At 41.1% G+C, this 72,089-nt stretch overlaps 1 protein-coding gene across 1 annotated transcript; it reads left to right on the top strand.

The window, feature by feature from the left end:
- The first annotated feature begins 42,421 nt into the window (after positions 1-42,421).
- Positions 42,422-68,821, top strand: LOC137288056 (vitelline envelope sperm lysin receptor-like). Its single transcript, XM_067820433.1, has 10 exons — positions 42,422-42,544; positions 45,832-45,865; positions 48,062-48,104; positions 49,862-50,043; positions 55,438-55,595; positions 60,363-60,514; positions 62,603-62,681; positions 64,575-64,728; positions 66,937-66,994; positions 67,310-68,821. Exons 1-10 carry the CDS (start codon positions 42,537-42,539, stop codon positions 67,438-67,440), a joined length of 999 nt encoding a protein of 332 aa, XP_067676534.1. The 5' UTR covers positions 42,422-42,536; the 3' UTR covers positions 67,441-68,821.
- Positions 68,822-72,089: the final 3,268 nt, after the last annotated feature.

Raw genomic sequence — 72,089 nt, 5'->3', positions numbered from 1 at the left:
TTGGCGCGAAACAATAATCGCTCTGGATTAGTGCCCGCACGACACACTCACTCATACATAAGTGGAACAGATAAAAGCAAATGGTATAACAACACATCACTCTAATATGAAAATGTGCAGAAGGCATATGGAGATATGCAGTGTTGCGTATAACAGATACTGTTGGGCAAAGCAAGTGTGCATCCTAATGTTTGATGTATTCATTGTTGCAATACAGTTGCGATATTGCATGGGTCACACGAATAAATATGTTACAACAGCCTGCTGGTATCAGTTTTGAAAATATGAACACGTGCACAAGTCATATGCAGATAAAATGCAGTAATATATATTAAACTCATAGCCAGCCCTGCGATTAAAAAGATAATAAGTTATTTAATCGCAGTAAATCAATGGTGTCGCCATGTGTTCAAGAAAAGTTTTTTCACAAATTTTGTTTAGTAGTGGAAGAATAATGGAACAAGAAATGTTTGCATGATGGCGATGTATTTCTTATATGAATCATAACATTATATTGTAATTCTTTTCAGTGTGCATTGGTCTGTGATGCTTTGTTTACATTTTTAGCGTATACTTTCTAACGCCTGACACGTTTTGAAACATAGATTTTATCATGAAGCTCATGACATGCAATGTGTTTGTTTCCATAAAATAAATGTCACTGCAACTTACATCTGTAGGGCCTGAGGAATGCACAACTGATTTGTCATATACCCAGGCATCACAGGTGTACTGGGTGTCGTTACCATCAGCACGAGGACTGCTGTTGTGGACGTCATACAGAGTACATTTGGAGTAGGTGTCCGCGAATTTGGGGATGAACTTCTCAATGAGCTGCCTGTGATGGTCATCCTGAACTGCATAGGTGTCATTCTCAAGAAATGGAATTTTGCATCTGCAAAATGAAGTGAAACATTAACCATTAGTCTTTGTGTCTTTGTTAAAAGCATTCTCTTGTCACAAACTGACATCCCCCCATACGTGCATTTCATGAGGCTCGTTTCATTTATTCTCTTTCATGCAATAGCTTTAATATTGCTAAAAGCAGCAAAAAATCCGATCCACTCACTCCTCAAAAATACAACCCCACGAAATCGAAAGTAAAACGTTGAGTTCACTTTAACTGTAGAAATTTTCAAATTGCCTCGTCTTTTGTCTGTTATACTTAACAAAGCCCGGGACTTGCTGAGATCTGGATTCATCGGGACTGTAGTCCTTAACAGGACGATATCACCTTGCAGTTTTCATCGTGATCACTTTTAAAACAACAACAACAAGAAGAACAACAACGATATGCTCATAAAAAGATGAAAAATATTCATTACGACCAGAAGATCAGTAAGACGCACAAACCTCTCAACTAACACATGAGGTAAAACTCTTACATAGGAGAAACCTGTATCCATGGAAAGGGATCTGGCGTTGTCCGCTTTCATTTCACCAGAATGATGGTAGAGTTCGAGTCTCGAGACACTTGATGAATGGCATAGGAACCTCTAATGTATGAATGGAGTGTTTGATTTAGAGCCTGAGAAGCGGTCTTCCGGATGTGATCCATGTACGAACTACAACACGTCCGTGTGGATATGTCCATCTCATTTCTGACAGATACCATGTGTATATTACAAATATTCACTTGTTCCATTAATTCTAGTAGGATAACCACCCACTAGCATCTCAGAAGACCATGCGAATAGAATGCCATCCGTTCCGAAATATACCGTTGTCACATTCCATAGGTAGATGCCAAAGGGATCAGTCGTTCAGGAATATCTGAGTTGCCAAATCATTCTAAGACTAAATTAGACCTCTCTTTTAATTTCGCCAGTGTCTGATGGACAGTCTACCCTAACTATGAAATCTGTATTTAATTGTTCTTATTTAGATATTTCTGGTTTGGGAATACTCGTTTCAAGATAATTTTACTTATATAGCGGCGCACTCTAAAGATGACAGTAGAAATAAGAGGTATATTTTGAAATTAAAGTTAATTAACACCAATGCATGACGGTGGCTAGAACTGAAACAGATACGAAATGCTATTGGGTGTGGCTTACGTGACCGGTGTGACAACTTGCCAAAGTTTTGCATCTTTTTGGTAAAATCCAAAAGCCAAGAGCATGTTTCTCTTTCATGCATCTTGCGGCTGTAACTCACCTGTAATTGGTTATCTCCAAAAGAAAGACAGGAGACATTGCTTGATAACCCCCAACTATGGCAGTTAAGCACACCAGGAAGTATATCCGCTTTTGGTAAGGACCAAATTCTCCGATTTCCTCCAGGAGTTCGTCAAATGTCATAATTTCTGAATTAGGCGGTTGGTGAACACCTATTCCCAAGCGATGAGGTATGCAGCAGAATTTTCAGTCTGAAGCTGTTAGTTTATTCCCTGAACGCAGCGCTAGTCGACCATTAACTGATTCATGTTTTTTTCACATCGAGCTGTGTCATAACTCATAACGTTTGAAGTGATTAATCCGATATTTATGAACTACTCATGGTTGTCGAACAGCTGGTGCATTTAAAGTATTATCATTATATGAAGGATAGCTGCATAAAATAAAAAAATAAAATAACAATTGGTTCAAAATATATATTGACACGGTAGTCAACACTGACAGGTCTGTCTCTTTGCAGCATTGCTCCTGTTACCATGCCACTAGTCCAAGAATGAATAATTAAATTTTTATTGTGTTCATTAAAATTCTGGCAATCTGATTGGTTAACTGGGAACATTTCTTTTGATTTCATTTCCAAATGAATCTAAGAAATAAGCCAAACCCACCGAACTGGACTACTTTCGGCCTGAGGAATGTCGGGGAATACCTTTACACAACATTGAAGTGATACATTGTGTTTAACATAAACAAACAACTCAAAATGTTTCGTGAACGTTAATAACGTTGTAACGCCTCGACAATACCATGCGCACGTTGGAACATCAGTTCATGGCATCGCAATCCCAGTCACATGACAACCTCTTTCCACTTGCGTAAATACTGCTGCCACTAACAATCTCAGTTCCACTAACTTCATGTCATCGGGGTTTATTTCCAATTCTCACTTTTCAAACTGTGTCTTTCAGTTCGCTGGTAATAATTCAAATGTTTGAACTTGAAACTTTGCCGTTATCGGAACGTGTCACGTTGTTTTGTTCCGCTCTGATTCGCTACCCGATGTTAGCTTGGTTGGTTGACAGCTGTTTGAGGGTGCTGTATGCTGATTGGCTGATGGTTTGGTAGGGATGTCATTTTATGTAAATGAGTCACCTGAGTTATGTCACGTCATTACCGAATTCATACACCGAAAATGTTAATCGGTGGTAACAAAGACATCTGTTTCGATGAATTTGATTATGTTGAAATAAAGTATTGTTGGAAGCCTATAGTATTTGTTCTTGAATTTAATTATAAGGATTGACTGTGTATTGCTTTCTTTGCATTGAGGTATGAAACTAAAAACCAGTCAATCCTCAAATGAAACACAGTCAATCCTCAAAAGAAAGGGGGCGTAAGTAGGGGACTCATTATAAATTGTCCACTCGCCCAACGTAATGTTGATGTTTAACTGTTTGAGACATGGGTAAAGGATCGCACACGTCAGACAACCTGTGTGAATCAAACGATTCGAATCTTGCATATTGCTGTTGTTTCACGTAGGTATTGTGTTAGTAACGTCGCCCCGATGTAATATTCACTCGGACTACATTTGAACGTTTTGCCAAAATTTATTTATTGAAAAGAAAGTCAAATGTCTAGCCATAGTTAGATTTTGCAGACGACACACACAAAAACAGATTTAGAGTTATGTCCCTTCCATTCGCAAAGCATCGGCAATTTCCGTGCGTCATGCCTCATTTAATGTTATTCGACAGCAGGGTGTGTTGCAATGCACTTCGCTTGTACACGGGGTACACTGAAAATAATAGACGAGCGCTCAGCCAATCAGTCAGCGACATTTATGTGTGAGGTGCAACAATAGGCGGGAGGATGCTGGGTGTGAAAATGCGACGCAGATCTATATCTCCCATTTCAAATTAAGATGTTAAAATTACTTGACCACTGATTTATAACAACGTGAGGAAGAAGAAATGTCCTTGTACCCGTGGTAATAGTATTTTAGGCTGACATAATGAGTCAGTGAGTGACCTTATCTTTACGCCGCACTCAGCAATATTACATCTGTACATAATCGGGTGTGGACAACCCAGTGATCAACAAAAGTCAGACTTAGATAACATAATTTCACATTCATATTTCCACAGCTATATTTTTAACTTTCTTCTTTCAAGAGAAAATGCAATGCTAGTTGTATTACAATTATTCCAATATTTCTATTGTTTACAATGTTTAAATTCATCATTATTGTGCGCGTCAGTATTGCAATTTTCACGTATTTCTGTTGCCTACATTATCAAAACATTTGAATAATTATTTTTCATGTCAACATTGCAACATGTTGTTCCAATTATTTCAGCATTGTGCTCAGTTAAGCAAGCCGAGCCTGTAATTGCTGAAGTATTTAAACGAGACTAAAAGCACGTGCGTCATTGTCCGTATTCGGTATCTAACGTAAACCCCATTGAGGTTACAGCCACGAATCTCAGTTACTAATCTAGACCACGAATAATTAAATATCTATTTACAATTCATTTAACAAATCGAAATCTTTTACAAATGCAGTAATTAAATGATAACTGATATTAGTAAAAAGATCCTTCATACAACGTGATTTAAATAGGTATCACTTGTGATGGAATATTCAACACAGTCATGCTTGACTGTGATTCTTTCATCACAAGGGATACAAAAACGCGGATCTTCACCTTTAAGCGAATATTCATGTGTATCTTGTGTGACCAATGCGACATTGTCGCATGGTGTATAATTGGTACTACGACGGTCCACATCTTGTTGTGTAGAATAGCTTAATGATGATCCGTTATGAAATCGATCTGTACATGTTTGAAATGCAGTTTTTGCAAGAAAAACCCAAAATAGCTAAGGGAACATGTTCGCTCTGCCGGATTGTTAAAAAAGAGTGAGTGAGTGAGTTAAAGTTTAACAGCACATAGGCAATATTTCAGCTATATCGTGACGAAGACAGTTTATATCAGAAAATGAAAACATTTTGAAGAATGAAACTTGTCACGATGGACAGTGAAAATACTACGTTTTCACAGACATGAGTAGCATGGAGAAGTTAAACATTCAAGTAATTAAAGCAGACAGTACAACATAAAACATGGGCTCGCCAACAACTGAAGGTAGATCACCATAAGAGGGACCATGCATGAGGACTTACAGTACCTTTGCTACCAGCTTGAACACTCCAGCCGTTGGCGAGTGTATGAAATGCACAATTATCATTAAAACTAGCGTGGAACGTTAAAATTAATATCACTATCTGGACAAAACAATATAAAAACAGGCAATAGATCACCAACAACCGAAGGTAGATCACCATACTACGGACCATGGAGACTTACAGTACCTTGGTTACCTGCATGGACCCTAGTTGGATTCACATCATCCCTTCAGCCGCTGGAGAGTGTATGAAATGCTAGCCACATTTAAAATAACATGAATACTACGATTAAAAACTCGATAGATTTAAATTTACACTGAATGTTTTGGTACTTACGTACTCTCTGAGGAGGACAATAATTTTACAATGCCTCATCCCCCATTGAGGTTACAGCCACTAATCTCAGTTACTAATCTAGACCACGAATAATTAAATATCTATTTACAATTCATTTAACAAATCGAAATCTTTTACAAATGCAGTAATTAAATGATAACTGATATTAGTAAAAAGATCCTTCATACAACGTGATTTAAATAGGTATCACTTGTGATGGAATATTCAACACAGTCATGCTTGACTGTGATTCTTTCATCACAAGGGATACAAAAACGCGGATCTTCACCTTTAAGCGAATATTCATGTGTATCTTGTGTGACCAATGCGACATTGTCGCATGGCTGACAACTCAAGTAGGTGTACCCAATACTGGGTTTTATAGCATGTAATGTATTAATATCTCATTGAGTGTCCCACTTCTTTTTGCATCAGATCACGGATGTAAGTTCTAATGCTGGCATTGTAATCAGACTATGGTATAGGAAGTGGTGTCACAGACTTGTTGAGTGCTGCGTCGGCGGCAAGATCGGGCATTGTATTCCCAGAAATGTCAACGTGGCTGGGTAAGCAACAGAGGACGATGTCGTATTGGCCAGTTATACAATTATACAATTCAATGATTCCAATCAAAAGTGGATGTTTGCAAGATAGATTTTTATAGCCTGAAGGCAAGAAAGAGAATCTGAATATATTTTATATTGTTTATGTTTAGGGTGTCTTTGAATATATTTTAGGGCTGTTAATATGGCGTTCGCTTCCGCTGTGAAAATAGAGCAGTTATCAGGCAGTCGAGAATCTGCGTATCCATCCATCTGTAAATAAGGATTTATTTAGTACGTATTGACTAAATTCTTGTTAATTTTGTAGGTCATAAGTTTCTGATTTTTTTAAAAATGTGGTCAGTGTTAGGTATACTTGGGTCCTAACCAACTGCCAAAGAGGAAAAGAAAGAAGATGAGAAGGAGCTGTATTATCCAGGTCAATGCCGGCAGCAACAATAGTTAAAAAGGATGACTTGATATGACCTGTCCGTTATATAGGTCAAAACTGTGCGACACATTTCAATTAGTGTGCACTTAGGGCTCTACAGCGAATTAGTTTTTTTCATGGTATAAGCTTCTGTAAGTTGCCAAAGTCTAGGGATAAATGTCTAAATTAGAAAAACCTAAAAATATATACTTGTGACATCATTGTTTTGTTTGGTTAGAACAGGATCCACCAAAGTCAAATAATTCTTGAATCACAGTAATGCGTTATATTTGTACTTGTGCGTACAAAGCACACATCGCATGAAAACTTTGTTTGACATGCACACTCTCGCTTATATGCGTGCATGAACATGCGATGGAAGCTGTCTAAACCGGCACTCATCGGGATTGAAGAAATAATACAGTTTAGACAACGTGCCGGATTATAGAGCTGGTGATAAATGTACAAGCCATAGATGGGACTAAGATTTTATACCGGTGTTGTTGGCACCCGTGGCGAGCCACCTCCTCGTGGTGGGTGCTGGGTAACGCCAAGAGCTCGCCAACACCCCCGTAGAGGACCCGGGGACGCATTTGGTCCACCAACCTGTTGGCCGTGGGTTGCGGCCCTGTGTCGGTGGAGGAGGGGATCCTGGTGGTTGAGGGCAATAGGAACCTGCAACCGTGTTCCTGTTGCTCAACACACCACTTCACCTGACTTCACCTAGACGGGAGGTAGAATTGGCACGATTCTATCAATCAGCTGGTCACGTCATGCCCTGTGCATGGACAATGTTTATTTGGAATCATCACAGCATGGAAATGTTGATTACAGATTGTGACAACTTTATTAAATTGAACTTATATTTTGCCTAGAGTCTTGTGCCAGAAGCCGGTGGCTCATGGGCCAATCTGGTGATATAGACCTCTGAGTTCTAACTTTCTTAGGAAGATTGTCATGGGCCGGACCAGCCTGATATTTCTTCTTTTTGATTTCTTAGCTATTTATGTCTGTATTTCTGGAGTATAGCATCTCTGTAGCTCCGATCTTGCAGTTTGGTTTTCACTGCAGGATCGTCCTCGTTGACACTCGATGGCGGGTGGAGATAAGGGTTGCTGAACATCCTTATAGTACCATGGCTAAACACATTCCCCCTGGTTCTAAAACGAATAAACGGAGACATCTTTCAACATCTTCTGATGATGAAGTCTCTTCAGCAGTAGTGGATTCATGGCCAAGATTCTTGGTCATTGAAACAGCAGATGGATGTCCATTGAAATTAAATCCCTTTGCTATATCTATGGGTATCAAAGGTATATGCGGAGAGGTAGCCAAAGTTACACGCCTTCGTTCTGGCTCACTTCTTGTTGAATGTGCCCGGAGGCAGCAATCTGTAAACTTGCTAGGATTACAAAATTTCGTTGATACACGGGTTGTTGTCTTTGTGCACAGGACATTGAACTCTTGCAGAGGTATTGTTCGTGACCGATCTCGTTGTCTGACGTACATGACAGGAGAAGAAATTGTTGATGCATTAAAACACCAAGGAGTAACTGCTGTTAAACGGTTTACTAGGAAACAGGATGCAGATATCATTAAAACTAATACTTACATGTTTACGTTTGGACTCTCTTCTCTACATCCCAGATCCGCTGCGATGTTTTAAGTGCCAAGCATTTGGACACGGTGCACTCGTAAAACAGTATGCTCCCGTTGCAGCGGGTCTCATGACAACACTGACTGCACAAGAGACATCATATGTTCTAATTGTAACGGTGGGTACATGGCATCGTCAAAATCATGTCCTAATTTTGAACTCGACTCAAGGATTCTTAAAGTCAAAATCACTAACAACCTCTCCTACCAAGACGCCAAAAAGTTGATACCCGCAGCGTCTCAAATTACTCCACTCCGAACATATTCAGCCACTGTTTCTTCCCTCGTTCATCCTCCTGTAACCACAGTTTCAACTTCATGCCAGACACACATATCTTGGGTAAACAACAAACAAATTACAGTCAATGAATTCACTCAGTCCTCTCAAAATGAGCAAAGGTCGTCGACATCTGCCTCACAGACTGAACAAGAACCGGAGACACAATCTAATCCAGGAAAGGTTAGTCAGCTGCGAAGGGCAAAGGCTCTTCAGCATTTAGAGGTACCATCAACGACACCAACATCTGTGACGGTTCATAATCCGTTTGGACCTCTTGATATGGAGGTCACTCCTTCACAGCCAGAACGAGGGAGTAGACGTTCCTCGCGTTCAAGATCCCCGGTTCAACCGCCATGAACAGCACTATTAATTTAATTCAATGGAATTGTAGAGGCCTTCGGAATAATTTTAATGATCTACAATTATTAGCTCAAGATTTTAATCCATCGGTTTTTAGTTTACAAGAGACACACTTGAAAAGTACTGATAACTTTGAATTGCGCCGGTACAATTAATTCCATTCCTTCTCACCTCCAGGTGATAGAGCCACCGGTGGCGCTTCTATTATCGTGAGGCAGGATGTTATCCACAGCCCGGTTCCTCTCAAAAGCAATCTGCAGGCTATTGCTGTCCGTCTCACTTTACAGGTCACCTTTACGCTTTGCTCTTTGTATATTTCTCCTTCTATAGCTCTTCGACAGTCCGATCTTCAGGATCTCTTTGACCAACTTCCTCGACCATGTATAATCATGGGTGATCTTAATGGACATAGTCCTTTGTGGGGAAGTACCGACACCAACACTGAAGGAAAACTCCTAGAGGATTTCATTTCAAACAATAACTTATGCATCTTTAATGATGGATATGTCACATATTTACATCCTGGTTCGGGACCTTATTCTGCACTCGATCTGTCCCTCGCAGACCCAACTGTTTATAACGAATTTGAATAGTCAGTTGACGATGACCTGTGTGGAAGCGACCATTTTCCAACAATACTTTCCGCTGTAAATCAGAGTGATGACTCACCTGCCACAAGGTGGAATTTTAATAAGGCTAACTGGCCATTATTTCAGACAATGTGTGCTGACAATTTCACAACGTTTTTGTTAATGTTCCAGATCCGATTCAGTTGTTCTCTGACAAACTGAAAAGTATTGCCGATGAAACTATTCTTAAGGCCTCTGCTAAACCACATGTACGTAGACCATGGTTTACTGACAGTTGCAAACAAGCTAGGAAGTGTACAAAGAAGGCAGAAAAATATTTTCGCCACCACCCTACAGTTCATAATTTAAATACTTTTAAAATAAACAATGCCAAGGCTCGACGTACTTTTAAACAAAGTAAACGCCAGTCTTGGAAGACCTTTGTATTAAATATTAATTCACGTACACCAATGACAAAGGTGTGGAACATGGTACAGAGAATCAAGGGTAAAGGTAGAAATTCTAGTTTTCATCATCTAAAAGATGGACCCGAGGTTTTAACTGATAAAAATTGACATTACAAACAAGCTGGGTGTAACTTTAGCTAGGCATTCTTCTTCCTCAAACTATAATACAAAGTTTCAGAAATATAAAGATCAACAAGAAAAACGTAATATTAACTTTCATTCTGATAATGGTGAAGATTATAATGAACTCTTTTCACTACATGAGCTGAATACTGCCCTAGCGCAAGCTCACGATACGGCAACAGGTGCTGATATAATGTCCACTATCAGCTCCTGAAACATTTACCCAATACATGTCTTGAAACTCTTCTGAACATTTGTGATCATATTTGGACAACAGGCCAATTTCCTCCGTCGTGGCGTCAAGCCATTGTTGTACCAATACCTAAGCCTGGTCGGGATCATACAGATCCATCAAACTACAGACCTATTTCACTAACTAGCTGCATTTGCAAGACCATGGAACGCATGGTCAATAATAGATAGAATCCAATAATCTCATTACTAACATCCAATGTGGTTTTCGCAAAAATAGAAGCACTATTGACCATTTGGTTCGACTAGAATCATTTGTTAAAAATTGTCCATAGCTAGCATGCTGTATCAATCTTTTTCGACCTTGAAAAAGCTTATGATACAACGTGGAAATATGGTATCTTAAGAATTTACATGATTTTGGTTTGAGAGGCCGTTTGCCTCATTTTATATCACAATTTTTAGCAGGCAGACAATTTCAAGTTCGTGTCGGATCATCCCTGTCTGACCATTATAATCAGAATCAGGGGGTTATACAAGGCAGTATTTTGTCTGTTACTTTGTTTAGCATAAAAATCAATAGTCTCTCGAAAGTATTACATGATTCCATAGATGGGTCATTCTTCGTGGATGATTTTAATGTTTCGTGTCGTGGTAAAAATATGCATACCATTGAGAGACAATTACAGATGTGTTTAAATAAAATTCATAAATGGTCACTTGAGAATGGATTTAAGTTTTCACAGATAAAAACCAAATGTATACATTTCTGTAGGAAATATAAGCCTCATAAAGATCCTGAACTGTTTTTAGATGGCTCTCCAATTACCGTTGTAAAGGAAGCCAAGTTTCTGGGACTGATTTTCGACAAACATTTGACCTTTTTACCACACATTAAGTATTTGATGCCTGAAAGCATTAGATCTAAAAGTGGTGTCCAATTTGAAGTGGGGAGGGGATCAAACTACCCTCCTTCATTTGTACAGATAACTACAAATCCGTTCAAAGCTTGATTATGGTTCCATCGTGTATGGTTGAGCCTGTCGAACCAACTTGAAACTGCTTGATTCTATCAATCACCAAGGTTTAAGACTTTGTCTTGGATCTTTCCGCACTTCTCCTATTGACAGCATTTATGTTGAAGCTGATGAGCCTTATTTAACCTAAAAACGTATGAAATTATCTTTGCAGTACATTACTAAACTATATTCGAATCAGACGAACCCTGCATATAACTGTGTATTCCATCCCCACAGTGAGGATCTGTACAACAAAAAATCTTTTCTTGTTCCACCTCTAGGGAAAACATTAAACCTTTCCTTTCTGCTGCTGGCATTGACCTAGAAAATATTTCTCCTTCTCGTCTGCTGTCTTCTCCTCCTTGGCAATTGGTTAGGCCACAAGTCGACCTAACCTTGACTATATTTAAGAAATCAGAAACGAATGAATTACAATATAAACAAGAATATAATCAATTAAAAAGTAAATATAATACATATAAATCCATATTTACAGATGGGTCCAAGGATGGTGGGGCAGTGGCTTGTGCAACTGTCGTTGGATCCAAAACAGTATCTTCTCGACTGCCAGATCATACCTAAATGTTTTCGCTGTACTGACAGCCTTAAAATATATCAATAAAAATTCCAAATATAAGCAGTATATAATCTTTTCAGACTCTCTTTCGTGTCTTTCTACCAAACATTCACTTTTAGTAGAGATTATTGAATTGTACAACGATCTTGCTACTGGCCAATACGACGTCGTCTTTTGTTGGTTACCCAGCCACGTTGGCATTTCTGGGAACACACTTGCCGATCTTGCTGCCAAAGCAGCACTCACCAAATCTATGACACCACTTCTTATTCCATACTCTGATTATAAAGATGTTATCCGATCTTACATCCGGGATCTTATGCAGAAGAATTGGGACACCCAAGTAGGTATCAATAAATTACATGAAATTAGACCCCACATTGGTTACACCTACTTGAGTTGTCAGTCTAGATTTGAAGAGGTCATCATAAGGTGATTTCGTATTGGCCACACTAGATATACTCATGAATATCTATTGAAAGATGAGGATCCTCCGCTCTGTATCCCTTGTGATGAAAGAATCACAGTCAAGCATGTCTTGCTTGACTGTGTTGAATATTCCATCACAAGGGATAAGTATTTTAAAACACGAACCATGAAGGATCTTTTTAGTACTGTTAATTATCATTTAATAATCGCATATTTAAAAGAATTAGATTTGTTATCCGATTTGTGAATAGATAAATAGTTTATAAGTTGTCATTTGGATTAGTAACTGGGATTGTTAGTGGCTGTACCTTCAAAGGGTGTTAAGTAGAGTAAAATTATTGTCCTCCTGAGAAGGTACGTAAGTCCCAAGGCATTCAAAGGTAATTTAAATTGTAGTATCCCTGTCATTTTAATTTTAGCTAAAATTCACTCCATCGCCTGCAGCTGAAGGGATGATATAAATCCAGCTAGCGTCCATGCAGGTTGCAAAAGTCCCTAGTATGGTGACCTACCTTCAGTTGTTGGCGACCTATAGCCTGTTTTTATTCTCTGTATCGTCATCTCTAGTTTAAATGTTTTACATTTCATGACTAGTTTTAACATCAATATATCTGTGATAATCTAGTTAGTTTTACTGTCCTTTGTCGACGGATATTTTAGATTGATTACCTTGTTTTCATCGCTGTATGGCTGTAATTTTGTCGATGCGATGTAAAAATTTAACTCACTCACTCACTCACTATACCGGTGTTGACAACTTGCCAGATTGGAAAGATGCCGGTTTGGGCAGCTTCCAATGTATATGAAGCAACAAAACACTATCGCGTGGCTGTGCCAACGTACTCAGTGAAGCGTCCTAAAATATGTTCACTGACTTCAAGACGCATTGTGTCTGTTTGAATGTAATTGAATCAATCCAGTGATCAACAGCATGATCATCGATCTACGATTTAGACACATTACCCGTCTGTAGATAAAAATCTTTCTGTCTAATTTCATTTACCCGGTACCACGCTTCTGTGGCTGGACTCTACTCCTTCACACCATTACGTCAGTCACAAAACTATCTCAGCGATCACACCTAAACCTGTAATGCCTGTGTCGTTGTTTAAAATTCGGAGATTTTGCGCTTTCGGGCATAATTTCGTATTTCCCTGTAATTCTGCAGGATGCTCTATCGTCTGCGCCTTTGCCTTCTAGTCGAGGAATACGTTTTCCTTCGTCTAGTTTGTGTGATATTGATCATATTTCATCCCGCTATTGGCATAAGAAGACTTGCGCAAGAAATGAAAGTAACGTTAATAAGGTTTCAGTAAAATGTTTATCATATTCTAAGATATGTTATCTATGGACGATAACCTATAGATTGCGACATATATAATGTTGTCACACCAGTCACGCATTTCGGGCTTGACATAATGAATTAATTTTTTGTGTTCGTAAAATGTTATTACACACACTCATCATAACAGCCATGAAATGCCTTACAAGAGTTTCCATAAATCAGCGGGATCAAAGATGACATGCAAGTCAAGCCCCCGAGGACCATGGAGGTACAGAGCAGTGTCTTCCTGCCAACCGTATTCATTAGAATATGGCACAATATATATCCAATAAGTTCCATCAGTCTGGATATGAAGAAGTTGAGATAGATATCACATTCAAGCTTAGACCGTAAAAATAAAACTTTTACATTTACACATATATATTTAGAAGAGTTAAGTACCCAAAAAGGATAAGAAACTACGTCATAAGTACTCAATTCTTTTAACTAGTGGGAGTGTACAAAATACTAGATACTCCTAAAAATACAATTACTCATACATAAACAGCTATGGGGGTAAATATCCAACTGCTTGAAAATTATCTGTAGCTCTGATATTGTGATATTCTCAGTTGGTGCACCGTACAGTATGCCATGTTATGTAAGTGTTTGTTGTATGTGAATAAGGGGTTGGAGAATGAAAATTATCTGTAGCTCTGAAATATACACGAGTGCAATTACCCCTTTGCAAATCTTTTCAGGGAGATCAATCAGCAAATGCACATTAAAAGGGTTCTGACAGTCCAGTGTAAGTTACAGAATTGTTAAAGATTTTCTTAAAACTACCGTATTTAACACATATGTGTTTCAATAAATGATCTCTCTGTCTCACTTGAACTGTGTTGAATTCTCCATCACAAGGGATAAATATTTCAGTATCGTAACTATCAAGGATCTTTTTAACACCCTTAGTTCTCATTTAATCATTGTTTTTTAAAGGAATTTGATTTCATAGTTGAATTTTGAGAATGTGTTTCTTTAGATGGATCTGCTTTAATGATTGGTAGTTTAGATTAGTAACTAGAATTGTTACTGTCTGTACCCTCAAAGAGGGTTGAAGCATTGTAAAATTATTGTCCTCCTGAGAGGGTACGTAAGTCCCAAAACATTTGATGTAAATTTAAGTCTACCAGGTTTTTAATCGTAGTATTCATGTTATTTTAATTGTGGCTAGCATTTCATACACTCTCCAACGACTGAAGGGATGATGTAAATCTAACTAGGGTCCATGCAGGTAGCAAAGGTACTGTAAGACCCCATGGTCCCTAGTATGGTGATCTACCTTCGGTTGTTGGAGATCTATAGCCTTTTATATTGTTTTGTCCAGATAGTGATATTAATGTTAACTTTCCATGCTAGTTTTAATGATAATTGTGATATTCTAGTTCTTTTACTGTCCATCCTTGACAGGTTTTATAATGTACATATGGCCTTTTTCATTGTTGAATGTTCTCGGCACGATATGGCTGCAATATTGCCGATGTGACGTTAAATATTAACTAACTCACTCACTTACTCAAATTTCCAAAACGGGATCAGGCTATCAAAGATGATCTAGAAACAGTCACTTGCCACGGTGTAATAAGAGATTTCTGGGGCGTGCGCAAAAGATACAAATAGAGAATTGTTCAACTAAATTGTATTTATAATTCTTCAGTGTACCATTGTTTAGTTGCCATAATATCAATGTGGAAAAATGAACAGCGAAACATAACATCTTTCATAAAGTTGAACACAGCAAACTCTGCTCAGGGCAATGGCAACGTTGACAAGTGTGTTCATTACAACGGCCCCAATTAACACTCTCTTTGGTCCGAAGCTAAAAACAACAAACATGTGCATACTACAATCAATAAAATAAAGTAACATACAAATCAAACTTTCACCTAATCAATACTCACCCATCGATTGTATACGGTTCATATAGGTAGTAAAGGGACTGTACCTATGTAAAATATGGATATTAGGTCTTCTAAGGGTCCACAAATAAGGGCCCCGAACAGAGCGCCTGCAAAGTCTATCAAGTTGCATTGGGAACGTAGAATCTCATTGTCGTAGACCATGTTGAACTGTGGACGAAATATGGAAAAAAAAATGTTACTGTTGCAGGACAGGTCTGTGTGAGGAACTAAATACCGATAATTAATTGATACACGCATTCCGCCATTTTCCTGTAGAAATGATTTGATGTAGATTGAACTTACGATAGAGAATTGACATTAGTGCAATGATTGCCATCAATTCCTGGTCTGCCCTGTCGTGATATTCCGACAATATTAGTTTGTTTAACCACATTGCTCTTTTCAAGGATTAGACACTAGTTTCAAATTCGTGTTTTTATACTGTCGTGCGTTGAGCGATTTCATAGTCCCACAATGTATTTGTTGTTATAACGTGCGTTACGACATGGCTGAAAAACTGCCAAGCTTTCCACTCTCACTCCCTAACGACACACTACACATGACCTTCTAGTCTTGTCGAACAGTGTAGCTAGATTAAAAAGTAAAGTGAATAGCAACACGCTTTATAAGAATGTGCAGAATACAACAGATGCGGTATGCTCGTCTAAAACTTGTTTCCCTGTTTTGCAATTGTTCAGCAAAAGTTGCAAACACGGACTAGTTATATGATAGTGATGTTTTGTTTTAACATGTGTGATAATGCATGCGTCATGTCAGCAAGTATGTTACATAGTGACTGTTTCCAGTGCATGAATGTCGGTAACATTTCGTCGAAATTAAATTGGAATTAAAGTGGTGCATGGTATGAATTCATGATCACATGGGTCGACATTTGCTGAATGTCACAGCAACTTACATCTGTAGGGCCTGAGCATTCCACAATTGACTCAGGCATCACAGGTGTATTGGGCGTCGTTACCAACACCACGAGAACTGCTGTTGTGGACATCATACAGAGTACATTTGGAGTAGGAGTCCCCGAATTTGGGGATAAACTTCTCAATGAGCTGCTTGTGGTGGTCATCCTGAACTGCATAGGTGTCATTCTTAAGAAATAGAATTTTGCATCTGCAATTTGAAGTAAAACATTGACCAGAAGTATGTGGGACATGGGGTGTGTCTAAGTAAAGCCTGCTGCACTTAAACACCATATATAAATACTCAAATGTATCACTCATCCATAATTCTACGAATACGGGAGAAAATAGCATACCTTCAATATGTTAGCTTCCTCAAATTACAGATAAGGTAGTTTCGCCATCTGATATTTTTGTTTGAAGCAGACGCAAAATGTTCGTCTTTTTATTGTGTTGGCTCTTATTTGATAGTTACCGCAAAAAATATGTGAGTAGAAGACGAAAAACTGATTCAACCGACGTTTGTGGAACACGGTCTCGGTAAATGATTATTGTCGCAAGTAAACATTTGTCCAAATGAACGTTTATCATTTTAACATGAAAAAGTACCTTATATCCCTAACGACGTTGTCTTTTGAAGGAAGAGCTTAGGACGCAAGTTGTATAAAATATTATTTTATGTGTAATGGTGAGTAAAATGAAATATATGCAATTGTGTTTTGACAACTTGAAAACTTTCTTTTGGTGAAATCTAACTGTGAAGGGAATACTTACTTTTGTTCGACTGTAACCCACCTATAATTAGTTATCTCCAAAAGACAGACAGGTGACAGCGTCTGCGAGGCCGACACGATGGCAATTAGGCACATCGTGAAGTATATCCGCTTTTGGTAGGCCGGAAGTTCACATTTGGAGTCAGAAAGTACATCTGTGCAGAATATTATAACTGCAGATCCGTCTGTAAGATTTTTTTCAAGACGTGTCTATCAGGATGTATTTTCACAGCTGAAATATCTCGGGACAATTCAGTTTGTATTAACAATATCTCTCTATTTATAAATTAAGAAACATGTTTCAGCCCTTATTTTGTGTTACTATTTGTGGTGAAACATGACTCAATTCCTTTCGCAGTGTTTGAGAAAATGTTATTGACAGGTGAAGGATATATTGATTGAGGCATTGAACTGTTTCTCTTAGCTGTGTTACGTATTCCGTACCAGACAGGTATACTTTTCTAGCTGCACAATCTCGTTTTGAGATTTCCACGATTCACCGGTTTCCGTTTGTCAGAGCTAGCATCATCTCTCAACATTAACAAGGTGGGTATATTTTTATTCTTGGGCATATGTCCAACAATTTGTCTAGACTTTAGGCCGAATATGGCCCAGACATGATTATTTATAATTATATGATATGACAATTTTATAATTCATTTCTAGAATTGAATTAATTGTGATGGAGTAATTCGAATGTTGAAAGATGTTAATGTTGATTCTGAAATGTATTCATGAGGATTCTTGTCTATTTGAGAGGATTCTCTCAAAGGGAGCCAAAATATCTCCTGCACTTCAGACCCAACTCTATTAAATGTTTTTGAACATTCTGACCTGAAAACAAATTCTTGAAAATTATAATAGGCGATAGAAACAACCAGAACTTTCATTCCGAGAGTGTGAGTGAGAGGTGAATCCAACCCTAAAAATATTAGCATCTGAACTGCCATGGAAGTGTCATCACATTTCTTTTACAATACTCGTTACGGGCCAGCTGCAAGCCATTAACTGTGTGCATGCTGTCTGTTTTATAATCTGACAACGAGAACGATGCGGGTACATGTCACTTTTCAGTTACAGTCGGTGTGCTTTCAGAGCTGAAGGCCTACAGGTCATTCTGCATGTCATAGCATTTGCTGGCACGTCCCTCTCTACTCGATTTCGATGCTCTTTTGTTCTTACAAAACGTTTTGCTTTTCCTTTTCTGGCCTTAAGAAGTACCTTTAAAACATGCTAATGTGGATTTGCGAAAAATCGTCCTTGAGCCGCCATCCCTCAGACTTACATGCTTCTTACAATTCTGCAGATGTTGATTACATATTTTGTGACATGCAGTTGTGCAACTTTTACGAGTAAGAAATGCTTTTTTGTCCGTTTTTGACGTTCACATACCTATGTTTCTTGCTAATGTAACTGCATTTGCAATTTTCTGAAGCAGACGAATGTTTACAGCTGCTGTATATTTTTTAGGAGATGAATATTTAGGAGTATGGTGTGATATTTGTGTTTCATATTTTACAATATTGTGAAATCGGGTCTGGACTCAACATTTACAGGCCCCTTGAAATCCGGGTTGGAACTGGTCTTCAGTATCATATGCTTGTCGGTAAAGGCAAATAATGGGTCAGGTTCGTTTAAAGGGGTTGACATGTGTCATCATACCCGTATCGCGCCGTTCAATGCTCATGATTTTGATCACTGGATTGTCTGCTGCAGACTCGACTATTTACCTTCGCCATATAGCTGGATTATTCAAATACTGGTAAACAACGATCAAAATAGATCAAGTGATGTACCCACTAGTGATGTGTATTGGCAAATGGAATGAATTTATTTCGATACAGGCATCACAACAATAAACAGACAGGGAAACATTTACAGTGGTGTCACCAAAGCGAAAATGCCGTCACTGGCACTTTGAGTAAAGATGTCTTGATCGTGTAACCTGCTGACTCCTGAAACTATCACAATACATTGTAATGCAAACAATGTAGCATGCCATCATCGGAGTGTTAGAGTCAGGGGTTAGGGTCAAGGATTAGGGTCAGGGTCAGGGTCAGGGTCAGGGTTAGGGTTAGGGTTTGTCCAAGGCCATTTTGTATTTATACCATCCTTGTTTTCATTTGAGTTTCCACATACAGCGGTCTCCATGCCGTCATGTCCTTATTCATGTGGCATTTAATAATGTATCAACGTTGTGTGCAACTCCCGGTCTATCAACTGTTGAGTGGGCAAGTATGCTTCGACCCATGTAGAGCAAGTAGATGTTATCATGTCTAAAGTGATATTTGGGCAAGCCTGTCTGATAACTGTTGGAAGCAGTGTATTGTCAACGACCCTTGTGTTTGCTTCAACCATCTGTCATTATAGAAGCTGTGGTATAGGTACGGTCAATTGAGTTTTCTCACTTTCAAGTTCCATGATAAGGTTATTCTGTGAAATGTGTTGTGGTGCGAATTTATTGCCCCTCTCCACAGGTATGTTGTTTGCTAGTTTTGTAGTTTCCACAGAACCTGTTATGTGAGGCTAACAACAACAACAACAACAACAACAACAACAAAAAACAACGTCATAAAACCACACGTTTACCCTGTTCTCCTTGAAATGACAAATACCTTGGACCTTAAGCATTAAATGTATGCTTCACGCACACTCATGCACAACTACAGTACAAAATGTCATAGCCAGAAAATATATTGACCGGCAAAAGAAACGCAAGTTTCGAAAACATGGAATCTCATAAAAGTAAGCGTTCATGTTTATGGCTTCTATTTAAAACAAATGAAAGCCAACGAAGTCGCGTTTCTGTTAGTGTTCAGTATTATCCCCAGCAACCGAATATATAGAAGAAAAGAACCTGAACGAAATGGACTGCATCATCAGTAAACAAGAGGTTCACGCCGCCTTCGGCATTATTCCAGCAACAGGTCTGAAGTTAATCGAGTCTGAGCCAGGCAATCCAGTGATCAACAGCATGAGCATCGATCTCAGTAAACTGGAACTGATACCACAAGGAGTGCAGTCTTCTTAACCATTACAACGGCATCATTTGTCCTTTAAATTTGTTTCATGGGCTTTCTAGCCGTTGGTGGGTGAATAATGTGAACTATACAGCTATATGTGCATTGCACTGGACGTTTTTATCCATCTGATTTAGAGGCAATGTCCATGGAGCACCATCAAAGTGCAATGATGGTATAAGTTGGAACTGCGTTAGACGTTTTTGTCGTGGAGCCATCAAAGGGAGATAACTCTATCCACCAGTATGTGTTGCTGTTTCATATAAGACATGTATGTGACATATCTAACTGCAGAAACGGAGATCTCTTTGGGGAAAGTAGTAATATTATTTGTCATAACTACATTGTAACTGAAAATTGATAGGTCGTACCTCTCGTTCAGAAGAGAAAATATTAAACTCACCCTAAATATTCTTAAGATAGCCATATACTTTGCCGCATATACTATTGTAAACTAGCACGCACAAAACCACACATCGCGTACGCACATGCGCATATTCACAGGACATATATGAACCAACCAAAGCGAGGGTCTAGCCACCTATATAATGAAGCGTCGTAAAATATGTAATTCCGTTTGCAGACTTCGCCAGTAAAGTAACTACAGGAGCCTTCGGGAATTCTGCACTTGCTTGTATCGTTTCGGTCACCATTCTTACATTCTAGTCTTCACGCCCATCACTGTTACAAAACATGTCGAGCCACTCTGTGCCCCGAACCTATACCATGAGTGAAAAGAGCATTCTGGTTAAAGGAGTAGTTTCGTTTAACGGCATCAACATGAGTGACTCAGTGAGTATGGTTTACGCCGCTTTTAGCAATGTTCCAGGGGCTTCACATATTTATCCATGTCGCGAATCGAACCCGGATCTTTGGACTGACGACCCAACGCATTAACCACTAGACTACCCTTAAGCCCTTGACCAAAGGCCCGGGTTCGATTCCTCACATGGGCACAATGTGTGAAGCCCATTTCTGGTGTCCCACGCCTTGATATTGCTGAAATATCTAAACTTAAAACCCAACCTCACCGAACCGGCATCAACATGAGAAATCAGCCTTCGTTCTAGTTCTAGTTCTAGTGTTGCCAAGTGTAATTGGTGTCAAAATTCGTATGGAAATAATAATAATAACGTCTATTCCAATCACCAATCATCCATCTTCAACACCCTCCAGTCTACAGTGCACCGACAAATCTTGAAAATCCTGTTCTCATCTCCCCTTGCAGCACAAACAGCGTGCATATGCTTGACCCATCCGTTCCCACTTTCCCAGATATAGAGGTTCCCCATGACACCTGCCCAATCCAGTCATAGTTGATCTATCATCTTCACACCCACCCAGGGAGATGCTCTGATATATCTGACTAAATATATTATACAGCAGTACAAAGATCTTGCTCTACAAGAATTTGTTGTCAATGGTGCCTTCTGTTGGCGTTCCATAAAATGCGATATCACATTCTCAGCTCAGTAATTCACTTGCTTTATAACGACGTTAATACCTATGCCGAAACGCCGTACTCATTGCAATAAAGAAATACAGTCCATAGAACTCTGTTTTCCTTCATCTTTACAATGTCCCATAAACATCTATGTAATTGTTGGTTTGTCATCACAATTACCATAACTGACCAAATATAGTTGGATTTAACATCCGTTAAGAACCAAAAACCAAGATCCGTTTTTCCCCAGCAGAACTAATCTAAAGCAGCCTAAATTTAATACTTGTTCAAAAGGGTGGTAATTCCAGCTCCCATCAGCTACATGGATCACTGTGTTGGGGAACAGAGTCCGGATCTGTGTGATGAGGCGGGTTCTGGCAATCAGGTTATTGGACGAGTTCCTTAAAAATCGAATTTATCGAAACCCAGTCAACCGGAGTGCCCAAAATAATTGAGGAAGTCAACATATTACTGCTTGTACTACTGGTGAATCAAATCAGGGGGCATCAAAAGGACGAACCCATAAAACTCTTTGACTTGGACAGATACAATTAAGGAACTGTTGATGCAGCGCTGAAAGTTTTTCAGTGGCTCATACAACAAGTCCACAGTTCCATTCGCAAAATACATCATGATATATGTTGAGGTGACGGTGATATTAGCTGATTCGGGCACAGTTATCGTACATTACCCCAGACACACATCTACCTGACACAACTGTGTCTACCTCTCCTGATAACAGGAGCCCCTTACATCACCCCTGACAAACATCTACCTAATTCAACTGTGTCTAAATGCCATGGTAGTAGGAACACCATATATAACCCCAGACACACATCCACCTGACTCAACTCTGTCTACCTGCCCTGGAACTAGGAACGCCTTACATCAACACAGACACACATCCACCTGACTCAACTGTATCTATGATTTGAAGAATGTTAGGGTGATTTCTCGACACTTCGATATCTAACGACGACCTTGTTTCAGCTGTTCCATTCACAATAATAGAGCAAACCAGTTGTGACACTAGTCGAGTCTGGACTAGGCATTCCAGTTAACAGCGATCTACGCAAATGGGTCAGGGTAATGTGTCAACCAAGTCAGCGAACCTGACCACCCGATCCCGTTAGTCGCCTCTCGCGAGACGTATGGGTTACTGAAGATCGTTTCCAGGCCAGATCTTCACGGGTTGAAAGTCTGATGACGTAAGAAACGTATAATATAAATGTAATGTACCTGGTGGCTTACACGAATGCTACATCTTAGAAGAAAATATGATTCTCAGTGTTAGGTAGCAAGGAAACTCGTTTCCTTTCATGTCAGTGGTCACAAACTGAATGGCTGACAGTTCACGTCTATAACGGGACTGCCAAGGCCCCCTGTTCACTGACTAGTGTCGCTTTGGTTAGCTCCTAGTGTCAAGAACTGCTCCTTTTAAATTGCTGATACCCGGCGGTGGCCAGTACGACGGGCAGGTTCATTACTCAGATGTTCACCTATGTAAACGTTAGAACCAACTGCATCTACAAACCCTGATAGCAGGAACACCTTACATTCATCCCAGACATCCATGGACGTGACTCACGTGTGACCACCTGACCCTATAGTAGGAACAATTTATAGCACTCCAGACATCCATGTACCTGACCACGTGTGACAACCTGCCCTGATAGTAGGAATACCATACATCATTCCAGACATCCATATACGTGACTTAAGTGAGATCACTTGCCCCGATAGCAGGAACATCTTAATCCACTCCAGACATCCACGTACCTGACCCAAGTGTGACCACCTGATCTGATAGCTTGAACACCACTATCACTCCAAACACACAAACATGACCCAAATGTGACCACCTACACTGAGAGCAGCATACACCTGACTCAGGTGTGACAACCTAGCAGGAACACCTTACATCACCCCGGATACACATACACTTGCCACGAGAGTGACCATCGGGCCTGATAGCGGGAACACCTTACATTCACCCCAGACACTCATGTACCTGACCCAAGTGTGACTACCTACCCTGAAAGCAGTGGAATGACTGAACTATTGTAAAATCAGTTCCAGGGAACGAAACAAGCTGCTGCTGCTGCTTTCGCATTTATTCACTCACGTCACAAATTAGTTGCATTAGGCACTGCTCACATCAAATATTTACACTGAAAATTCCTTCTACAACCAGGTCGAGATTGACCCATAAATATCCACTCTAAAAAGGGAACATAAGCCTCCTTGTAATGCTTAACGAAGTGTGAAGGAAAACGATAAAAGTTAAATCACTATTTCTTGCCTTGTAATTCCAATTTTATGAAACACGTTCCTTCATTCATACAACCCTCCTTTGTCCATTAAGTATTTTATTATTTCTTGAGAAGGAATAGTTTATAATCGGCACGACTCGTGGGAACAGCGTAATGCTTTTAGTCCGTTTACATCAAGCAATGAGAGACTGCATAGCTCAGTAAAATGTGGATCCCATATTAAACATTGCCCTGCTGAATGCTTCCAAATAATAAAAAAGAATGCGACGTTTTATGCACAGCACAAATTGTTCGAATATGACAAATCGATTGGATAGTTCATGCCTCTGACTCCTAAGAGGAAAATTCCCAGTTGAAACCTGACAGCAGAGCTTTTGCGATTAATGGAAATGAAATGTAACAATGGTGATCGTTATCAACGTAAAAGCACCTAAGTCAGGTTTAATCTTTTTAACTAAAAACATACTTTTATCTGCATTTTTTATGCGCTGTGTAGTACTTACCGTGTTCAATGCTACTGCGACTAAGGTATTGTATATGTTGTGTGAAAAAATTAAATATTAACCGTCAACACCTAAATCAGTCTGGATTATCTGCCAAAGCACTGTTGATTGAACGGAAAAACGTACAACTATGCCAGTAAAATAAAAACGGAATTATTTTAAAAACTCAAACCTAAACTAGAGTTCAGAGAGCCTTGTTGGAAAATGTAATATTTTTTACATACTTATCATAGTTGAAAGCCAACAATTCCCCTAGCGTTCTCCGATGCCCTCAATCTCTCTACTTATACCAAAAAGAAGAGAGACGACCTTGTACGTAACTGGGTCGCGACCCCCACAGGGGGTCATTCCTTTTTCAGAGATTGGCGACGACAGGCCATTTTGTCTCAGTCTCTAAAATTCGCTCTCTACCTGCTTATTACTAAGGGTTTTGTGCTCTTGTTGGGTTCCAGCACGTGGCTATTACCCCCTATTTTAGGTAGGTTTACTAGGATTGGTGTTACAACTTGGAATTATTACCTTTATTAGTCTCAGGTAGCTGCGACCCACTTTTTCACCTGTTCGACAGGTAGCTACCGTCCCGGATTGCACTTGCGTCCTGCGTGCGGGCTGGAGTGAGCGGGGGTCACGCACCGACGGACCCTCCAGTCCCGGAGCCTCCGACTTCACGGATACTTTGGGTTCGTGACACACTCCAAACTCTCCGTGTACCGAAACCTCCGTGTGCCGAACGTTCGGGTAACGAACCCTCCAGATTTATGTCACCCTTCTGGGTGTGTGGACGAATCCTTCGGGGTATTAAGGGTCCGTACCCGTATGGGTAGTTGCGCTATGGATGTCCGCAACTCAGCCTATTATGGATCGGGTCTACCCCCCTACTGTGGGAGATGCGGGACTCGTATGAGTCAGAAAGACCCTGATGCGGTCTGAAGGGGGTGCAAACCAATGTGTGCGGATGATTAGCGTTGTTCGGAATGTAAGGATCTATCCCGGAATTCAAGGCCTACTTGGTCGCCATCCGGATATCCGAACTGGCTATGGCTACCTCCCCAGCTTCCTCCACCTCTTCAAGTGTTTCTAACTTTCCATCTCCTCACACTCCCCTTTCCCCTCTGGCCTCTGCAGGTGGGGATGAGATCGTTAATCGGGAGCGATCGAAAGAGTTTGACCTTGAAAGTGAGCAGGAAACACTTACGGAACCCTGGTCCAATGAAGTCCATCGGACGAGCCGTTCACCGCTTTGGGCCCTTTCTCGTGCACGGGGTGCTTCCTGCAGCATCTCCCTCTCACCGTCTCCGGACAGAAGGAGGAGGAAACAGATACCCAAAAGGAGTAGGTCGGACGAGGCTTCTCTGTCCGCTAGGGCGCTCGACTCAGTGACGACACTTGTCTCGAGCCTTCCAGACCAGTGGCTGGGCCCTCCGAACCCTCCACCGAGGTCCCTCTCCCCCATACGGGAATCTTCCCATTCACCCCGGAGGGTGGTACGGTTGGCTTCCCCCATCAGACAGCCTAACCGTTAGTCCTTACGAACAGTCAACGTAGCAACATCCCCGTGGCTAACTCCCCAATCCCACTAGACCCCCCCCCCCTCCACACACACACACACACACACACAATGGTCCAGGGCATCAATCGGGTTGCTTCTGTGCAGGTACCTCATAAGGTTTCCGATGCCCACTTGTCACACCTTGACAAGGAGGCTCGGTCTGTCTTAGGTTCCGCCAATTACTTAGCCCACACCTGTCAGGCAATGGCAACTTTTGCCTTATGTGACGTGAGGGGTTCTTGGGAAGAACGAATCTCCTGATGGAGATCAGGGATTCTCTCGGCCACGCCTCCCCCTCCGTGGGAACTCTCTTTGTCGGAGAGATTCTGGAGGCCTTCGTTCGAGGCAGGCATGAGTATCAGCAACAGGAGTTGACTAACAGACTCGCCTTGACTGGAGGGAGTTGTCCAACCGAAGGCCGCAGGGGTTCCACCCCTCCCTCCACTCCTGGGAAGAAACTTGGTGGGCCCGAGCGCGGAGGCAAACTGACGGGTGGGTCCCGCCGCTCCTCCCCACTCCGATAGTAGATCCATCTATAGGGTCTGTAGGGGGTCGTCTATCGAAATATGTACTAGTTTCAGCTCGGACTGGACAAGTTTCTCTCCTCCACCTCTCACCTGCCATCCGGTCGAATGGCTTCCGGATCTGGACAGGTTTGAGTTGATATTGGAACAGGTGGAAACTCTCATTGCCAAGGAGGCAGTGGAGGAACTGCCTCTCGAGAATCTGACTCCCAGCTATTACTCTCTGGTATTTCTCAGGCCCAAACAGAACACGCGAAAATGCTGGCTGAATCACGATCTGAAGCGGTTCAACTCCTTCTTCCTTCCTCCTTCCTCCTTCCTCCTTCCTCGTACAGCCGCCATATTTTCGACTCTTGACGCTCGGATAAGTCGTGCGGTTGCTCGAGCCCTCGGACTACATGATATCCCTCGACCTCCAGGATACGTACCTGCACATCCCGATCTATACACCCGATCGCAGGTACGTCCATTTCATCCTGGGAGGTCGCCACTTTCAGTGGAAGGTCCTTCCCTTTGGGATTGCCTCCGCCCCATGACAGTTCAAGTGAGTCCACTTCCAGGAACACGGGGTCCTGTTCGTGATGTTTCTGGACGATGGGTTCGATTACAACCGTTCGCCGGCCGTTCTGGAAGCACAAAAAGTCTTTATACTTCTTCTGCTCCGGCGGTTAGGATGGCTTGTAAACTTGGACGAGTTGGACCTAATGCCGACAAAATCTCCACAGTTTCTCGGGGCCATCCTTGACACAGCTCGGTTCAGAGCCTTCATGCCACACGAGCGAATGACGAGACTCCAGTCTCTGATCACCCAGGCTCTAAACGGACCTCTGTCCCTCCGTCAGTGTCAGAAACTACTGGGTCTTCTGACATCCGCACAAGACCTAACGGTCAGGGGGCGACTCGTCCTCCGACCTCTTCAGGTCTTCCTGAACCATCACATCAGGGAGGTGCACTGCAACCATCCTATCAGACTCCTCGGACGTCTTCCCCACTTCCTCAATTGGTGAAACCGAGACGAGAATGTGTTCGGGGGTGTCCCCCTCCGTCATCCAACCCCGTCACGCAATCTCTTTGTGGGCGCCTCCACTCAGGGGTGGGGAGCACAAATGGGGACGGAACAAACATCTGCGGTATGGAGTCCCTCCCTCGCGTCTCAACACATAAACCTCCTGGAATTGGATGCAGTATGGCTAGCAATCCTCCACTGGAGGGAAGCCCTCAGGGAGCAAGTGGTACTGGTTCACACGGACAGCTCGGTGGCGGCATGGGCGAACAACCACCAGGGCTCGACCAGAGCGGATCCACGTCTCCAGTTGACACTACAACTGTTCGAGCTGACGGACAGCTTGCGGTTGACCATTCGGGCAGTGCACATCCGAGGGACCAAGATTATCTTGGCGGACGTCTTCTCTTGTTCTGACAGCCCTCCCTCCACGGAGTGGCAACTGCACCCTCGGACCTTCCAAACCCAGTACCTTCAGTTTGCCACCAAACTAAACCATCAACTGCCCACATACGTGTCCCCTGTACCAGACCCAGAGACCCGGGCCTTAGACGCTCTTTCCTTAGACTGGGATAGGGATGGTGGCCTCTGTCGCCGCCAGGGAATGACGTGTCAAGGGGTCACGTGACCTGTGGGGGTCGCGACCCAGCTACGTACATGGTCGTCTCTCTTCTCTGTGGTATAAGTAGAGAGACTGAGAGCATTGGAGAGCGCTAGGGCAATTGTTGGCTTTCAACCAGGTAAGTATAAAAAATAACATATTTTATATGTCCAATATTTTCTGGGTATAGTGGTCATCTTTGATAACACCCGGTGTCACATCTAAAACGTACTTCACGTATTTAAACGTATTTATTCAAGGTATCAACCAGGCAGCATCTAAAGCATGCTTGTGAAGCACACAGACGCCATTCTGTCAGGCATGCACACATGAGAAGGTTTACGGTAGCTAAAATACACACTTCTCGTGGGAGGGGCAATTGTTTGGATGTCCTCACATCATGTATATCTAATATACGGGTACCATCCTCGAGATAGGAATTGGATCACACGAATTTGGATTTCTTCGGTAAAACCTGTCGTACATCATCATATATTTGACACAATAACAGTGAATGTTTATACGTTACAAAGATCCAGGGCCCTTATCCTCGAAACGTTCGTAGCCCTACGAACTCTTAACTTTGATCGTAGCCAGTGAGTTAAGAATCTGGCTAGCTATCCTCTAAACGTTCGTAACCCTACAAACTTCTTAAGCCCATTCTTAACACATAGACTGCGATCAAAGTTAAGAATTCTTAGTCCAACGAACGTTTCGAGAATAAGGGCCCTGCTTAAGAAGTTCGTAGGGCTACGAAGGTTTCAAGAATAGCCAGGAAGAACGGGATGTGTAGTTCGTGGACTAGTGATGATCTACAAGCCGTTGATTTGCCTGGTTTATATTCGTGTTGGACACACCCCACCAGCCATCCCCTTGTTATAGTGCGATCATTGCAGGTTGCGGCGTAACATAGTACTTACAGATCATAGCATGTCAGTTCGATATTGAAAAATATCAGTTGCATGAAATCCAAAGGTCTCAATGCAACCGTCAGCTTTGATCTAAATTTAAATCGCAGTTAGCTTGATGAGAGATTAGTCACTGGTTTATGGATAACGCTGATACTAAGTGGGAGATTTTGACGTCCCTCGATGGCCCAATCGTCTTAAATAAGTGACAGAACATAAAAGGAAGTATTTCTTTGACAACACGCCAAAACAGAAACATTACGGTAACACGCCATTTATATGCAATGTTCCTATTCACTGAGCTAACACGACTACTGACGGTTTACGATTGATATCAAGTTACTGTTTATGCATTTAAATAATTTGAAAAACCTCAGTCCCAATATTTCGGTAAAAGTGTTTTTGACATGAAATCAATATTTCTATTTTCCAGAGGAAAACATTCCGTGATCTGCAACACCTGTCAAATTACAAAGTGGAAGAAAAGTGATTCGCTGGAAACACAAGATTGAGCTCACAGAGGACAAAGAAACACTCCAGAAAAAATGGGTAAATGGTACAAGTGATGGCGGCAGTCAATGTTTATTAGCGACAAATCCGATATCTTACGTGTACGTTTTTTACTTCCAAAGACACACTAACATCACGAAACATTATTCCGTAAACGGCTGCGGTCTACTTTCAGAGACCTATAATTCCTTGAAGGACAAGAATGTATCGTTACATGTTTACTGTCAAGAGAGTGTGAAAGTGCAATAGTTTGGTCTAAGAATTTTTATCACCTGTTTTGTAGAGATTTTTCAGGTTCTCGATCAATTCGTTGCTTTTCCTTTTTCCCATAGTCGTTAACATTAGTAATCTTTCACTTAAAGTCAAATGTTCATTGACGGTGAAGGTCTAACGATCTTCAGCAATCCATGCTTGCCATAAAAGGCGACTATGCTTGTCGTAAGAGGCGACTGACGGGATCGGGTTGTCAGGCTCGCTGACGTGGTTGACGCATGTCATGGGTTCCCAATAGCGCAGATCGATGCCCATGTTGTTGATCACTGGACTGTCTGGTCCAGACTGGATTATTTACAGACCGCCGCCATATTGCTGGAATATTGCAGAAGTGCGGCGTAAAGCCGAACTCACTCACTCAATCTAGTTAATCAATCGAAGTTTACGCAGGACATCCAAGTACACAGCACAATGAGTACATATATGCTAATAGTGTGGACATTTGAGACTGACAGAATGCATGCAGTCTTGACAGTGATGAATACATACATTTGACTTGCGGATACACGGATACACTTTCATTCGTATGTGGCATGAAAGATGCACATTTGTTCACATTTTTGACCGCGTTAAGTGATTTTAGTGAGTAATAACAATTGTTATTTTGTGAATGCAGTGATTACAGAATTGCCATCACTTCATCATTTTCCAAAGTTTAGCTGACACATCCTGATCTAGCTGCTTACATTAAGTGCTTTAAGTACATCACTCTCTCACTCCGAAACACAGACACAAGCCCTCTCTTTCTCTCTCTCCCTCAAACACACACATGCACACACAGACACACACACAGACACACACGCACACACACACACACTGAAAGATTACCAACCTACTTTAGGTACTTTCCGCATTAGCAATTTAAACACAATCTATTCTTCCCAGAATTATGGTGAGTGTGCAAACACAATATCTTAAGTATGTTTAGTGTTTTGCTGTTTTTTTCTGAATGTAGACAGTCAACAAGTAAACAGTAAGTGAGCAGTTAAAGACAGTCAGCAAGCAAGTAATGAGAAACTGAAGACAGTGTGCGAGTAACACTGTGAGGTAATACACACAGCGGACTGTGGAAGGACAGCGGTCAAGCGAACTCAGCTTTAAAGGATATTTAAACGCGTGGTACCTAATGAGATATATAAAAACGGTGGCCAAGTAAACATATTGACCGAGTAAACACACTGAACGTGTAGGCATGTGGTGCCTAACGAGGTTGGTAAATACAGTGACCAAATAAATATATTGACCGAGTAAACACAATGAGCGAGTAAACACAGCGAACACGTAAATTAGTTTACGTTGTAAATGTAGTTTTCACTTGTGCCAGTTTAAAAACAGTAATTCGAAGAGGTCTTTACACAAAAGTGTTTGTTTCTTTGTCTGTTGAACACTATTCAAGGTGCCTGACCATTATTCGCCTTTTGGATACAATGTCATGCATCAGCCAAAATCGAACTCGAATAACTGGTAATCTAGATCACGTTGTGCGTGTAATGTCACGAGTGAAAATTGTCACGGTTCCGTCGCAAGGGAAGCTAAGGATACAAAGTCCCATTTAGAAAGTGGTTATAGGAACGCATGGGATTGCGCTTTCATAGTCTCAGTGATTTACACTACCAGTCTACTTCCATTTTTGTAAAAGTCGATGTGGCTGAGTCGGTTGGATGGCTGACCTTGTGTGCTGCCGATACGTTTGCTGACTCTAGGGTTTGAGTTCTAATCTAGGATGGGATTCAACCCGATAAAAGTACTGGAACAGTACCTTACTGGGAATGTGCAATTTCAAATATAACGTATTACATTGACCTTTCGCTCACAAGGGATCCCAGCTCACGATCAATCTAGTATAACAAAGGTGAGGCTAAGGTGAGGCGTTCTACCATTTGTTTTTCCACAAGATATGAACTTTAAACAAAACATCATGACTGTTTTCCTTTACCTGTCCAGGAGAAAAATAAAAGCGGGAAAATATATTTTTTCCCCAAACGTTGTGACCTATATTTTTCTCTCAGCTGGGTTGTGTACTATGGTGAAACCATATTCGTTTCTTAAAATTCAAATTCAATTCCCCCGTTAATAATAAATCAAATGCTACATTCGCGTCAACTGGATATCGTATTTACACCCCTGGTGTGATATGTACTATAGTGCCCTCGTAAAAGCTGAGGCAAACTGAAAATATTTCATCTGGGATATAAACCTGACAATGAGCTAAAGCAATGAGTATGGCATGACACTTTTGTTCGCAATGCTCCACCAATATTGCAGCGATATTAAGGGGGCGCCAGTGGTACCCTTATATGGTACCACACAGGCGTTCGACACGACGAGCGAACGTCTTAACCACTAGACTACCTATCACTCTCGATATTGTATTCAAAATTCATTGAGAGTCATTTATAGATTAGAGCAGTGAGAAAGGTCACTCATATTAACTGGAGGAACAACATCTTTAGTACGTTACGGTGTAGGCTGTGACGTTGGTATATAGAGCAAGGAAGGGTAACATTATGTGGATGAGTAACCTCTTTATTACAGTGAGTTCGACGTTTCGGTTTAGGTTCGAACACTCTTATATCGAGTAAAGAAGAATAACATCAAATGGGTGAACACCCTCTTTATAACAGTGAGGGCGACGATATGGTGTAGGCTCTAACACTGTTATATAGAGTAAAGAAGGATAACATCAAATGGGTGAACACCCTCTTTATAACAGTGAGGGCGATGATGGGGTGTAGGCTCTAACACTGTTATATAGAGTAAAGAAGGATAACATCAAATGGGTGAACACCCTCCTTATAACAATGAGGGCGATGATGGGGTGTAGGCTCTAACACTGTTATATAGAGTAAAGAAGGATAACATCACATAGATACACATTATTACAGTGAGAGCGAGACGCTTGTGTGTACGCCCAAACAGCGTTCTGTTAATCAATTGCTTGATAACGGTCTTAGAGCCTACACCGAAATGCTCTCACCGTTATAAAGAAGTTCTCCATCCATATTTTGTAATCCCTACTTACTCGATATTATGTCTAATATCATGTGAGGTTGTGGGTGCCTGTCCTAATTAGTGATATTTCGACGTGCGTGTGCTACTATGGTAGAGAAGTCAGAGCCCTATTTGACAACTGTTTCTGTATTGTCAGTACATTTCACTCCCGGAATTGTTTACCATACAATTTTGTCACCACTGGACACAGTCCAATGATAACATTTTTCACCAGATACAGTGATAATACTTTTAACCAGATACAAACGTAGTTTTCTAAATCTTTCCTGATCGATGCATGGGGGTATGGAAGAAAGGATCATTTTCCGGAGAGAAGCCTGCAATCAATAGTCAGGTCACGTGGTCAGCTGTGAGAAGTTATTTTTAATTCGTGCACAATGCCACAGAGGTCCTTGATTTAGTTTCATTAAGTTCAGTCAATACTATTTTGACGAGAAATTACGTGTAATTCCAGAAACTATATTTTGATTTCCTGCCCGTCTCGAGGCAGTCGTTTAGACGAGATTAGCCCTGTTTTAAGTTGGAAGTAAGATCTTAAACCTCGCTTGAGAAACGTGTTGAATTATAGATTATGTTGTATTCCATGTAAACAAGAGGCGGTGCTGCTTTGTTATTGCTTCAGATTCTCAAGGGTTTCAATATTGAATTATCTTGTTATAGTATAATGTAATGGAAAAGTCTTACAAAAAAACCCAAAAATCCAAATCACGCTAGTGTTGTAGCAAGAATGTATTTATTCTATACTGCTATACAAAACATATTTTTGGAACCTATTTAACTCTTTTAGTCTTCACAACTGCGATGTAACTCTTCATACTTCATTAACCTAATCTGACAATGACCCACTTTTCAGCCGGTCCGAATTTTCTCACGTGAAGGTGAAAATAGACATCACAAACAACTCTGGTTTTACTGAATTCCAGTTTCTTGTTTAATTAGAAAATGGTATTTACAAATGAATTTTAGTTTCTAACTTTAATAACACCGTGTTTCTATAATTTATGTCGATGTGTAGGCAACATGACCTTAACTAAGACGCCACAGATTGTCCCTGGTTGACGAGATGATAAAATGATTGACAGTGCATGTGGCACACTGGTTACACCTGTTATGTGTATTTTGCGTTTATTCGATGTAGATTTGTAACTCACAATGAGATTGATATAACATTCATTCCGTACCAAACCGCCAAATATTCTCGTGTTGAGATTTCCTCGATTTCCGTTTGTCAGAGCTCGCTGAACGACAGAGCCCGATGTACAACGTGTTTGCAAGGATTAGATGGAGCGTAGTGTTGCAATATACAAGTGCTTAGATGTATCACATCATTCATTCTTTATTACAGAAGTGTAGGCCATCGGCCCATAACTACAAAAGTTGCATGGTGTATGACAAAACATGGTGTATACAGTATAGATCGGTAGTTTTAACATCTTAGATACATTGCATGATAAATAAAGCTAGCTAAATTATTTATAAGATTACAATCTAATGATGACATAAGGAGTTTGAATTTTGCTTTACATGGATTGATGCAAAAGGCTTTAGGTAAATGGTTCAAGCGGAGCTGTTTGAATTTGGAACACACGAGGAGAAAGTGGTACTCATCCTCAATATAACCTTCCTCGCATTGTAAACATAGCCTGTCATTTCTATCTATTTTATAATATCTTCCAGTTTCAATACGTAACTGGTGTGAAAAGCACCTAAACTGCGCGAGTGCTACTCTAAACTTTTTAATGCTAATCACATTTAAATATGGCTCTCTAGACAGTGATGTTTTAAAATAAGAATAAGACGTAGATTTACTGCCATTTTGAAGTGAGCTGAACCAGTTCTGTTCATGAATACATTTAAGACGATTCTCAAATTCAGTTAAGAATGAGGTAGGAGAAGTAACAGTTTGCTGCTCCTAAACAAAGCCAAAACCCAAGCTGTAAAGTTTAACATTTATGCATCCAGGTAAATGAATTAGTCTAAAATGTCTGGACTGGTTATTGCACGAATTTACGCAATAGGATGGAACCCTGTGAACAAGAAACAAAACTGTTGTGTAATAAATGTTTTGAACTGGCACTGCTTAATAGAGATCGGTTGGGTAGCCTAGTGGAAAAAGCGCCGAAGCCCCGGGTTGGATTTCACACATGGGTTAAATGTGTGAAGACGGTTTCTGGTGTCCCCGTCTTGACTTTGCTGGAATAGTGCTAAAAGCGGCGTAAAACTATACTGAGCCAATCTACTTAATATAATTCAAGAGGACGAATTAGACGCGAAGTCTCTTTAAAAAATACAACTGTGATGGAACAAAACATCTTATTTTTAATTTAAAAGCAGCTTCTGTAAGAAGGGAAATCTAGATTCAGAGAAACTATACTACCGACAAGAAATAATGGAACTAATGAAATAATAGCGAATTTGAAACTGCTTTAAATATCCACTAAATCATTTTTAGGCGTCAAGTTCAATATCTGGTGTGTCCACCATGTTGGGCAACACATTCACGGCACCTCGATGGCATGCTGTTAATCAATTTCCGGATGGTTGCCCGTGGTATTGCCCGCCATTCCTCTTGGAGAGCTGCACCAAGCTGGGCCAGGTTGGCGGGTCCTGGGTCCCTGGCGTACACCCTTTGACCAAGAACGTCCCAGAGATGTTCAGTTGGGGACAGGTCTGGGGACTTAGAGGGCCAGTCCAATGTCTGGATACCTTCTTGTCGGAGATAAGCGGAGACAATTCGGGCCCGATGTGGTCTGGCATTATCATCTTGGAATACAAAATTTCGGCCGATAACTCCAGCCAATGGAGCCACAACAGGACGCAATATTTGGTCAACGTATCGCTGCAGTCATGGCTCCGTTAATGATGACCAAATCTGATCCTCTGTCATGTGTAATCCCACCCCACACCATGACACTACCACCTCCATATCGATCATAGTCAAGAATTGCTGTTCTGGCATATCACTCCCCGCTCTGACGCCAACAACGTTTTCTGCCATCTGTGAATCGTAGGCAAAACCTTGACTCATCAGAGAACATGGTGTAACGCCAGTGGCGCATAGCCCGTCCCTGATGCTGCCTAGCCCATGTCAATCTTTGGCGCTTATGGTGAGCTGAAAGGGTGACACCCTTAAAAAGCCGTCTTGCTTTCAAATGAGCTCGATAGAGTCGGTTTTTAACGGTTGAGGTTGAAATGCGTCTTCCAGTGAGTGTGCAGAATTCTCTATTGATGGCAGGGGCCGATTTAAACCTATCGCCTAGAGCAATTAACGTAATGAGACGATCCTGTCGTGGTGTCGTTGATTTTGGTCTACCACGCCCAGGTCTCGTTGCAACCCCACCCGTTTGACGGTACTTATCCCACAGGCGTGAAATTACACTTTTTTATTTACCCATCTACCGGGCAACTTCACATAATGATGTCCCTCCCCACAATTCTCCATTTTGTTGCTTCACCGAGATACTGCCTCGGAGGCATTTCTGTCAGTAAGTGTCAATCTCTATTGCATTAGTGAGTGCGACTTCTCCAGTACATTTACAGGAGTTAACTTCCGTATGCACGTGTAGCACGTGCTGGGCATGCATTATGCGAAATTCCATTGTCATTGGATGTTACGTTTGGGAGATACGCCACGATAACGGACCCTGTCACAGTCAAAGTCATCTACATTCAATTTCTTGGTTCCCTTATTTTCTGTCGGTAGTATATTTACTGAGCAGTCGCAGCAATTCGTAAGTCCGTAACAACGTATAGGGCTTCGACTGATCGTAAGACTACGAACGCTTTATGTATCTTCTCCCAGATCCCGGGAGACTTGATTATTCATGGCTAAAGGATTACAGCAGGGGTCGGAAAGAAGAAACAGAGTTCAGAGCCTGTGAGACAGACAAATTTGGAACTTTGAACCATGGGGCAAATATGAATACTAATACTGAGCATAGATGTGTAATTGAGGCTTGCGGAAATGTCTCTGGTAACATGGATTGTTAAAATACCAGCTGACGAAGGGATGAATGTTGATTAGGATCAGTAATCAGTAATTGGTGGATGTTTTGTCAGACTTAATTGGAAGTTGGCATCTCTTCGATACGTTTCCAGGACAACATGTTGGATTAATTGATGTCCTTGTCATGACAACGGTAACCGAGCTTTGCCACGATCCCATTTAAAATATCCCGAATTTGCGTTATCATGGGATGCTGAACCGTAATCACCAATAGATGACCACACATCATTACCTAAATGCCGGATTACCAAGATCACGGCTTATCAATTAACATAACGGCTTACAGTGGATTTGTAACGTTGTCAGACTGGCTTGTCTTCAGCACTCCCGCAATTAATCCAAGTTGTTACAATCGAGTATTAATCAGATAATCCAGTGATGAACATCATAAGCATTGATGCACGCATTTGAACGTCAACAATGTCAGCGAGTCTGACCACCCGATCCCGGCAATCATGGGTTATCAGGTACTTAAGTGGACATGCATTGCAAGAGACGAAACAGTGAGATCGAAAATGTTTTATCGATGACGTGAAGCCGATCTGTCAAGACCAGACAATCATGTGATAGTCTTGATCAGTTTACGCATCTGCGATAAACATGGCATGCATCAGCCAAGTCGTGGAGACTGATCAGATCCTGTCAGTCGTCTTTGTGAGCATAGTTTCTTAGCACCAATAATTTTCAAGGAGAAAATACTTGAGTAAAGACGTTAGTTGCATGGTGTATTTGTTTTGTGTGAGTAATAAGCAGATTCATCAGATCCCTCATCCAGTCTCTCCCAAATCTTGTTAGTGCTGAACATGTAGGTGGGAGCATTTTGGCGAACGATCGATGAGGAGCCTTTTTCTTGTACACTACCCTCAAACTAAACATCAGCAAACGTTCTGGACTGATTCAATCAATAATATCAATTTATGCTGGGTGAATGCATAGGTAAAGATTTATATGAAGTAGAAAGCGATAAGTGTGTACACAATCTGTGTGACTATGCAATCGAATTTTCGAAGTATATATGCCACATACAGAACATAAGCTTTGTATGTGTTGTGACATATCGCTTGGAGCATGCACCTGTGTTACATGGAAATGTCGAGCAATTTTGATATGATATAAGTCATATTTTACAGATTAAATGAAATGCATGCACAAAAGAGGGTTTGGTTGATTCTGTCCGAAGGCTGATTAAGCTCACCAGTAGTTCATGGCCCAGACAGCGAATGGGACATCTCCCTGGGAGCGATACTTAGTAGAACGCACCTGTGACTTTTCACAGAATGTGTAGACTCTCCAGCATATCAGCCTTCTGCATTTCCCAGAAAAATTGTGTTCTTGGCACCAGCCCCCAAAACTCTCCCAGTGTCGGTCAAGAGGTACCATACCTAAAACTCGAAGAACACTGGATATTTCAACAGAGTTTCGGGACGCAAGCTTGACATTTTGAATACGCATGTTTTCCTAAATATGTGTCGACTACCTAAGTGCAAAAAGCAACTGAAAGTTCAATGATATACATGATTTCATTGGATATACGGGTTATACGCTGGCCTGAGATTTAGCACTGTTATGTTCCATGAATCGCTAACACAATCATCACATATATACATTATTTTACTCATGCGTTTGAGCGTAAAGCTGATGAGTGCAAGGTTGTGACATAACTGATACATTCATGGATACGAGAGGCCAAGCGGTTGTCTCTCAGGGTTTGGTGCTTGTGAGTTCATATCGCAGATTCACTTCTATTAGGATCTTTGTTCTGCCAGAACTGTAACTGTTCTACTGGATTTGCATCATACCTTGGAATGAAGTGTACTTGAATACGTGCTTCTGTAATGTCTGTGGGTACGTTGCTACCCTTGTCGAAAGCGGCGACCTACGGGATCGAGTGGTCAGGTTTTCATATTTGATTGGCATAAGTCATGGTGTCCCAGTTGCGTAGATCTATGTTCAGTTTGTTGATCACTGGATTGTATGGTCATGTCTCGATTATTTACAGACTGCTGCCAACTGGCGCGTTAAACAACAACGTAATATTCCAGTTACAGTCAAACCCCGCTGTGTCGAACTCATAGAGGTCAAGGGAACCGTTCGACTTATCCGAGTGTTCGACATGTCCGGGAGCATAGCAACAATAATCGGCAGGGACCGAGAGATGAGTTAGACACGACCGAAATTCGTCTTAACCGAGTTCCAGACAATGGGGTTAGACTGTACATGTGCCAACCATATCAGCGAGTGTGACCAAACGATCCAGTTCGCCGCCTCTTACGACAACCATGAGCTGCTTAACACCAAGTCTAACCGAGATCTTTAAATTGCCAGTGTTATCAGATTACAACTATATGCACATGTCAACTTCCTTCGGAACGGACAGTACGGCTTAGGATAAATAAAGATTTAAATCAGTGATTGTTTCGTTTGTCGTTAATATCGTCCAGTAGGCGAGACACCAAAGGTCACGATAAGATTGGAACAATGCCTGGTTCCTGTGCCAATTTAATATTTTTAAACATATATCTTTATGATATAAATACACACACACAATGGATAAATATACAAATTGTTATATTTAAAAAAGTCATTAATTATACTTATGTTCCAGAACATACAGGTACTAAGTCTTGTAGGAGCGGTTTCCTGAAGCCTGTCCTGATGGGACTTATGTCATCATCACTTATGCTGAAAAACGTCTTTTACTCCTTAAATAATTTCGTTGGATTCCAGCTTCCAAAACTTAGAAGGGTTTCAAAGGAATTTAATTAATGAGTGTCTCCTCGGTATCCAAAATTTCAAAAGGCTCATCCCTATTCCAAAAGGGCTTGCAATGACATATTTACGTGTATTATGTTAAGTTATTCATGTATAGGATTCTGAAAGGCTCAAAAAGGATCAAGAGTTAATACAAAGGTTTGTATTATAGACACAGGCACGGCGCAAAATAAACATGACAGAGCCCCCAAATGAAAAGGTGACGGTGCAAAATAAAAAGGGGAGGGCACCACATAAAGAGGTTACTGTGATTAATATAAAAGGCAGGGCACCAAATAAAAAGAGCAATGTGCCAATTAAAAGGGGCAGGACATTAAATGAAAAAAACCCGGTCTCTTAATAAAAAGGACAGGGAACGAAATAAAAAAGACAGAGTACCAAACAAAAAGGACAGGGAACGCAATAAGAATGACAGGGTACCAAATAAAAAGGACAGGTGCCAAACAAAAAGGGCATGACACCAAAAAACAGCTGCAGGCTACGTGCCAAAAGAAAATAACAAATCACCAAATAAAAAGGGCAGGGTACCAAATAAAAAGAGTAGGGTACCAAATATAAAGGTCCCCGCACCAAAAAATGGCAGGGTACCAAATGAAAAGGACAAGACATCAAATGAAAAGGGCGCGGGGCCAAATAAAAAGGCCACGGCACCAAATATAAAGGCCATGTTAACAAAATTAATGAAAAGACTGGGCGTCACATAAAAAGGGCACTGTGCCAAATAAGGAGAACAGGGCACCAAATAACGGACCAAATATAGGACATGGCGCTTCACCCAGCTATCAGTGCCTACGCGATACAGCAACACAGTCCATGTAAGCAACACAACCTTTGTGTGTTTTCTGTGGCCATTTTCGACCATATACGACCAAGTGTGTCAGCATGACATTAGTTTGGCTAAAGAGGGATCGCGCTTAAACATGTTTGAAAGGCATGAGATTGATCAGGAAACAATTCTGCTGCAATCTCAGAATCAGGAGGGCTCAGCAACATGCCCCTTTAGCAACCCGTTCATCAATCGCTGAAGTCAAAATAAATCTTCAAACGACGTCTTTAAATGTAATTCAATCCCCTGAGTAGGAGAAACAAACGACAGCCTGTACACGGTTTAGGTGCAAAACGATTCGGCTCTCTTTGGCTCTATGAATAGTCATTTTACCTCCAGTGTCAGGGAAGAACGTTCGTCTCTCTGACAAGGACAGTTTATCCAGCAGATTTGAATGACGTACTTTAAACCGTGAGGATGTGAGGTCCTAATTGTTCGTGTACTGCCTTACCTCATTACCACGGTAGGGGACGGGGTTGCGGTATGTGAAAAATGACGAGCGTTCCAGCTGCGCCAAGATTTACATTTAGTCGTTAGTTAGGTTAAAGATTTTTAATCAGTTCAGACATTTTACATGTGGTTAAAAGAGCAGTGATACGTGTATGCATGATTTAAAGGTATGCCGTAAGTGATATTCACGAGCACATTCAAAGAATTTGGTTGGTTTGTTGTTTAACGCTGCACCATTGCCCAGCCCTAGTGGGGCCATAACGGGGTCTCATTTGTTTCTTTGTTTAACAATATTTGAATATTCCACCCATATAAACATCATTCTGAATACTGGAGTAATCGAATCGAATCAACTGGAATACGATGACATGTCACCGAGTCCCGTTAGTCGTCTCAAGGGTTGCTGAAGATCTGTTCTATCCATGATCTTCACGGCTACAAGTGGAATGAGAACTACTGCCAATTGATTTAACGTTACGTAGTATTCTCAGTCGACCTGTATTACACCCACAATTAAACTCAACAGTTATTATTGATAACACATAGTTTCTTTTTATATTTTTAAAGAGATAAAACTGATTCCAAAGTTAAGAAATGAAACCAGAAATAATTCGACATATGTCATATTTGGGATTTCACTTTCTTAGTAAAGTACAAATTCTAGTACTTTTTTCGGTTGAGTCCCATCCGGGATTCGAACCCGCACTCGAACTTCCACGTCGCGGTGGCTGAGCGGGCTAGGCTGCTGACTTTGTGTGCTGGCGATTAGGTGCCTGACTCTGAGGATGCGGGTTCGAATCCCGGATGGGACTCAACCGAAAAAAGTACTAGAATTTGTACTTTACTAAGAAAGTGAAATCCCAAATATGACATATGTTGCATTTGACCACTTTCTAAATGGCATCGTGTAATCACAAATAATTCGGTTTCTCGAAAACGTTGATGGGTTTCTGAGGCATCTTCTCAACCGAAATAAATATGTTATTTTATTTTACTTTTTTCACATTTTAAACACGTTGGGGTGGGGGGTGGGGGCATGATTACGTGTGAAATTCCATTCATACAGATAATTACTTGTGCAACCTGTTTCAGAAATGCGCATTGGTTGAAGTAATAGAATAAGACAGTTCAAGGGCTTCCCATGGACAAATGAAATCGGTGACCTTTCTTTTGACCTTCACTTTAAGCAACCCATACACGGACACTGCAAGTCCAATGTATCCGTCGAATATTCAGTCATGTGGTGGCAGAAGAAAGAATTAGGAGTAAAGGGCGCTTTTTCTCGTTTTCTGAATCCCAGAATCATTTATCATCGTGTTTATTTTACTTTTGCCAAGAAACGAGCTTTACCATTTGAAAAAGTCGTTTTATCCATCCTTCGATACAAAATGTAATGGGCTCATTAATGCAACATTTGAAGTCTCCGTTGTTTTATAGAATATTGATGTTTAACATGATGCTTTTGCCCAAAGGGTTTCATTTTTAAAAGCTGGTTTGGACAAAGCGTGTTGAAAATGCGTCACATCATTTTTGCGCTTTTACTTCGCAATTAGCAACAGCGCAGGTTTTGCATGCACTGCACGTGGAGCAGTCCTAAACATCAACATGCAACGACCAGGCGCACAGTTGCTTCAGGGCGGATGGACGAAGCAAGGCGGATATGTCGGGGTGAGATAAAAAAAACTTGAACCAAGCGACAAGTTGTTCACTTACAAATATAATCACGTATCTTGTTGACTCTTTCAGTGTAACACTTGCTGAGCTAAAAGTTTCAGATTGTGAAAAACACAAACAGCTACATTCGCCATTACATGACATAAGCCGAACGACGGAGTGTAATGTCGTCTGCCTCGCCGACAACAATTCCGCGCCGACGAACGCTAATCGATCGTTATCGTGCAGTCAGTGGTCTCGCAAAGTATACTGGTTCCTGCGATAGAGATGTAAAACTGTCGGTTTGTGGATGATTTTGTTCATCAGTTGGGACTGGCCATGGTTTGGTCCGTCTGCTTGGCCTGTTGCGCACCTGTAATTAAAACAAAGAGAGGAAGTTTGCTCATATACCTCCAGTTTGGCTTCATTTCACAGGGACTCAATTTGATGGTCACGGGATATTTTTTGAAAATATTTTGTTCTCAAATATTGAGAAACAAAATCATGCCCTCGGCGTTACAAAACAGTAGTCGCAGAAGTAGTTGGTTGTCCGAAAACAGTGGTGTGGGGGCAAAAATATATGTTCGACACTTTCTAGAAAATAGATTGATTTTTGAAGTAAAATAATCCTCATATGGGTACCACAAGGGCATTATATTTGTTTCTGCGGAAAGTGGTTTTCACGTTCCCCCATCCAAAATAATATTTATAAATTGATATATACGAGAATTATTCACATAACCTAACAGCAATTCCTGGAGGACCAAAAGCCCCCAAATTAAGTACACTGTTATTGCGTTGAACCACAAAGTGATACCTCTGTTAATCTGCGGAAGAAAGAGTATGGGGGAACGGAAGTAACCTTTCCGTTTTCGCTCACATTTTTGTGTGCTTAAAGACGTTCTTCAGAGATGATCAGTTACGCTAACCATATCGATTACAATCGGCTAGTTGCTAATGAATGTATCTACAACTTTTACATCGGAAGTATTATAAACGTCCGAACGCGTTCGTACTGAAATAGGTACAGATTTCCAATCTCTCTCGAATTCAATATGAAATGTCAACAACCCCACCAAAACCAAAAGAACAAAAAAGTAGTAATTCTGGGTATTTCTGTTTCTTTTCCTCATACAATCATTTCACGTCGCAGTAAAAGTACAGTGTATCTGGACCTTCTGTTGAACCTCGTATGTACTATTCTGTTAATCCGATAAAAGCAGGGGAACTGTCCGATGTGGTGGATTATCCCTGATTATAGTAATCTTTATTGACCAATATATGTTGGTTCGTAAGAACATTCTACTGTGCCTGTTTATTGTTAACTTTAACAACCTTTATAAACATTTTCGGATTTTCATTGATGTTTCCAATTCTCGGGATAAAATACCTTTCATGCATCATTTTGATTATATCAATTTTGATTCTGGGAATAGCCGGTCTTAGTTGCAGGAATCATGGAACGTATTGTTTCAGTACGCTTATCGATAATGGAAAAGTGTTATTTATTGGAGATGGTTGTCAGTTTTGTGTTTAGCATCGTTAGACTTCCCAACCCCCGTTTAACCGTTGTTTATTGAGAAATCTGGTCACGACATACTAGAGTCCTTGCATGTATGACATAACAAGTTTACTTGCGTTTGGCGGTGATCATTACCAAGTGGACACGTTCCTGTATTTCAGTGACTTATTCCTCGGGTGAACATTCTGACAATGGCTTTCTTGTGTTCCAACTATACTTAATAGATTGCATTTATTGCCAACACAATGTCGTAAACTGTGAATGGGTTTTCCTGTAATTTTCGCCGGACTTCCACAAAGTAGCAAACGCTGAATGCGGGAACTGTCAGAAAAAGGAAATAGCAGATGCGGGATTTGTGAAATGTTCCACCATAACGCAAGGGATATTATGATAAATTAGGAAACGCAAACAAAACGATAGTCGTGGGAATAATATGAACATGAAGAGTGTTTTCAATTAAGGACCATGCAACCTGTAGTTTTATACGAGCTTAATTGAATTCGAAACATTCGGTGCAGCTGATAAATTACAAAATCAAACACGCTGTCGATGTCTCTCGGGTTAGTGTTGTGTTGGTGCATCAGGAGATTAATGCGTTGTTTCGAACTGGTTGCTGATTGTTTTTAATCGCCCATAATCTGTCTTTGAACAAATAGTGGCGCTTTGATGGTTGAAACTGGTTTAACATTTTTACGTCTAAAAGGTTTACATGAGTACATAGCATGTATGCATATTTGTTTGCACATGTGGTGAGCGGTGGGGTAGTCTGGTGGTTAAAGTTGTAGGACATCACGCTGCATATCCGGGTTCGATTCCCCACATGGGTACAATATGTGAAGTACTTTTTTTGTGTCCTACCGGCGTAAAACTAAACTCTCTCGCTGGGGTTTTTATTATTTACCATGATTTCCAATGGCATAGCTTGTTTTAGTCACGATAGGGCTGAAGCATTGCCGATATGACTCACTCGTGTAGCAGCATTAAATAGGCACATAAGAAATAGGCAAGCTCTGAAAGTCATAGCACTACACAGCTCGTCACGTAAACCTAACCATCCCTCTGATCAGGAAAATTGGCAGAAGAAAAGCGAGAAATTTCAAGCTCTCCCGTGTTCCCTAAATATTTGAGATACAAATCTCCAAATTTGGATATCGATTTGCTAGATAACAGGGGACACGTGCATTACATTCGTTGTACTGCGAATCCTACTTTGCTCCCATTGTATGGCAATGGGTGTCAACACTGATTAAAGCGTTCGTTCGTCACGCCGGGTTCGATTTCACACATCTGGTACAACGTGTGAAACCCATTTGTGGTGTTCCCCGCGATGATATTACTGAATATTGTTAAAAGGCGAAAACTAAAATAAACTCGGTCGTCGACGCATGGGTTAGTGAGTTTTACTGATATAGTAAACATCAGAGACCTGCCTGACTTTGTCCACTCTCACATTGAGCTGAAACAAAGACATGTACGTAGCAAGCGGTATTCAGCACGTTCTCACTTTATTTCTGCTGTAGACCCGCGAAGGTCCGGGGTAGGATAGAGCTTCAGCAACCCATGCTTTCCATACCACGTGACTCTGATCACTTGATTGTCACGTCATCGCTTCCCAATTGCGCAGATCGATGCTCATGCAGTTGAACACTGGATTATCTGGTCCAGACTCGATTATTTACAGACCGCCGCCACATAGCTTGAATATTGCTGCGTGCGGCGTAAAACTAATTCCACTCACTGTTTCTACTGTACCTGACCAGTGTTTACAATTCTATTTCAGATCTGCACTCGTCATCATTTCAGCTGTCTTTGTGGTAGATATGCAAGTTTCCCATTCATGCTCAACTGCTTGTGTTTCACATTTATGCTCAATTGCTTGTTTCACATTTATGAGCAACTGTTTTTGGAAAAAATATCTTTGCTAAATTAATCTAAGCAACTGAACGTGATGACACAAAACTGTTAAACTGAGGAACTAAACGTGGTAACATTTATTTCTGAGGAACTAAATGTGAAAACACTTGTGGTCAAATGTGAAGAACTGGAAAAAATATGTAAAGTTTTGACTTAATGAATTACTAAGAATTTAACTAATTTTATTAACCCCAATTATTTAAATTTTAACTGTATTAATGTTCCAAACCGACTAATGCTGACCAAATCTAACCCCGACTATAAAACCTTTGACCTTCGAACCTAACCCTAAATTTAACGTCTGGTGCACAGGGGCTAGTATTGCTGAAAATAAAACATCCTGGGTCAACAAGCCTTCACTGATATCCATATACATATAAAGAAGGAAAGGGATGTAACGCGCACAAAGTTGCCAAACGCCCAACCCGGTTATAGGCGAACTCTGTGTGGGAAATTTTGGAATACACAGCACGCCAAGAAATGAAAATACTGGTGCTATATGTTTGACCAATCAGACAACAACTTGTCGTTGGTGCAAGCCTATTGAGGGTGAAGGACAAACGTGGACTCGATCACTCGATACCGCTAATTTCGCAATATATTCGTGTATTGCTGGTAAAGGAATAACCCTACTTCATTTGAGAGGTTGTAGAACGAAAGCTGAATATCTAGCGATTACTTTCCCCGATCGGGTGTTTTAAGTGAAATACGTAGACTAAGTATTTCTTATCCGAAAGGCGATGATTTTCGTAGGCAGGTTATTGGCGTACAAATGAAAAAAATGTCTTTTCCCGAGTTGCAAGCAAAGTTGCTCGGTACATAGTGCACCGATTTTGATAATTGTGGATTAATTCGAAAGGGAATTTATCTGGCTTTATTTTATATTAATTGCGGCTGTCTAACACCCAGAATTCGCCCATAATCGAGAGTGGGGTGTTTGACAACTTTGTGCGCGTTACACCCCTTTCCTTCTTTATATGAAAATGGGTATCGGTGTAGGCTTGTTGGACCCAGGATGTTTTATTTTCAGCAATACAATCCGCTGTTGTCTGGTGTAAGCGATGTAACCCGTCTGTATTTTGAGACACGAAATCTAGAAGCGTGTGTAGTTCACTCGCAGGTAAATCTCGTGCAATCAGTGTCTATGGAAATTTAAGTCCCCGAAGTGGCTGCGTTTCGATGAATGTTTTCAAATTCCATTAACACTGACTGAACGAGATGCGTTTGCGCACTAACACTCACATGTGCAATTAGGTGACACGAATGACCTCAAATGTACCTGCTATTGCATGCGTTTCAAGAGGCGATTGGGGTGTACGAAACGAATGTACCAAGCGTAATCCGCAGTGTGTAAAGATGACTTGTATTCAACAACGTTCTTAGCCACTGCTCAGCCAGAGGACTATCATCTGTAAATAATCGAATCTTGTTCAAACAGTCCGATGACTGCATCACGACTAATCAATTTTCCGCATATTTCGATTACAATTATATGCATCCACAAGATCGGCGATCTTGACCATATTTAACTCATTGATCCTCTAACAAGACCCGTGAAGATCCGGGTTTAGAACTGATCTTATGTAACGCATGGTTGTGGCATAACACGACTAATTGGATTGCATTGTACGACTCGCTAACTTGGCTGACACATGTCATCGCTTCCCAGTTGCGTAGATCGATATCCATGCTGTTGATCATTGGATTGTCAGGTCCAGACTCGATTGTTTACAGACAGCCGCGGTACAGTTGAAATGTTGCTGTGTGCGGATTTAAACTAAACTGACTCACTCGAACAACAAATATCCTCGGGATCCAATTCAAAGACCTTCATAGTCCATAGTGTATTTTGGTCAAAACTGTTTTTTTTTTCTCATTTATGCTTCAGCAACATTCAGTGCCTTTAGCGTGTCCTGCAAATGGGTAGTAGCATTGTAGATCTTTTCTTGAAACCTTCGAGAAAGGTAATGGCAAACCTTCGCCGGGATATGTCACGGTGTTTGCAGTCTAATTTTAATATTAATTGAATTCGTGGAATCTCACCTGAAATGATGTCATTGTATGCAATTGTGTATCATGGAGTTATGAATTTTCAGACGATGCCTAACGCTGCAGTACCGAGAGGTTACATAATGCAAGGTACGTTGGCTGGATCCGGCAAAATTTGAATAATGTTTTGACGTTGTAATTATGATGAAATATTTTTCGGTTCGTTGACGGTTATTTAACGCCGCACACAGACCTATTCCAACTATATCGCGACGGCTGTAAATACCCTGGACCAGACAATTAAGTGATCAAAGACATCTGTTTGGCTCAAAAGCGATCTAACTCAAAACGTGTGATGAACGTAAAATATTCAGTGATACGCTGGTGATATCAAAACATCATACCAACTTGTTGTTCTTTTGCAGAATTGTTCAACACGTTGTTCAATCTATCATTAAGATACTGACCGTTCACAATTTGTTACTAGTGAGGACTGCAAAGAAGGGACGGCCAGGTGTGCGAGATAATGGAGACGGCATAGGTTAATGAATAAATAACTTTGTTGGCACTTGTACACTTGCTTCTCGAACACCTGGCTGCCCCTTTCGCAATCCTCAGTCGCAACAATGTACTGTGTCAATACTTAGTTTATGAAACAACTTGTATACTTTTAAGTAAAAAATTCTGCCAAAAAACTCACACAGTTGCTATAGTGTTTGGATTATTATCATGCTTAGTCTTCCGTCCACTTTTGAACCAAACGGACTATAGCATCGATGTACACTATTAGGTGTATACGATGATGTATACCTACAGAATACCGGAGACGTACCAACCACATCCTTTACTGTCGTGGACTTCGTGTTATTGCACGAGCTATAACATTCGAAAAATAAGGGATATTTTGTCTACTGAAGTTTACCCGTGAAGGTTCATGATAGAATAGGCATTCAGCAACATAGTCTTGCTAATAAAGACGGCTATGCTTGTCGAAAGAGGCAACTAACTGGATCAGATGTTCAAGCTCGCTGACTTGCTGACACATGTCATCGGTTGCCAGTGGCGCGGACCGATGCTCATGCTGTTGATCACTGGATTGTCTGTTCTCGATTATTTACAGACCGCGGCAATACAGCTGGATTATTACTGAGTGCGGCGTAAAACTGACAGACTCTACTGAAGTTAGATCTGATGAGTCGACCCATATGGGCTCGAAGATGTTTGAAGAACTTATGTTATGTCGAATTAATGTTGACATTTTAATATTTTTCCTGGACATTGCATGTTTACCTTGTCATATCAAAACATAATAATGAAATATTACATTGTCTTGTGATTATTGTTTGGGTATGAAATGGTGAGATCCGTGAAGGTCCCATGGCAGAATAGGCCTGCAACAACCCATGCTTGCCATAACAGGCGAGTATGCTTGTCGTAAGAGGCAACAAACGGGATCGGGTGGTGAGACATGGTGACACATGTCATCAGTTCCCATTTGCGTAGATCGATGCACATGTTGCTGATCACTGGATTGTCTGGTCCAGACTCGATTATTTACGGACCACCGTCATATAGGTAACTTATTTGAAGGCATGTCGGATTAAGGTAAGCATAGTCCCGGTGGGGTAGCCCAGTGGTTAAAGCGTTCACTCGTGACACCTTAAGACTCTGAGGGTTCTATTCTCTACAAGGGTACAACGTGTGAACCCCATTTCTAGTTTTCCCTGTCGTTATATTGGTGGATTATCGCTCAAAGTGCGCCCTCCATTGGACAGCAGACGTCACGTTAAATAATGACAGATAATGCTAAATCATATTCTCACAACATACACGAAAGTAATTTTTAACTATCGAAATTAGTATGATCAATGAATATATAATCTCATCAAGTTCTTTACCCCCTTCAGTGAAACCCTCGTGTGGCAGCGATGGCCTCACGGACGCTTTGGTGACGGTCATAACAGATCTCCAGGCTGAAGCACAGGGCAAGTGTTCGGGGTCGAAGACAGTGCCGTTCACCACCGTCGACAGAGTCCACTTCACCCTTCCTGTCTCCTACCCAAAAGGATTGTCCCCCTGCAAGTTTATTGTAAGTAATTACACCCATTCCTATGTCGACATTAAATGATTGCTGTGCTTGTGTAGTTAAGTAGTAAACGGCATGCGTCGCTGCGGCTGGGCGTCAACAGCAGTTGGCTACTACTGCTCTCTCCTCTCTCTCTCTCCTCTCTCTCTCTCTCTCTCTCTCCTCTCTCTCTCCTCTCCTCTATCTCTCCTCTCACACAGGACTCGCTCACTACGTCACTCACTTGTTCCATACCCCTAGTTTCTGACCTGTGCATGGTCTGTCACTTGCCTAGACCTCGGCATTAAAAGATCTAAACAGGGACTTGGGTCAGTCCTAGCAGGGTATCCCTTTACATCGGTGACATGTTCTATTTCCACAAACGTTCACAGACACTTCCATCCTTCATTACAGCATATTGTAGGCGACCATTCATGATTACCGCGTTGAGTCATCAGATTGCATTAAAATACTGACTACATACAGAAATAGTTTCCGCGTATAGATTTTCATCTATTGGTTTTAAGAGCAAAGTTTCGAAGTGTCCATCAGTTAATACAAGACTATTATCAAATCAGAAACCACAACACAGAATCATTGATCTTTCCCAGTGTGCTAAATAGTTTCCAATTTTTTTCTCGCTAGATGGGCTTGCCATGCCTGAAAGTTACTTGCCCTCAAAATAATTCACCAACCCCGAATTTAAATGTAAAAACTAAGCATAAGATCACGAATCAAAATAGAAGCCAATAAGATATTGACGGCATGGCACGGGTTTCATCGTTATTGTGTTATTATCAGGCCATACCGACAACAGTGAGTTATAAAGTCTCGCTGACTTGGTTGACACAGGTCATCGGTTTCCAATTGCGCAGATCGATGCTCATGCTGTTGATCACTGTATTGCTTGGTCCAGTCTCGTCATTCTAGGTTACCGTACAGGAATTCTCGGTTACCATGCAGGGCGTCATTTGTTATATCCATGCATGAAACACAATGACTTGTTACTTATAGTATCAGTTGGGACATATACATAAAATGATAATGAAGGGTGTTGTTAGGGTTATCTTAGATCTACTACTAAATGATGTAATACCATATCAATGTATCTGATCTGTCCGTTTTTAACTTGACATTTTAGGCTGTCAACCAAAGTGGTTCAAATGCCGTTTTGTCATGAAATACGGAAGAGTTTATAAATGTAATCGTGCCAACAAAAATGGAAGTAGGCCGATGTTTGTTTTCTGAAATCACTGACACGCAATAAAAACTGCTTTCTGTCTCAGTTGGATTTGTTTTTGTTTTCATGGGTTTGGCAGTTAAACAAACCGTTAAGAATTTGAATCGTAAATAAACCCTGGCCTTTTAGTCAATGACAGTTTGACGATTGTTCGGGAAAATATTGGCAATTTTGGAAAGTTTTAAAGTTCTCTTTGAGTATAAATGTGTCTGGCAAGATTTGTAACACTTTTAAATGGTTTTAATTTCATATGCAAAATGTGTGTATTTTTATTATAAGTGGTAAGTGAGGCGTTTTTGTTAATAATAGTTGTACGCCGTCAAAGCAATATTTATGTATTTACTGAAGTAAATGAGTGTCTTCATTCATTCAGCATGTAAAATTCACATGAATTAAGTGGACAGACGGAGGGTGATGTGATTTCCATCTGCCTCAAACAAAATGATTCTTAAAAATCTGGTACTTGTTACTACCTGGCCTAGAATTTGTAAGAAAGGGACACAACAAGGTTTGATATTCTCGGGATGAATATTCTTTGTCTTTTACATATCGAATCCCAGTGAGCGAGCATAACATGACTGGTACAAATCCGCATTAACACTATTACGTGTATGCTCGTAGCTATAAAAGCTCAGTTGTCATGAACGCGCCGTTGCGAACAATATAACTTACCTAAATTCGCTGCTAAAGCAACCGACGCACACAGCTTTACACAGACCATCCATACCAGTCTGGTCGTAAATGTTAGGTCAAAACTACTCCCGTAATCTCCCGGTTGAAGTGAGCGAGTCTTTATGGCCTCTGAATACGGCATCGGCAACATGGCGTGTCAGCTTATATAGAGAAATGCCCGAAAGGAAAGGTGATCATAAATGTTGACTACATGTCGAAACCCTTGAGCTTCAAAATGATGCTGACAAATGGGAAAGTGCAACGAATATTGTTTCTGCACCTTTTGCATAGAATTGGGAACAATTGTTTACAAAACAACTCAGACATATCGGACAAAAAGTAACTGTGATCGATTACAACAGAAATGCCTTTAACACACTTCGAAACAGTTTTTAGCATTGCATGTCATCGTGGTAAACATTATCGATAGCTTTTCGTTAAATAGATTTCCCAAGAAAACACATGTTTTGCCAAAGGAACTTCTCTCGCCTCCCGCGGGATGGTCCCTTCAAATCATTTTTGAAAAAAAAACGTTGATTTTCCTCCAGCAATATGTCCGCGACTGAGAGGAGGCATGTCACATTGATTTATGGGGGTCGAAGGTACTCTGTTGAGGCAGCAGGAACATATTCTTTAGCAGAAATATTCATTTGAAGATGTATTGTTTGTTTTCGCTAACCGTGAAGATAAGCATACGGCGGGATAAGAGACGTGTTTCGTTTTTTTCTGCTCTCGATGTACAGCGTTAAGTCAGCACGCTAAATGTTACCATGCCGTGGAATGCCGTTCCGACCATAACAACGCGCACCTGGCGGCCGTACAGGGGCTTTTACCTTTTTGAATCTGGCACGTGGTGGTGTTTATGATACTTGTGTCATCAATGAAATAATAACTAAAATAACAAAGTATCCATAAATTGTGACAAGACATATTTACCAGTTTGTCGAAGCATAATCCTTCACGTGCCTGGGGTGATTGACTTAGCACTGTGAACGAAGATAGCAGTACTAATTTCGTAATTATAATAAAAAACCCAAACCTGCCGAACCAGTACACCTACCTCTGTATACCGTCTTTCTGCGTACTGGTTAGTTCTGGGTTATTTCTGTAGAATAGGCCTTCAGCAACCCATGCTTGTCGTAAGAGGCGACTAACGGGATCGGATGGTCAGGCTCGCTGACTTGGTTGACACATGTCATCGGTTCCCAATTGCGCAGATCTATGCTCATGTTGTTGATCACTGGATTGTCTTGTCCAGACTCGATTATTTACAGACCGCCACCATATAGCTGGGATATTGATGTGTACAGCGTAAAACTAAACTAACTCACTCACTCAATTTCTGCGCCTGTTTATACTGTTTGACTTTATAGTCCCAAACGAAATACATCAATGCTCGAGATGCTGATGAGCGGATTGCCCGGTACAGACTGAATTATTTACATACCGCCGACATATAGCCGGCATGTTGCTAAGTGCGGCGTTATTCACGAACAACTTCATGGTTACGGGAAGAAGATAAGTATTTCTGAAGATCTTTGAGAAAATTTCAGAAATGCAGTCATGAATAGAAACCGGGAGCTTCCTGTTAAGTCTTGCGTCAGTCGAAATTGATTTTTTAGACCACCGTCTCTATCAACCGAACTTTCGTGCCACATTGCTGAAAACATCAACCTCTGTCATGGTCAACATGACAAAGTTAAAACCAACTGGATATGATTTCGTTCTTTACGAAAAACAATCAAACGTTTCGATCGACATGCAGCCTTTCAGCACGTTGAGCTCAGAAGTTCTAGGGACTCTTGAATACAGGTTCATCTTATCTTGGCTCTGGGTAGTATATGCTTGATGTGTCTGAACCTCCTCTTCATTAATTTCGATACTGATGCCTCTAACTTAAATACCGCGTCGGCTGTTAGTCGTCTCTATTGCTCAACATTATGGGCAACGTGTCTACAGGTGTGGAATGTGAGAACTGGTGGTCTATTAGGTGAGGCGCCGCAATTCGCTTTGCTGAGCTGCATCCGATGTGGAGATCAGGGTGCTGTTGTATAAAAAACCTTGGCGTTAAATCTATCTACAGTCTGTACTTAACTGTAGGACTTACGGTCATCTAAGGGCTGAAACAATTTTTCTACATCGGCACCCACAAATGCTATGAATTCAAATACCTGTTTCCCAAAATGTTTCTGTCAGCACCAAATACATGCTCGGTAAACTCTATGTCATAAAGAGCATAGTGGATAACGGGTTCGATTGTTACGCCGAAGACACGCGGTCGATTCCTCACATGGGTACAATGTGTAAAGCCCTTTTCTGCAGTTCCCGCACTGGCATTTTAATGTTGCTAAAACAAATTAAATCTAAGCTCGCTCGGTCACAAGCGTTTGATTTGTACACCATAGCTGTTTCCTCAAACAGTAAAATCAGCTGGTGTGCTGTCATATTGCTTGAATACCGCTAAAAGGCCTTAACTCGCTCGCTCTTCCATTCGCTTTGGTTTACATCTCGGTGAAATTAAGCAATGTTCTCTTGGTCTGTCTGTTCACGTATACAGTTATACATCACCTGAACTATATCTATCGCTGATGTCCATATGACGACCTGAAGAAGCGACGTAACGATTCAGACAGGCAGACATCACCTGTGAAGATCCGGATTGGAATTGTTCATTAAGCCATGCTTGCCGTAAGAGGCGACTAAAGGATAAGATGGTATGGTTCGGTGACTTAGTCACTTGTATTCGTATCCCAATTGTGCAGGTCGATGCTAATGTCAATCACTGGATTGACATGCTTCGGACTCATGTATTTGAAGACCAGTGTTCCTTTGTTCAAAACAAGATCAACCTTAAACACAAGGCTAGAGTTACGATCACCTTAAGAAAATGATACGCCCGTTGCACAAAACAACCTTAGGGCAACCTTAACTAAGGCTGAACTCTTCAGCGCAGGAGTAATGGAAGCGTCCCTGGTTACCACATGAATTCAGCGTGTCAAGTTGACTCGTTCTTTCTCTGTATACTCTCTGCTTCCTAAAACTTCTCTGTCTCGCTGTATAATATAAAAGCAGCCACCATATTCCCTTCCCAACCTTAGAGGCGCTAAGGTTGGGTGGGTCCAACCTTAGATATCAACCTTAACTTAAGGTTAACCTTAATTAAGGTTGGTTCGTGCAATGGGCGGCTAACCTTAGTAAAGGTCTAAAGTTGTAATCTTAGAGATAAGGTTGACCTTAAGAGATAAGGTTGTTTTGAACAACGGAGCACAGCCTCATGTATCAGGAATATCGTCGAGTGCGGCGTCAAACAATTCTTTGGCGTTTTGACGTTAGAGGTAACCCAATGTTCGGTGACTTGTGAGATAAATATCATGTTCACAGATCGATGTACATAATGCCAATCTGTAGAATGTCTCCTCCAGACTCAATTACGTGCGACACAAAACTAACAAACTAGTCCCAAAATGATCTACAAATCTACAAATCTAAAAATCCTCATTTTCCAGGAACGTGGAAACTCTACAAAAGTGTACACACTGAAGGTGACTGTTGCTTTTGGCGAACCCGGTAACCCTCTCCATCAAGTGCAGGAAGAATACAGGGTCACGTGCACCTTTGGACCAAGTGGCAAGGGTGCTAGTAAACAACACAAAATTGGTGATAGGTGAGTTCCAAATACGATCAGTTTAATACACTCAGCCGATTAGTTTGTATCGTAAGTACGAGCATTTTTATTTCACGAGTCAGTTCTGTAAGGAGGAATAGCATACAGACGAGACAGGCGTTTTGGTGCAGGTTCAAACAGCGTTATCCAGCAAGTGACTGCAATCCTACCTTCGTGATAAACACCTAAATGTCAAAGAAGTTAGTCAATTCTGTTTGAGGTTTTGACAAACCGGAAGACAATAGGACGCCTCCTACGACGGTGTATTTATATAGAACGAGTTTATCTTCATATCGGTAAGTGGTAATTTGGTATAAATTTGTGAAGGCCTTTTCGTGTATGGGGAATAACATAAGTGCTGAACACTTGTAAAACTTTACCGTGTTCCTCATTCCAGTATGGGAACATATCCCCAGCCACTGGATTCCAGTGCATGCAAGGTCGACACCATCTCTGGGTGTGAACTCGTGGTTAAGTGAGATATCACAGCTGGGTGGAGAATGTGCACCAGCTGCAGCAACAACGCCCAGCGGGCATCACCGCTCGGTGTAGATTGTTCCTAGAGGTTAGCGCCATGCCTGTATTGGAACAGACGGTTCAGCAATGGCACCACAACCTGACGTGCAGAATTTCAAATCTTGAAGGTTAGCACATCGTTTGTGTTGGAAGATATGGTTCTGAAGTACACAGCTTGGTGTAGATTGTCCCTCAGTCAAGACGACCGCCGCATGGCACAGGGTCCCGCAGTGTAAAGGTGAGGTCTTGCCTGTGTGGAACAGATAGTTCAGAAGTGGAACCACTGCTCAATGTAGAGTCTTTCAAGCTAAAGGACAGCATCCTGCCTGTGGTAAACTGACAATCAGAACGCGCCATCGTTGGCATAGCGTCCATCGGCCTAAAGTGGCCCCACAGGAGTAATCCCGAAAGCCATCACAATGGCTGTTTGGGTACAGATGATCAAACAGAAATCGCAGCTCGATATGGAACACTCCTTTACCAGCGGCCGTGGATGCAACAGGGATGAGTTTTATGATAGTGTTAACCCACTGGACTCAAAGCAACACCAGCGGTGTTCTGTTCAAGCCCGAGATATTCACAACTGAGATTCTCTATCATTCACACCGTCTTATGCATGGAATGTAAACCTCTTCGAGCACTACATACCCGGCTATGTCCCGGAGTGCTTGTTCCCGCATCTGCGCAATGTTACCATTCTAAGTCTGTCCGTGGTGTTGACGGACGTGTTTATTGGGAAGGTTTCCCTCATTACTTAGTTTACTGATCCGTCGACCCCAATTTCACACATGTGCAATAAAAACATCGCAATTTCAGGATCTAAATTCCAGTGACAGATATGTATTGATTCCAAGAAACCAGGGTTTCTCAGTTTGAATTGGTCTCGGTAAAGGGCCGGGTTCATAACAGGAACGAACCGACTATTTACAATAACGCTCCCGACTGAACGTTTGTTCTAATGTTCTTTTGACCAACGCTAGTGATATTGTTTTACGCAACAGTTGGTAGTATTCTACATTTATTACCTGTGTCAAATTATGTGTGTTCAGGCAAAACCAATGGTTGCCGTTACGTCAACATCCACATTAGAAACGTATTAATGGTAACTCCAAAGGCATGGGTCGATGTCAGCAGTTCAGCATGTAGCTATCTCATCCCTCCACATTCAGTCGATACGGTATAACAGGAATAAGGAATATTGACCAACATAGCTGACCCCCCCCACCTCCCAACTCGCTCTTTTGGTTTTATTTATTATGGCTACGTGAGATTCCTTACTAAGTCTATTACAATTCACTCGCTTATTATGTGACTATAAGCGTATTCCTTCAGGTATTCGCTTCATTATTTGCAATCGGCAGACTGTTCATGAGATTCTACAAAAATTGTTTTCCACAAACTGGCGTTGACACTAAGTGCAGTTAAACGAATGACCTAAACACAAAGGCATCGGTGACCAAAACGTCTGAAAAACTAAAATTACAAGTAGCGTTCATCAGTGTACCAGAAAGCAGTAATTACTGGTTCGAAGATCCGTGTTACCCATTCTTGTAATCCACGCTTGTGAGAGGCAAGTTGCGGGATCGGGCGGTCAGGCTTGTTGACTGGGTTGGCACATGCCATCTTATCAAGATTGCGTCGATCTGGTCACCATTGGATTGTCTGGCCTAAGCTCGACAATTTACAGACCGCCGCCATATGGCCGGAATATTGCTGAGTGCGGTGTAAACTAACTAACTCCCTCACTCGCTGTTCAGGTCAGCTTGCCTTGTTTCCTGGCTTGTTGACGCCACTGATCGTGTTTGTCCAGACATCTAAAAATTGAGTATAAAACCTTTCTTTCCAATACCTTAGACTGCCTTATACTTCCACATTTAGCTGACACGCTTCGGGATAATAACGTTCAAGGTTAAAGTACTGTCGGAAATGCTTTTTGACTTTTGTTGAAAATTAGGGATCTTAAAGTTACTGAAACAACGAAACACACTGTAACAAACATCTACATAATGTAGACCGACGGAATAATTTTGAGACGTGTCCTGAAATGTGTTTTTACAGATGAAAATACTAAACCCGTAGAAAAGAAAGTCAACTGGAACGTTATTTGAAAGCAACATTAACTACCTGTATGTCATATAAACATAAAGCTCAATGGTACGATGTTCAATCTGGGAATTGTTTTTGCAAAAACACAAGGAGTTACAGAAACTATTATTAAAATATTGACACATTTCACTGTCTGTTACGATGGAGGAGTACAGAGAAAGGGACAGTCAGGTGTTCATGAAGCAACTGCTCCAGCACCAGTACCAACAACATTGTTTTGCTCTGTTTCCTGAAATGTCCCTGTATGAAAATATTCACTTCATTAAAGTAAATATATAATGACCAAATGTGTGTAGAATCAACTGCTTAAACGACATATAAACGTGGTGCTACGTACACCTGTTAATAAAAAATAACAGACGTTGGAATGAAGACCATAAGAAGATTTGATCCGAATCTGAGACTGAATCCGGCTCCTCATGCACTTGGATCACAACAGGTGTCACAACACTGATGTTCACTCTATCACGTTGACGGTACTGCCGCGCAATGTCAAGGACATGGTCCTCTGCCCCCTGCCCTTTACCCCACCCCACTTCAGGGTTGCAATGCTGTCCCATACTTTCCTCACTGTTACTCGTGCATGTAGGTGGAATCTCCTTCTACAGTTTGTACGATCACTCCCGTGTTAAAGTTATCAAGGATGGTTTTACGCCCGATGTTTGCATTTGAGACGACGACCCCTGTCTTGTTTGATTTGTTCACAATATTGTAAACTTGCTGGTAAGACATACCAACTGCTCTACAGGTTCGGTGTTAAACCCTTTCTAAATCAATGAAAGCTTTACCTCCTTTTCAAGTACTAAAAGCTTAGAAACATTTGCAACAATCGACTTCATAGCATTGGCCTTAGTGAACGCTGTAATAGACATGTGCATGCATGGCGGGAACGTAGTTATTAACACTAAATTGTTTATTGATAATTATTAAATATAGAAACGACCATTAAGTACAGTAGCACACAATTCTACATTTATTTGTTTATTATAAACTTTTACACCAACTGTAGTCATAGCTTAAATGTGAAGTCTATTTCACATTTCAGTTGTTGAACTCTCAGATAATGTTTTGTTGTCGTGGTACCGAATTCGCTCCTGTATAGTGCCTTTGAAATGTATGGGAGTGTGTAATCGGCACATTAGGCACATTGTTGGGGAGCTGAAATATGTACAACGCACTACCTTTATCACCTCTAGAAAGATCTTCAAGCCAAACAGCATTTTCTAGCATTACTGACAGTACCAGTCAACGACATCGATGCGCTTAAACAGGAGCCTGGGTCACGGTGTCCACATGGGCCTCCTCTCACAAAGCACTAATGAAATAGCAAGTCACTAAGGTCACATTAGTGCAACGTTGAAGAATGGAACTTTAGGTTATCCTTAGTGAAGGTTGTTTGTGAAAAGACTCATTGGTCCTTATTTTTCGGCTCAAACGGGACACACTACGCAGTTCGAGCGAGTTCAGGAATCTCCACAATGTTCCAGATAATCCTGGAATGGCGTTGATTCGTGGAGGTATAAATACCGAGAAAGCCGACCCCAATTGCTCTGGTTCCCAGATACTATTCTTCTACTGGATACTGAATAGAGACCGGAATATGCCAAATAATATCTCAAAGTATGGGAGGTCTCGGATGCCAGAAAGCTCAACCTTGATCTCTTTTGGAGTGATGCTGACTAGAGATGTGAATATGTGAAAAACTATCGCAAAGTATGGGAGCATCCACGGATTTGTTTCGACTAGAGTTTAATCACGAATGGTCTTAAATATATGTAGGGAGAGTGTGTTTTATTTTTTCATTTGCAAGACAAAAAATAGAAGTACCTATTAAACATGAACGAATGGGTTAAAGTGCCGGATTTACGTCAATTTTGAGCTGTTCAAGGTTTCATAAATAAGAGAGCTCAAAGATTCCATCCTCAGTGGCTCACTGTCCGTTAACTGTACAGGCAATTATTCGGTGCCATACGATGAAGGATTGGGCTCGAATCTCGGATGGATCTCTACCTAAGCAAAGAGGAGAATGTCTACTTAATTCAGAATATGTAGTCACATCTGACCATTGCCATTGTCTGTTTATATGAGTGCACAGTAATTAATAAAAGACGACTGAAAATATTAAAACACATTGTTTCATTTCAGTTTGATCGCGCCATCCGTCCTGAAAAACAACGTGGGTCCTGGATCGAAGGCCACGGTGAACCTTGTGGTGAGCAGCGTGACCGGGGTCGACTTGTCCGCCACCCCCATCAAACTGGGCAGGATAGTCTCCCTCACAGCCACTGTCACCACGAGTGAGTGTTCATAGACAAGCTAAATGTTTTATACATGTTTATGTTCGCTAACAGACTCGACAATATTTTAGCCGCATGCCGACGCTGAATAACGGAAAGTAGTCCAGACAGCTGTGATTGCTATCAAGAGCACCAATCGGTGACGTGTATCAGCCCAGACGACGAGCATGTCCATCTCCATTTAGTAAAGTTAGTAAAGCAGAACATACTGAACTTAACAAATCCGCATGTGGTAATTGATTAACTCGTTGCTGCATGAAGACTCGACGACTTGATCCTGAAAACAGGCAGCACTGCTGACTTACTTATTTGATCGATGCTTGCCGAATGACCAACACAATATAGGTTCATGTCCTTTCACCACCACATTTAGTGTTATTCTATTCTGTTTTATCAGAATGTATGTGTAAATACTGTTTATGTCAGGGTTGATTCAACTTAAAATGTCATCACTGACAATAATCCAATGTTCTGTTGACCTTCAATCGATGTTACCGATGTACAGTTGACAACACTCGTGTGTCACCGATGTAATGTTCACAACAATCGTGAATCGCCAATTTACTGTTGACAACAATCGTGTGTCACCGATGTAATGGGGCGGTGGGGTAGCCTAGTGGTTAAAGCGTTCGCTCGTCATGCCGAAGACCCGGGTTCGATTCCCCACATGGGTGCAATGTGTGAGGCCCATTTTCTGGTGTCCCGCGCCGTGATATCGCTGGAATATTGCTGAAAGCGGCGTAAAACAAAACTCATTCACCCATGTAATGTTGACAACAATCGTATATTGCCGATGTAATGTTGATCTCGAATGGTTACGTGGCCAGGCTGTTTTTTTTGTCCCGCAGATATATTACGATTTCACGAAAAGCAACACAGTCATAAGCTGCACTTACTCACGCATTATATGTACAGCGAACCTACCTTTGCACGTTAAAGACACTTGAACATTTAAGGTAGTGTTGTCTATCCACATCATGGCACACGCCCAACAGTTCATAATTAATGTAATCATGCAGATCTTCTCTACGACAGAACCGATGAGGCTATACCTATTATCTCAATACGTTCGAAGCACATAGCGCCGGAGGTTTTTCAGTATCAAATTCTTAAAGGTGATCGATCATGAGCGTTTTTCCCAAGGAAAATCCGTTCTCTGTAACACCCATATTTACATTCGACTGTATCATCAGATCAGTCTAAATTTTAAAGTCTCTTTGCCAGTTTTTACTTACGAAAAGCAGTGATTTTCGTTTAATAAGGTAACTGAAGTCTGTATGTTTTAACTTGTCTCATGTAGTGACACAAAATGTTAAATTAGGCGGTGGTTAAAGCGCTCGTTCTTAATTGGTTTGACATTGGTATAAAGTTCAAGGTCAACGTCTCTAATCTGACAGTGCTGGAATGTGGTTAAAGATGCGTAAATCCATCCAAACCTACGATAACGCCAATAACATTTACAATTTCAGGCCGTTGGGATAAGAATAATTATTGATGTTCGGGTCAAAATGATACCGATGGACCAGAATCTTTGTCCAATTCGTGTCTTTTAGACGCTGAATGTAGTGAAAACATCAGACAAGCTCCCGGGAAAGGGTGTTGTTAACGTTTGCATCCAAAATACAAATGTTTTAACTGAATTAACTTTCTTATTATTTTAAAATTATTTTCCGTGTGAGGTTTTACATGAAAAGCATACGCAAAGCGCTATATTATACTCGCGATTGTCATTTACCTCCCTGGATGAACACCCTAGGCTGCCAAGATGCTAACGTTTCGTTATGATTTGTTATATTACATTTTTGTTTCTACGTTTTTTATCATACGACTCTCGCCATTTAAACCATGTTTAATTGGTACAAGTATGTTACTTAGTAAAATTAGTACACCTATAAGTCAACAACTCGAGCATTCTCATGTGTATTAGTTCAATAATTTATTGTACGAAGCACTCCCGGACATATCTTGAGGAAAATAAATAACACCAATGAACCTTATGTTTGATAAAATCAAATTGATCAATTAGTATAATAATTAAAGTTAATTCATGGGTTCCAACTGCCGATAACCTATAATCTATAATTCCAGGCGGAAGTGAACTTGGCGTTCGGCCAACGTCATGTGACGCCATCAGCGGTCAGCAGCGTTACGCCATCCTGAGAGCGGGGTAAGTCCATTACATGTAGATTGCTTAGTTAAAGCGTTTCCGTGCTCATCACATGTTTTTAACTTTTTTACATCGCCTTTATCGAGAACTAGACGTTCTACCGGGAAAAGCTTTTCCTGCTGGAAATAGGCTAATTTAAACATAGAGCCAGACCTCGTTAACCTGTTGGTGGTCTGCACCGGCTCTGCTGTTGCCAGCCCCTTAAACAATTCCTCTCCAACGAACACGTGTTCGTAAAAACTGTTTTGGAGTATTGTGAAGTAAGGCACTTCACTGAATCAGCCATGTCTATGAAGCAGAGGCATGTTATCATGTATTGTGGATGATTTCTGAATCAAATATCTATAGCCCTTTCTTTATTCTACGTTATCGACGTCTGTGTATTACTGTAATTTGGATAGGCAAGTGGTTAAAGCATTTGCTTTTCACGGCCAACACCCTGGTTCGATTCCCCAAGTATAGAAAATGTGAAGGGTGTTTCTGGTGTTCTCGTTTTGATGATGCTCTAGCGGTGTCAGAACTGCGAACACCCTGACTGGAATACTACAGTGATGCCTGCCATATTTATTTCCATATGTTTTCCAGTGGCCGGTGGGGTATCTTACTGGTTAAAACGTTGGCTCGTCACGCCAAAGACTCAGGCTCCATTTCGCAAATGCTTACAGTGTTTGAGGCCCATTTCTGGTATCCCCAGCCCTGATATCGCTGGAATATTCTTAAACTCGGCGTAAAAATAAACTCGAAATTAGTCTTTCGAAGATAGATATCATTAATTACAAAATTATCAGACATTATATAACACTATAGTAAGATTGCAAATATGGCTGTGTTTGAGACATGATAGGAGTAGATGCCGTGTTATGATCATGTACCAGATAATATTGGGTATTTCATCAAATGTCCAGTAAGCATTTATTTTAATAGCTGCTAACCTATATAACTGAACGCATTAAACTAAAACTACCGCGCCTAAAGCTGGATATTGAGTGTTTGTGGATAATCTTATGATCATTGATATACATCATGGGACCAGACATCACATTAGATAACTATCACAGCTTGGTTCAGATTGACCATGATGCAGCGACCTTCTCAGGACGGCATGGATCAACGTTCTTTTTCCTGCCCGATTTTCGAAGTCTGAGTCGGGTTAGGTTTTGGCAGACCCTTTTTGTAAGGTGAACCTTGGCCGTGGACATGATCGACTTTGTTGGGAATGTAAACCTAAGTAACCACTGAATAGAACTGCATTCGACTTGCTCAAATAGCTTGACGGTTGATCACTGTACGGAATATGGCCTTAAATGCAGTTTGAAAGCGCGTTTAGCAGAATGCCACCGTCGGGGAACTAGAAATGGGCTTCACACATTATACCCATGTGGCGACACGAACCCCATTCTGTGGCGTGACCAGCGAAGGCTTTAACCACTGGGCCACCCCACCTATCCCATCTGCTAGTAAACTATTGTTTTGTACTTTTATGCGACGAACATGTTCATCAAGACTGATTACGAGAACTCGCGTTACTTCTCTGATTAAATGTCGTACTTTATTTTGTTCCATAAATAATAGTTAATAGATTAATATAAAAACTATTAAAGATGGCATAACTACATATCTGGAGGGGCGGTAACAAAGCGTACTTGGTAAATCGTTCGCTCGCCACGCTGAAGGCAACCCATGCCTGCCGTTGTCGTACGAGGTGGCGAGCTAACGGATGGTCAGCCTCGTTGACTTAGTTGACACGTCATCGGTTCCTAATTACGCTGTATCTTTTAGCGATATCAGTTTCGTAGGCCGCCGTGAGATTATCATAATACACAACCAATGTTACTCCACCAGGTTGAAACAAGTATGATATATGGTCAGCGCCTGGTGTCACTTCTGTTCCAGATGCGGAGATGGGATTGTATTCAACACAGCTGATGGTTTCTTCACAAAAGGCCTGACCACCAAAAGTCCTTTGTTTGAAATGTTTACCTTGGGAGGGAGTTCCAGTTTAAAATTCGAATGCAACTTCACTTTGTGCAGCAAGAACTGTGATGGGGTAAGTTTCCTCCTGGAGGAGCAGTACTGAGTAATGCAATGAAGATCTGGTCTTCTGCATGTCGGGAAGAGGCCAAGGTGACATCAGTATATCAGGTTCACTGAAATGCATGTCACGATATCCCAAGTGCGAAGGTCGAAGCATATAGCATCAGTCATTGAGGTGTTCTCATACACCAGGCTTTCGTAACATTACGACCTGTCTTAACTCTGTAGTAACCATTGGTTTACGAAGGTCAAAGTGCTACGAACGTTTTGTGGATCTGTCGGATACGATTTGTTTACGATTCCAGTACTTGTATGAAATTTTCAGAGTCGCTTAGGGTATCGGTAAGTTCCTTGTAAGAGACATATTTGAATATATGCAAACCCGTAATATCAACTGCGACCATTCACAATTTTCAGACATAGATTTCCAACCAGGCTACCTAACTTAAGCACCGAGCAACCCATTCTTGCCATGAAAGACAACTACGCTTGTCGTAAGAAGAGACTAACGGGATCGGGTGGTCTGGTCAGTGACACGTCATCGGCTCCCAATTGCGTAAATCGATGCTCATGTTGTTGATCACTGGATTGCCTGGTTCAGACCGCCACCGTGAAGCAGGAATATTGTTGAGTGCGGCGTAAATCTAAACTCACGCACTCACTTAAAACTACGTTCGATTCCGCAGATGAACCACTGAGTGCCCCAGTCTGGATATTGCTATAAACTGGATAAAACAGAACTTACTAACATAATTATCACATCAAATTAACTGTGCTAACACCGTGGGTTAGTATTGGATACCAACCAAAGATACGATGGGAAGGCGTTCAGGATAGCACTCTCGCTAACATTCCCTATTTATTGTCACGGCATTTGCAAAGCTGGTTCAGTGATACAGCATGTCGTTCTTCATAAAGTATCCCGGTGTTACAAGAAACATCTGCTATCAGCAACACATCTTAAAACAACTGGAACGCATTTGCCAAAGGTTTGGGGGTCTTGTCAGTCTCGAGGGGGGCTCCAGCAGTTAACTGAGCACATTAATAAGAAGTTGGGCGACTTTCAAATTGTTGTCTAAAGATATGAATATGTGCGGTGGTTCATATTGATGGCATGATCCTTCACTGAAATTCCCTGCAGGGAAAGTACTCATTGTCAGCCTGGTTTATGAAGGAAACCCAAACTCACTCGTTCATTTAAAGGAACAGTGGTCTGGAGTTATGACAAGTTTATTGTTTCATAATTACATGTTTGTTGTGCTCAGTGCCATCCTGAATTCTTATTGGTTGAAGTGGTCACGTGTTATACGATTGTCGGAAAATCCCATTTACTCATTTCTTCCTTGTCATACATCATACAAACACTCCCCTCGTTACTGACAGAACAATATTACACTGTCAAAACGCAGTCCAAATCTGGAGGCAGGCTGATCGAAATGCTTTTACGGCCATAACTATGTCATGGCTGTCCAAAATGTTATGTCAGTTTTGTTAACAATTATTCTATTTTTTATTTTGCATATGCTCGAAAACTACCAAATATTTGGCACTGAACACCACAAATTCTGCGATGACCGTTTGATATCCCCTTGATATATAATTCGATTTTGGTGTATGATGTTCTACTGTACTGAAGGAAACCTTTGTTAAAGGATGTTTTCGTTCACAAGAAAACCGTTGTATGACAACTATAACTGCATACGCAGGTTAGCTACATCACTGCAGCTGTACTGGACAACCTCCATTTCTTATCTCTACGAATTATCTTTCGGCGTGGGTAATATTCATTTCTTCACAAAACGTCATTCTTGAAATATTTCATTCAGCGATTTAAAAAGTCACATATGAGTAAAATACTGTAATGAAGTGCCCGTTCGTAGTTCAGTCACAGATGATTTGTGTGGAGAATCAGAACTGATTCTCAAACATCGTACCAATGTGGGGAAACGGAACCGTATTCCCACCCTTTTCATATTGTTGTATGTTATTGAGCTATTGTTCGTTCGAATGCCAATTTGCCCTATATTTTCATTTCAAGGTTTCAGAGCTACATACCCTAAGACTTGATTGGTAAACCCCAAATGCCCTCTCCACATGTTTCTGCTGCTCAATACTTATGCACAGTTTTTGATACTGTTTAAATCAGCTTAAACCCATCCCACTCATGACAGTTTCTGACATATTGCTGTTGACAATACACCTCGTGATTACGCGTTTGCAGAGTTCCTGCGTTAATGGGAGAAAACGACGATCTGAAGTGGAGACATCAAACAGACAAGGTACTTAATATGTGAATGAAAAAATAAAACATTTTTAGGCTATGACTACCACCTTGATTAGTTGAATTCAACAATTTCCTATTCTGTTTAAAAACGAAACCACATGTCAATAACGGCAAGCCTATTGGAAGCAATATCTCTCATAATGACATTTTGGATTCTGAACGTTTTGTCTCTTTTTTTCTTAACAGGGATAATGCCCTAACATCCTTTACCCACTAGCTTCTAACTGTGCTTATTTTTATGATTGGTGTTAATAAATTGAACATTTAGTGGACTGTGGGTCCATTTGATTTTCTACCACCTTTGCTTCAGATGATTGGTTCAATTTGATGGCACAGACCGTGCCGGTGATGCCGTCGAACGTCAGAAACGATTTGCAGTATCGGACTAGACACAGTCTAATAGGCGCCATTAGACGGAGATCCCGATTGAGGAAACGCTAACATTTGTGCATATCACATATTAATTTATTACATTCGAAATAAATGAAAGACTTTTTTGCCTGTCTGATTATTTGAAGGACTCGGTGGATTTGTTTGCAATGTTCCCCACATATGACGGCCTGGCAATACACAACAGACAAACCCTATCAACAGCATCGATCTTCCCGGATGGGACACAATCATATCTTCCCAGCCAACCCTTGAAGATCTGGGGAAGAATCTGTCTTCCACAACCCGTCCTTGTTTCAAGAGACGACTAATAGGATGGAGTGCTCAAGCTTGCTGACATGGACACGTGCCATGGTTTCCCGATGACATAGATGCTCCTACTGTTGATCACTAGATTCTCTATTTCCAGACTGCTCCGTATAAGTTGAATACGTCCCGGTACGGCGTTAAACAACAAATACATCGAATGTAATTATCTCCATGTGAAATTGAGCAGTTACATAACTTACATCACCTTGTATGGCTATAGAAAACACACACTCGAAGGCCTCCTAATGATGGCAAAGTGAACAGAATACAGTGCACGGTGGCCTTGATGTCTGGCCAGTGGTGATAGAGATGCTACTGTCTGTTATTGATGTGATTCAGAAGAATGTTCAGGTGCTGTGAAGGAGCTGAAGGATGTTGTCGTAGTCAATGCTGACAGCGACAACTCATCTGATAGCTGTACAGTGCTATGTCGGCTAATAGAAAGATGAAAGGTTTATCTGTCTGTGTTTCACAACGTATATTTGCTCGCGTGTGTTATTTTACGTGGTACTCGGTAATATAGTAGCATGGTGATAGATTGGCATTCTGGAAGTTGTGAGTACAAGGCATTCTGGATCACAGTTTGATCAGGATGCAAGACAATACATGGAATCGTCTCTGTTAGCAATAAGAAGTTGACCATACTTAATGGTTCTTTGCTTGGGTAACTTTTTGACTGTGGTCTCTGAACAGGCGTTTGGTCCACACGTTCAAGTGACTGAACTTACTGAGTATCGATCCACGCAATAGTGATTGGGTTTGGTTTTACGCCACGTATAGCACTATTCCAGCAATATAACGGCTGGGAGACACACTGTGCGTATGTGGGGAATTGAACCCGGGGTGATGAGCTAACGCTTTAACCACTAGGCTACCCTGCCATCCCTTTCACAATTGGGAACTGACATACAATGATGTTGACGAACATAACTGTCTATTTTGGCATCATTAGCAAGCACTAGTTTGGGTGTGCAAATACTGCCTGTGACATACTAAATGCAGAACCACTGTACATGTATTCTAAGGTTTTATGAAAGCTTGTTGAGTGTAAGTACTGCTTCCTATTCATTACATTTCTTCCCCTGAACATGAGTTCATAACGGCCGTGAGAATACAAGCTTGGCTAATGTTCTAGATTAAGCAAAACCCTACGGTCACACTTGCTCTCTTCATTGCAAAGATTAAACAAACACCTCACCACAGGCAGACGAATACTGGATTATACACTTAATCTTCTAAATACCGATAAAGGACTTGCAAGAGTACACGGTCAAAGGAACACCGATTATACGGGCCATGGCCGATTAAGAGCACCACTGGGGATATATACGTACGTTCACAGATAACTGAAGCAGCGTTCTGTTGATATCATGCGTTTGTACAGAGCTTGTCCATGTAAAAATGTAAGGAGTGTGAAGGTAAAAGGAATGCTGGACAATATCATCAGATCATGACACTTCAAGATGATGCAACACTGCTAGGTCACTCTTGCCAATCCGACTCGTATGGGGTGCAATCATTTGTTCGGTTTCCAGATGCTAAAGTATGTTGCAAACAAATATGGAAGTCCTGAGAGGACGTAATTTTACAAAATGTAGACAACTTGACTTTAGGCTAATGCATACGGGTCGCCATTTTGTCTTAGTCTAATTCCATATGCCATATTACGTTCCTTAAAGGTCACATGCAACCAAAATATCAAACATAATTAAAATACAATTATCAATTATTCATGGCATATACTATATATTGCTGCTTGTAAAAAAATAAACAAAAATATAAGCGTACAATCATGATTCCAAAGTGCAATATTTTGTACTTGGGTTTACTTCCCTCGAAACGAAGCCTTCGGGAGACGGAACCCAGTCATAGCGGGTGGGGGTGCACTCAAGTGTAATGATGGCTTCCGATTGGCTGGTTCATTTGCTGATGCGCTGAGGGCTCATTGTGTGTACAGAAAGATGATCTGTTTGATGAGCATTTTAGAAGTATGGCGAGTCAAAAAAAGTAAGATTCTTTATGGATAACAACTTCTCTTTTTGTACTTGATGCGTCGTTTCAGTATGGATTTATAGATCGTTGTCAAAAAAAATCATATGCACTAGAAGAAGCTGTTATCCATAAAGAATGTATATAGATATGTTGGGTTTTGTAGATACATGTTCTGTGAATTTGTGTTCGATCCGGTCAAAAATCATCCAGAGATGGTGAACTACTGCGTGGCTGGAAACTGTCATTCGTCCAAGTACAAAGCAGGACTTGAAACTGACAAGAGTTTGCACCAGTTTCCGTCAGATCCAGTCATCCGGGGAAAAATGGATGTAGTTTGCTTGTCATGTGTACAAGTATCACACCTGCCTAATTACATAATGTGGCAGAGACAGGACTCGGGTGCACGAGTCATAAATCAATTTATTTTGTTTATGGCGTATAGCCTGATAGGTTATTAAGTTCAAATTGCGTGTGGTTGATTGCGTGCTTCAATGATTGAAGCTGTGTATTGCATATTGTCGTTAGCAGACAATCAGGCAGGCAGACATATAGGTGTTAATAAAATAGACATTGAGCTTTCTCTATGACAGAGGTTGTTTACCACAATCAAGAAGTTTTTTTTATGTAACGAAAAGATTATTTACTTGTTTGTGTACACAGCCAAGATTAGACTATTGCTCACCACCTCATACTCCGGGCATACTTTTTCAAGCTCCGCGAACCTATTCACTGCGAATCCGTTGTGGGCGCAGCGTAGCACAGCTGTTGAAACCACTTTTTCCCCCAGCGCTGGGTGAAATTTAGTGAATCGTTTGAACTCTGATTTCGCGGGCTTTTTTTCACCGCGTTTTTTTCAACTTTATAGGTTGAATTGGCATTTTTGATGATTTGTTTCGGTAAGTGCATACCGAAAGGTACCAGAATCTGCAAAGTTGTATTTTACGTTGCATGTGACCTTTAAGCGTTACAGAAAATGGGGTCTAATGCTGGGTAGAATTATGTATTTTTCTAGGTGTGCCAACAACAGATCAGTACGTAAGGTTTCAAACAAGGTGTAAATATCTACGACATTGATCAATGCGAGACGTCCTAATATATCTGCGTCAAGTTGCATACACGATTGATGCAACTGAGTCAGTTTTGCGTAGCCAAATACCTCTCCTCTCTTATAAGTGTCGATTGATTAATGTTAATCAATTGTATGTTTGAAGTATTAAGACAACTGAGTTTCACTGCATAAACATTTCTCATCAAACGGAACTACAAAGGTTGCCCGATGAAATTCTGATACTCATTTCTTGTAATGTATAGGCTGCATCAGACTTCACGATTCTAATAAAGCACCGATTTCCATGATTGACCTTGCAAGTCCTGCACCTCAAAAGGGACAAGGCAAAAGCTATGTTAGTTTTGTGTAATGTACGTTTGAAGGAGCACGTATTGGTACGAAATGAAAACGTTAGTCGCCAACGTTATTTCGATCAATATCCGTCCACTCCTTCACGTCCACAACCCTCTAATTGAAATCGGAAAGCTATTACGGTGAAGCTTTGCTTAATGACAACGGAATCGTGGACAAAAAATCTAATATGTGACGTCTCTTAGACGTGACTTCAGCTCTCTGCAAAAGAATTCGCAGCAACTATGGGATCACCGGTCGACAGTGTCTGTGTATTGGACGCCGTAGCCTCGTACGAGTAACTGGTTTTGTCCTCCCTTGAATAAACTGAAGCTGTATCAAGACGCTCCAGAGCTCGTTTAGTGGATATTCATAGACGGTTCATTTAGAACTTGAGTGGGTACGACATCTAAGTGCTACCTCACATGAAATAAGTGTGGCTACAAATGAACCTCTCTTAAGCTTTTAGGTCTATTGCATTTCCGTTGGTTGGGGTCTGAAATTAAACAGTTTGCAGTAGTTACTGTCGTTTTCAAAGGCCGTCAAATCTTTCGGATTATAGACAGACACAGACACAGAGACAGATTATATATATGAACATAAAAACGAACCTAAAGTTCTATAATGAAATAGCCGAGGAAAGATATCTTAGCCTAAACGGATGCGTAGCTATAAAATATGGCATATTTTGGTTAAAGTCGGTGACAGGCCTACCATGTCTTTTACAACTTAATAGCGAGAGATACCTACAGGGATTGGGTGGGCAGAGTCGCGAGTTTTACCCGTGAAGGTCTTCAGCTACCACTGATGGTCAGACACCGGTATCTCAATAGTGTAGATAGATACTGTTGATCACTGGGTTATCTGTTCCCGATTCGAATATTTATATTTATATTTTTCTGGAACATTTTTGTGTGCTTTGTTAAACACCTAACAAACAAATAATTTGTTTGATGTCACCGTTTCCAAACTGCGATAATCGACCCTCTTTTTGTTAATC

Source organism: Haliotis asinina, chromosome 6, assembly GCF_037392515.1.
Source record: "Haliotis asinina isolate JCU_RB_2024 chromosome 6, JCU_Hal_asi_v2, whole genome shotgun sequence".
NCBI lineage: Eukaryota > Metazoa > Mollusca > Gastropoda > Lepetellida > Haliotidae > Haliotis > Haliotis asinina.
The sequence above is the reverse complement of the archived record's forward strand: the minus strand, read 5'-3'. Positions and strand labels throughout refer to the sequence as shown.

What these genes read in the sequence shown, in the direction of transcription:
- LOC137288056 (XM_067820433.1), top strand. An exon ending in GCAGCAAGAACTGTGATGGG is followed by an intron (nt 64,729 to 66,936) that starts GTAAGTTTCCTC and finishes ACGCGTTTGCAG; the next exon opens with AGTTCCTGCGTTAATGGGAG. An exon ending in GGAGACATCAAACAGACAAG is followed by an intron (nt 66,995 to 67,309) that starts GTACTTAATATG and finishes CCTTTGCTTCAG; the next exon opens with ATGATTGGTTCAATTTGATG.